The sequence below is a fragment of the Camelus bactrianus genome, chromosome 24 (assembly GCF_048773025.1).
Source record: "Camelus bactrianus isolate YW-2024 breed Bactrian camel chromosome 24, ASM4877302v1, whole genome shotgun sequence".
Lineage (NCBI taxonomy): Eukaryota > Metazoa > Chordata > Mammalia > Artiodactyla > Camelidae > Camelus > Camelus bactrianus.
Genome location: NC_133562.1, coordinates 26,166,109 through 26,238,197, shown reverse-complemented (window position 1 = coordinate 26,238,197; position 72,089 = coordinate 26,166,109).

Sequence of the window (72,089 nt, the reverse complement as noted above, 5' to 3'; positions counted from 1 at the left end):
CTAAGTAGTTAAACCACATTAATTTGGACTCTAAAGATGGATTCAAATTTACTAGAAATATGCGGAATAGTTGTGTTAAACAATTGTTTTAACACAATTTAAGTCGTGTCTGGCAACGTCAGGTACTTAACTTTATGTTCGTTATTTGTCAGTTCCATTAAGTCAAGAACCACGTGTTTCTCCCTTGTTGACTGCTGTATCCTGACCTTGCCCTTACCCTAGAAACAATAAATATTTGGTGAACAAATAAAGTATACTTGCTGGGCTAATTAACCTCACTTTTACATATACACTGATGTATGTGTTGTATATATGTGATACATAGTAAAATATATGCTAAATAAAGTGTAGGTGTCAAAAATTGTGAAGTGTTTACCCAATTTGCAAGTGAACAGCTTAGCCTGCTACAGTGTCATGGACACTGGTAGAAAATAGGGGAATGCTGGATCAGAGAAGAAAGACAGAGTATTACCGACAACAGAGTGTCTGCACATGTGCCATTTCCCCAAGCCTCGGTTCCCTTCGAGTAACAGGAACACACAGGGAGATACACTCTAAGAAAAGAACCACAAATTTGGGGAATCTGAATCTTTTGGAAAGGAGGTAAACATGCCTGCCACTTTGTTTGTAGAGAGAGTCGATCTGTGTTTTCCATAGTTAATATATCTGTGTGTGTTTGTGTGTGTGTGTGTGTGTGTGTTTATAATATATATATATGTGTTTATGAGTTTGTATGAATTATATGTATAATATATATATATCAATCTCTCTTTATTACTTTAAAGTTTTAAAGAGCTTGAGTTTTCTTATTCCATCATCTGATTTGTTTTTTTGGTAAGAAGAGTGAGGCACACATTGAGTCTTTGAATCCACTCAAGTTAAAAATTAGTGTGCAACTAATTTGACATTAGATTTAAGCTTCCCTGATTCCTAGTTAGCGTACTTTACAGTGTACAGTATACATCTGACTATTCCATACAGATGAGTAAAATACTGACTAGGAAGGGCTGAGACTAGAGCACACTTTTGAATTCGAGTTTGTATTCTGTTTAAAAGAAACCATAAATTAGACCATTTGCCCCTGCTGTAAGTGGTTTTTGACTAAGAAGTTCTTAATATTGATATATTATTTGTCATTTTATGAAATAGTATCTTGAAATACATCATATTACACACCTGGATTTTCCTGAAAATTTGTAGCTCGAGAAATTTGTAAGATAACTGGGTCATATTTTAAGATTTTGAAAAACATACTCAAACATAGATCCTAATTAAAGAATGTGATACATTTACTTTTAAAGGCTAAAACAGTATTTCCCAGGACTCTTAAATTCCCATATTCTAATACCAAGGGAAAATAAAGTCTGAACTTAGAGTCTTGATTGTACTGAGAGGGTCTTCCAAAAAGAAAGGCAGTCTTGATGCAATGCAGTAAGCCACACTAACAGTGGGGCATTGCAGGAGAAAAATCTGCAGATGTAAGCCTTCAACAGAATGTATTACAACTTTATGCTGGAGTATTTCCTGTACAGATATACGGCTTGTTTAACTATGATTTCCAAGAGTAGATCACATTAAAATGTTATATAATCCTGATTTCCTCTTTTTGAAAACCTGTAGTTTCTCAACTGGTTCCAAACTTTTAAGTATTTTTTTGTTTTGGTATGATTACTATTAGTTGAATATGTATAGAAGCTATTCTTTTCCTTCTTCAAAAACAACTAAAAAGCAAATACTAGTAAAAATAGTATTATTAGCTAAAATATTTGAAATTACATACATATCTCTTTTTCATGTTATTACTTAATGTTCGATTTTTTCCTTGAGTTAGACACAAAATACTGATAAATGCCATTATTAGAAGATATTTTACTTTTAATTGACTATTGAAAATCAGTTGTACTGTATGTTCTGCATAAAGAAATTGTTTTTTCCTGTTATAATGATAAATAACTGATTGTAATAAATTTTCTTCATGCTTAAAGGACAGTTAACTGCAGTCACAATCAGGCAAAGCTGGTGTTTTTGAATGTACAATTTTAATGTTTACATTGCTGTAATTTTATCTTAATTTGTATATTAATATACAGATACACATTTATCCAAATTTCAATAATAATATGTAATAAATTGTCCGAAGTATATAATGATATATTGTATACATACACTGCACATTTTTGTCATGTATCAATCCACTATTTTATGCTCAATCCTCACATTCTATGTTCTAAGTATCTGCATACCTACTCTCTTCCAGTCATCAATTAAAAACATTTTACCTATCTTGCTTTTCCAAAATATTCCCCAAGGTGGAATATATTTGATCTTATCATCACCTTGACATTGTGATAAATGTTGTACACATTTTTACTTGGTAAACGAGGTAAAATAAATTTCTTTTAACAAAATAAAGGTTTCATAACAGTTGCTCTTTCAAAAGTTATCAACTAGGAATATTCAAGTGTAAAAATCCCTTTACCTATCCACTGGTGTATGTCAGAAATTGTTTTCTTTAAATGGTGCCTGAAGCATTGGATAACAAATAAACTTTTAAGCAAAACAAGAAGCTTCGAAGGAAAAGCAGGGTAATGAGGTATCCACAGACAGTGTGAAAAGCTCCAGCAGCTTCCTGGGGAGCTTGTGGTATACGCAAATTCTTAGGTCTGAGCATTCACTCCAGGCTCTGCGTGTGCTTAGAATGATGTAAGAAGGGCTTATGCTCTCACCACTGGTTGACCTTAAGGCTCTTCACACGTAGGAGAGGAAGGCTAAGGCAGAGATGAGGGTATGCCTCAACGGCCACATAAAGCACCTCTGCAAGATTGTGGGTGCTTACTGATTCCAGGCCTTTAAAGAAAGGAGAATAATTTGCAAAACTAATGGCTGAACAATTCTCAAATTTACTAAAAAGTATTAGTCTACACATCCAAGAAGTTCAGTGAACTCCACATATGCCAAACTCAAATTTCTGCATGAAATAGGCAAGAAACAGTCTTGACTGAAACTAGAGAGTAGCGACTCATCATACATAGGGGATGCTCAATAAGATGAACAGGTGGTTTCCCATCAGCAGTGGTGGAGACCCAAGGCAGAGAGATAACATATTCAAAGTGCTGAAAGGAATGGGCTGCCAACGTGAAGTAATTTGCCAAATTATGTAACTTGGTAAATGGTAAGAATCAAAATACTGTCTGCATTCAGAGTTCTTTCTAAGAATCCACTTTAAAGAAACTGAAACTGGAATTTTTGGCTGATCATTTCCTTTGCAGTGCAGAAACATTGATGCAGTCCCATTTTTTAATTTTTAAATTGTTTCCCTTGCCTAAGTAAACATATCTCAAAAATATTACTAAGAACAAACTAAAAGAGCTCACCGCCTATGTTTACTTCTAGAAGTTGTATGGCTTCAGGTCTTACATTTCAGTTTTTGATCCATTTTTAATTTATTTTTCTTAACGGAGTGAGAAAATCCAATTTGGTTCTTTTGCATGTAGCTGTCCAGTTTTCTCAAAGTCCCCAGCACCATTGATTGAAGAGGCTATTCTTTCCTCATTGTATATTCTTGCCTACATTGTTGTAGATTTATTGCCCACGAAAGTCTGTACCTATTTCTGGGCTTTGGGTACTGTTCTATTGATCTCTGCATTGGTGTTTGTGCCAGTGCCATACTGTTTTGTTAACTATAGCTTTGTGATTTAGTTTGAAATCAGAGTGCATGATACCGTCATATTTTTTCTTCTTTCTCAAGACTGTTTTGGCTATTGAGGGTCTTTTGTTTCCATATAAATTTTAGAATTATTTGTTCTGAATATTGCTCTTGGTAATTTGATAGATATTACACTAAATCTGTAGGTATTCTTGCATATGATGGTCATTTAAAAATATTAATTCTTACAGTCCATGAATATGGTATATCTCTTCATCTGTTTCCATCATCTTCAGTTTCTTTAATCAGTTACTTACCGTTTTCCAAGGAGAGATTTTTCACCTCTTATGTATATTTACTATACATTGAGAAAATAAATCCTCCCACTGCTAAGTAGTTAAACCACATTAATTTGGACTCTAAAGATGGATTCAAATTTACTAGAAATATGCGGAATAGTTGTGTTAAACAATTGTTTTAACACAATTTAAGTCGTGTCTGGCAACGTCAGGTACTTAACTTTATGTTCGTTATTTGTCAGTTCCATTAAGTCAAGAACCACGTGTTTCTCCCTTGTTGACTGCTGTATCCTGACCTTGCCCTTACCCTAGAAACAATAAATATTTGGTGAACAAATAAAGTATACTTGCTGGGCTAATTAACCTCACTTTTACATATACACTGATGTATGTGTTGTATATATGTGATACATAGTAAAATATATGCTAAATAAAGTGTAGGTGTCAAAAATTGTGAAGTGTTTACCCAATTTGCAAGTGAACAGCTTAGCCTGCTACAGTGTCATGGACACTGGTAGAAAATAGGGGAATGCTGGATCAGAGAAGAAAGACAGAGTATTACCGACAACAGAGTGTCTGCACATGTGCCATTTCCCCAAGCCTCGGTTCCCTTCGAGTAACAGGAACACACAGGGAGATACACTCTAAGAAAAGAACCACAAATTTGGGGAATCTGAATCTTTTGGAAAGGAGGTAAACATGCCTGCCACTTTGTTTGTAGAGAGAGTCGATCTGTGTTTTCCATAGTTAATATATCTGTGTGTGTTTGTGTGTGTGTGTGTGTGTGTGTTTATAATATATATATATGTGTTTATGAGTTTGTATGAATTATATGTATAATATATATATATCAATCTCTCTTTATTACTTTAAAGTTTTAAAGAGCTTGAGTTTTCTTATTCCATCATCTGATTTGTTTTTTTGGTAAGAAGAGTGAGGCACACATTGAGTCTTTGAATCCACTCAAGTTAAAAATTAGTGTGCAACTAATTTGACATTAGATTTAAGCTTCCCTGATTCCTAGTTAGCGTACTTTACAGTGTACAGTATACATCTGACTATTCCATACAGATGAGTAAAATACTGACTAGGAAGGGCTGAGACTAGAGCACACTTTTGAATTCGAGTTTGTATTCTGTTTAAAAGAAACCATAAATTAGACCATTTGCCCCTGCTGTAAGTGTTTTTTGACTAAGAAGTTCTTAATATTGATATATTATTTGTCATTTTATGAAATAGTATCTTGAGATACATCATATTACACACCTGGATTTTCCTGAAAATTTGTAGCTCGAGAAATTTGTAAGATAACTGGGTCATATTTTAAGATTTTGAAAAACATACTCAAACATAGATCCTAATTAAAGAATGTGATACATATACTTTTAAAGGCTAAAACAGTATTTCCCAGGACTCTTAAATTCCCATATTCTAATACCAAGGGAAAATAAAGTCTGAACTTAGAGTCTTGATTGTACTGAGAGGGTCTTCCAAAAAGAAAGGCAGTCTTGATGCAATGCAGTAAGCCACACTAACAGTGGGGCATTGCAGGAGAAAAATCTGCAGATGTAAGCCTTCAACAGAATGTATTACAACTTTATGCTGGAGTATTTCCTGTACAGATATACGGCTTGTTTAACTATGATTTCCAAGAGTAGATCACATTAAAATGTTATATAATCCTGATTTCCTCTTTTTGAAAACCTGTAGTTTCTCAACTGGTTCCAAACTTTTAAGTATTTTTTTGTTTTGGTATGATTTCTATTAGTTGAATATGTATAGAAGCTATTCTTTTCCTTCTTCAAAAACAACTAAAAAGCAAATACTAGTAAAAATAGTATTATTAGCTAAAATATTTGAAATTACATACATATCTCTTTTTCATGTTATTACTTAATGTTCGATTTTTTCCTTGAGTTAGACACAAAATACTGATAAATGCCATTATTAGAAGATATTTTACTTTTAATTGACTATTGAAAATCAGTTGTACTGTATGTTCTGCATAAAGAATTTGTTTTTTCCTGTTATAATGATAAATAACTGATTGTAATAAATTTTCTTCATGCTTAAAGGACAGTTAACTGCAGTCACAATCAGGCAAAGCTGGTGTTTTCGAATGTACAATTTTAATGTTTACATTGCTGTAATTTTATCTTAATTTGTATATTAATATACAGATACACATTTATCCAAATTTCAATAATAATATGTAATAAATTGTCCGAAGTATATAATGATATATTGTATACATACACTGCACATTTTTGTCATGTATCAATCCACTATTTTATGCTCAATCCTCACATTCTATGTTCTAAGTATCTGCATACCTACTCTCTTCCAGTCATCAATTAAAAACATTTTACCTATCTTGCTTTTCCAAAATATTCCCCAAGGTGGAATATATTTGATCTTATCATCACCTTGACATTGTGATAAATGTTGTACACATTTTTACTTGGTAAACGAGGTAAAATAAATTTCTTTTAACAAAATGAAGGTTTCATAACAGTTGCTCTTTCAAAAGTTATCAACTAGGAATATTCAAGTGTAAAAATCCCTTTACCTATCCACTGGTGTATGTCAGAAATTGTTTTCTTTAAATGGTGCCTGAAGCATTGGATAACAAATAAACTTTTAAGCAAAACAAGAAGCTTCGAAGGAAAAGCAGGGTAATGAGGTATCCACAGACAGTGTGAAAAGCTCCAGCAGCTTCCTGGGGAGCTTGTGGTATACGCAAATTCTTAGGTCTGAGCATTCACTCCAGGCTCTGCGTGTGCTTAGAATGATGTAAGAAGGGCTTATGCTCTCACCACTGGTTGACCTTAAGGCTCTTCACACGTAGGAGAGGAAGGCTAAGGCAGAGATGAGGGTATGCCTCAACGGCCACATAAAGCACCTCTGCAAGATTGTGGGTGCTTACTGATTCCAGGCCTTTAAAGAAAGGAGAATAATTTGCAAAACTAATGGCTGAACAATTCTCAAATTTACTAAAAAGTATTAGTCTACACATCCAAGAAGTTCAGTGAACTCCACATATGCCAAACTCAAATTTCTGCATGAAATAGGCAAGAAACAGTCTTGACTGAAACTAGAGAGTAGCGACTCATCATACATAAGGGATGCTCAATAAGATGAACAGGTGGTTTCCCATCAGCAGTGGTGGAGACCCAAGGCAGAGAGATAACATATTCAAAGTGCTGAAAGGAATGGGCTGCCAACGTGAAGTAATTTGCCAAATTATGTAACTTGGTAAATGGTAAGAATCAAAATACTGTCTGCATTCAGAGTTCTTTCTAAGAATCCACTTTAAAGAAACTGAAACTGGAATTTTTGGCTGATCATTTCCTTTGCAGTGCAGAAACATTGATGCAGTCCCATTTTTTAATTTTTAAATTGTTTCCCTTGCCTAAGTAAACATATCTCAAAATTATTACTAAGAACAAACTAAAAGAGCTCACCGCCTATGTTTACTTCTAGAAGTTGTATGGCTTCAGGTCTTACATTTCAGTTTTTGATCCATTTTTAATTTATTTTTCTTAACGGAGTGAGAAAATCCAATTTGGTTCTTTTGCATGTAGCTGTCCAGTTTTCTCAAAGTCCCCAGCACCATTGATTGAAGAGGCTATTCTTTCCTCATTGTATATTCTTGCCTACATTGTTGTAGATTTATTGCCCACGAAAGTCTGTACCTATTTCTGGGCTTTGGGTACTGTTCTATTGATCTCTGCATTGGTGTTTGTGCCAGTGCCATACTGTTTTGTTAACTATAGCTTTGTGATTTAGTTTGAAATCAGAGTGCATGATACCGTCATATTTTTTCTTCTTTCTCAAGACTGTTTTGGCTATTGAGGGTCTTTTGTTTCCATATAAATTTTAGAATTATTTGTTCTGAATATTGCTCTTGGTAATTTGATAAATATTACACTAAATCTGTAGGTATTCTTGCATATGATGGTCATTTAAAAATATTAATTCTTACAGTCCATGAATATGGTATATCTCTTCATCTGTTTCCATCATCTTCAGTTTCTTTAATCAGTTACTTACCGTTTTCCAAGGAGAGATTTTTCACCTCTTATGTATATTTACTATACATTGAGAAAATAAATCCTCCCACTGCTAAGTAGTTAAACCACATTAATTTGGACTCTAAAGATGGATTCAAATTTACTAGAAATATGCGGAATAGTTGTGTTAAACAATTGTTTTAACACAATTTAAGTCGTGTCTGGCAACGTCAGGTACTTAACTTTATGTTCGTTATTTGTCAGTTCCATTAAGTCAAGAACCACGTGTTTCTCCCTTGTTGACTGCTGTATCCTGACCTTGCCCTTACCCTAGAAACAATAAATATTTGGTGAACAAATAAAGTATACTTGCTGGGCTAATTAACCTCACTTTTACATATACACTGATGTATGTGTTGTATATATGTGATACATAGTAAAATATATGCTAAATAAAGTGTAGGTGTCAAAAATTGTGAAGTGTTTACCCAATTTGCAAGTGAACAGCTTAGCCTGCTACAGTGTCATGGACACTGGTAGAAAATAGGGGAATGCTGGATCAGAGAAGAAAGACAGAGTATTACCGACAACAGAGTGTCTGCACATGTGCCATTTCCCCAAGCCTCGGTTCCCTTCGAGTAACAGGAACACACAGGGAGATACACTCTAAGAAAAGAACCACAAATTTGGGGAATCTGAATCTTTTGGAAAGGAGGTAAACATGCCTGCCACTTTGTTTGTAGAGAGAGTCGATCTGTGTTTTCCATAGTTAATATATCTGTGTGTGTTTGTGTGTGTGTGTGTGTGTGTGTTTATAATATATATATATGTGTTTATGAGTTTGTATGAATTATATGTATAATATATATATATCAATCTCTCTTTATTACTTTAAAGTTTTAAAGAGCTTGAGTTTTCTTATTCCATCATCTGATTTGTTTTTTTGGTAAGAAGAGTGAGGCACACATTGAGTCTTTGAATCCACTCAAGTTAAAAATTAGTGTGCAACTAATTTGACATTAGATTTAAGCTTCCCTGATTCCTAGTTAGCGTACTTTACAGTGTACAGTATACATCTGACTATTCCATACAGATGAGTAAAATACTGACTAGGAAGGGCTGAGACTAGAGCACACTTTTGAATTCGAGTTTGTATTCTGTTTAAAAGAAACCATAAATTAGACCATTTGCCCCTGCTGTAAGTGTTTTTTGACTAAGAAGTTCTTAATATTGATATATTATTTGTCATTTTATGAAATAGTATCTTGAAAGACATCATATTACACACCTGGATTTTCCTGAAAATTTGTAGCTCGAGAAATTTGTAAGATAACTGGGTCATATTTTAAGATTTTGAAAAACATACTCAAACATAGATCCTAATTAAAGAATGTGATACATTTACTTTTAAAGGCTAAAACAGTATTTCCCAGGACTCTTAAATTCCCATATTCTAATACCAAGGGAAAATAAAGTCTGAACTTAGAGTCTTGATTGTACTGAGAGGGTCTTCCAAAAAGAAAGGCAGTCTTGATGCAATGCAGTAAGCCACACTAACAGTGGGGCATTGCAGGAGAAAAATCTGCAGATGTAAGCCTTCAACAGAATGTATTACAACTTTATGCTGGAGTATTTCCTGTACAGATATACGGCTTGTTTAACTATGATTTCCAAGAGTAGATCACATTAAAATGTTATATAATCCTGATTTCCTCTTTTTGAAAACCTGTAGTTTCTCAACTGGTTCCAAACTTTTAAGTATTTTTTTGTTTTGGTATGATTTCTATTAGTTGAATATGTATAGAAGCTATTCTTTTCCTTCTTCAAAAACAACTAAAAAGCAAATACTAGTAAAAATAGTATTATTAGCTAAAATATTTGAAATTACATACATATCTCTTTTTCATGTTATTACTTAATGTTCGATTTTTTCCTTGAGTTAGACACAAAATACTGATAAATGCCATTATTAGAAGATATTTTACTTTTAATTGACTATTGAAAATCAGTTGTACTGTATGTTCTGCATAAAGAATTTGTTTTTTCCTGTTATAATGATAAATAACTGATTGTAATAAATTTTCTTCATGCTTAAAGGACAGTTAACTGCAGTCACAATCAGGCAAAGCTGGTGTTTTTGAATGTACAATTTTAATGTTTACATTGCTGTAATTTTATCTTAATTTGTATATTAATATACAGATACACATTTATCCAAATTTCAATAATAATATGTAATAAATTGTCCGAAGTATATAATGATATATTGTATACATACACTGCACATTTTTGTCATGTATCAATCCACTATTTTATGCTCAATCCTCACATTCTATGTTCTAAGTATCTGCATACCTACTCTCTTCCAGTCATCAATTAAAAACATTTTACCTATCTTGCTTTTCCAAAATATTCCCCAAGGTGGAATATATTTGATCTTATCATCACCTTGACATTGTGATAAATGTTGTACACATTTTTACTTGGTAAACGAGGTAAAATAAATTTCTTTTAACAAAATGAAGGTTTCATAACAGTTGCTCTTTCAAAAGTTATCAACTAGGAATATTCAAGTGTAAAAATCCCTTTACCTATCCACTGGTGTATGTCAGAAATTGTTTTCTTTAAATGGTGCCTGAAGCATTGGATAACAAATAAACTTTTAAGCAAAACAAGAAGCTTCGAAGGAAAAGCAGGGTAATGAGGTATCCACAGACAGTGTGAAAAGCTCCAGCAGCTTCCTGGGGAGCTTGTGGGATACGCAAATTCTTAGGTCTGAGCATTCACTCCAGGCTCTGCGTGTGCTTAGAATGATGTAAGAAGGGCTTATGCTCTCACCACTGGTTGACCTTAAGGCTCTTCACACGTAGGAGAGGAAGGCTAAGGCAGAGATGAGGGTATGCCTCAACGGCCACATAAAGCACCTCTGCAAGATTGTGGGTGCTTACTGATTCCAGGCCTTTAAAGAAAGGAGAATAATTTGCAAAACTAATGGCTGAACAATTCTCAAATTTACTAAAAAGTATTAGTCTACACATCCAAGAAGTTCAGTGAACTCCACATATGCCAAACTCAAATTTCTGCATGAAATAGGCAAGAAACAGTCTTGACTGAAACTAGAGAGTAGCGACTCATCATACATAAGGGATGCTCAATAAGATGAACAGGTGGTTTCCCATCAGCAGTGGTGGAGACCCAAGGCAGAGAGATAACATATTCAAAGTGCTGAAAGGAATGGGCTGCCAACGTGAAGTAATTTGCCAAATTATGTAACTTGGTAAATGGTAAGAATCAAAATACTGTCTGCATTCAGAGTTCTTTCTAAGAATCCACTTTAAAGAAACTGAAACTGGAATTTTTGGCTGATCATTTCCTTTGCAGTGCAGAAACATTGATGCAGTCCCATTTTTTAATTTTTAAATTGTTTCCCTTGCCTAAGTAAACATATCTCAAAAATATTACTAAGAACAAACTAAAAGAGCTCACCGCCTATGTTTACTTCTAGAAGTTGTATGGCTTCAGGTCTTACATTTCAGTTTTTGATCCATTTTTAATTTATTTTTCTTAACGGAGTGAGAAAATCCAATTTGGTTCTTTTGCATGTAGCTGTCCAGTTTTCTCAAAGTCCCCAGCACCATTGATTGAAGAGGCTATTCTTTCCTCATTGTATATTCTTGCCTACATTGTTGTAGATTTATTGCCCACGAAAGTCTGTACCTATTTCTGGGCTTTGGGTACTGTTCTATTGATCTCTGCATTGGTGTTTGTGCCAGTGCCATACTGTTTTGTTAACTATAGCTTTGTGATTTAGTTTGAAATCAGAGTGCATGATACCGTCATATTTTTTCTTCTTTCTCAAGACTGTTTTGGCTATTGAGGGTCTTTTGTTTCCATATAAATTTTAGAATTATTTGTTCTGAATATTGCTCTTGGTAATTTGATAAATATTACACTAAATCTGTAGGTATTCTTGCATATGATGGTCATTTAAAAATATTAATTCTTACAGTCCATGAATATGGTATATCTCTTCATCTGTTTCCATCATCTTCAGTTTCTTTAATCAGTTACTTACCGTTTTCCAAGGAGAGATTTTTCACCTCTTATGTATATTTACTATACATTGAGAAAATAAATCCTCCCACTGCTAAGTAGTTAAACCACATTAATTTGGACTCTAAAGATGGATTCAAATTTACTAGAAATATGCGGAATAGTTGTGTTAAACAATTGTTTTAACACAATTTAAGTCGTGTCTGGCAACGTCAGGTACTTAACTTTATGTTCGTTATTTGTCAGTTCCATTAAGTCAAGAACCACGTGTTTCTCCCTTGTTGACTGCTGTATCCTGACCTTGCCCTTACCCTAGAAACAATAAATATTTGGTGAACAAATAAAGTATACTTGCTGGGCTAATTAACCTCACTTTTACATATACACTGATGTATGTGTTGTATATATGTGATACATAGTAAAATATATGCTAAATAAAGTGTAGGTGTCAAAAATTGTGAAGTGTTTACCCAATTTGCAAGTGAACAGCTTAGCCTGCTACAGTGTCATGGACACTGGTAGAAAATAGGGGAATGCTGGATCAGAGAAGAAAGACAGAGTATTACCGACAACAGAGTGTCTGCACATGTGCCATTTCCCCAAGCCTCGGTTCCCTTCGAGTAACAGGAACACACAGGGAGATACACTCTAAGAAAAGAACCACAAATTTGGGGAATCTGAATCTTTTGGAAAGGAGGTAAACATGCCTGCCACTTTGTTTGTAGAGAGAGTCGATCTGTGTTTTCCATAGTTAATATATCTGTGTGTGTTTGTGTGTGTGTGTGTGTGTTTATAATATATATATATGTGTTTATGAGTTTGTATGAATTATATGTATAATATATATATATCAATCTCTCTTTATTACTTTAAAGTTTTAAAGAGCTTGAGTTTTCTTATTCCATCATCTGATTTGTTTTTTTGGTAAGAAGAGTGAGGCACACATTGAGTCTTTGAATCCACTCAAGTTAAAAATTAGTGTGCAACTAATTTGACATTAGATTTAAGCTTCCCTGATTCCTAGTTAGCGTACTTTACAGTGTACAGTATACATCTGACTATTCCATACAGATGAGTAAAATACTGACTAGGAAGGGCTGAGACTAGAGCACACTTTTGAATTCGAGTTTGTATTCTGTTTAAAAGAAACCATAAATTAGACCATTTGCCCCTGCTGTAAGTGTTTTTTGACTAAGAAGTTCTTAATATTGATATATTATTTGTCATTTTATGAAATAGTATCTTGAAAGACATCATATTACACACCTGGATTTTCCTGAAAATTTGTAGCTCGAGAAATTTGTAAGATAACTGGGTCATATTTTAAGATTTTGAAAAACATACTCAAACATAGATCCTAATTAAAGAATGTGATACATTTACTTTTAAAGGCTAAAACAGTATTTCCCAGGACTCTTAAATTCCCATATTCTAATACCAAGGGAAAATAAAGTCTGAACTTAGAGTCTTGATTGTACTGAGAGGGTCTTCCAAAAAGAAAGGCAGTCTTGATGCAATGCAGTAAGCCACACTAACAGTGGGGCATTGCAGGAGAAAAATCTGCAGATGTAAGCCTTCAACAGAATGTATTACAACTTTATGCTGGAGTATTTCCTGTACAGATATACGGCTTGTTTAACTATGATTTCCAAGAGTAGATCACATTAAAATGTTATATAATCCTGATTTCCTCTTTTTGAAAACCTGTAGTTTCTCAACTGGTTCCAAAATTTTAACTATTTTTTTGTTTTGGTATGATTTCTATTAGTTGAATATGTATAGAAGCTATTCTTTTCCTTCTTCAAAAACAACTAAAAAGCAAATACTAGTAAAAATAGTATTATTAGCTAAAATATTTGAAATTACATACATATCTCTTTTTCATGTTATTACTTAATGTTCGATTTTTTTCCTTGAGTTAGACACAAAATACTGATAAATGCCATTATTAGAAGATATTTTACTTTTAATTGACTATTGAAAATCAGTTGTACTGTATGTTCTGCATAAAGAATTTGTTTTTTCCTGTTATAATGATAAATAACTGATTGTAATAAATTTTCTTCATGCTTAAAGGACAGTTAACTGCAGTCACAATCAGGCAAAGCTGGTGTTTTTGAATGTACAATTTTAATGTTTACATTGCTGTAATTTTATCTTAATTTGTATATTAATATACAGATACACATTTATCCAAATTTCAATAATAATATGTAATAAATTGTCCGAAGTATATAATGATATATTGTATACATACACTGCACATTTTTGTCATGTATCAATCCACTATTTTATGCTCAATCCTCACATTCTATGTTCTAAGTATCTGCATACCTACTCTCTTCCAGTCATCAATTAAAAACATTTTACCTATCTTGCTTTTCCAAAATATTCCCCAAGGTGGAATATATTTGATCTTATCATCACCTTGACATTGTGATAAATGTTGTACACATTTTTACTTGGTAAACGAGGTAAAATAAATTTCTTTTAACAAAATGAAGGTTTCATAACAGTTGCTCTTTCAAAAGTTATCAACTAGGAATATTCAAGTGTAAAAATCCCTTTACCTATCCACTGGTGTATGTCAGAAATTGTTTTCTTTAAATGGTGCCTGAAGCATTGGATAACAAATAAACTTTTAAGCAAAACAAGAAGCTTCGAAGGAAAAGCAGGGTAATGAGGTATCCACAGACAGTGTGAAAAGCTCCAGCAGCTTCCTGGGGAGCTTGTGGGATACGCAAATTCTTAGGTCTGAGCATTCACTCCAGGCTCTGCGTGTGCTTAGAATGATGTAAGAAGGGCTTATGCTCTCACCACTGGTTGACCTTAAGGCTCTTCACACGTAGGAGAGGAAGGCTAAGGCAGAGATGAGGGTATGCCTCAACGGCCACATAAAGCACCTCTGCAAGATTGTGGGTGCTTACTGATTCCAGGCCTTTAAAGAAAGGAGAATAATTTGCAAAACTAATGGCTGAACAATTCTCAAATTTACTAAAAAGTATTAGTCTACACATCCAAGAAGTTCAGTGAACTCCACATATGCCAAACTCAAATTTCTGCATGAAATAGGCAAGAAACAGTCTTGACTGAAACTAGAGAGTAGCGACTCATCATACATAAGGGATGCTCAATAAGATGAACAGGTGGTTTCCCATCAGCAGTGGTGGAGACCCAAGGCAGAGAGATAACATATTCAAAGTGCTGAAAGGAATGGGCTGCCAACGTGAAGTAATTTGCCAAATTATGTAACTTGGTAAATGGTAAGAATCAAAATACTGTCTGCATTCAGAGTTCTTTCTAAGAATCCACTTTAAAGAAACTGAAACTGGAATTTTTGGCTGATCATTTCCTTTGCAGTGCAGAAACATTGATGCAGTCCCATTTTTTAATTTTTAAATTGTTTCCCTTGCCTAAGTAAACATATCTCAAAAATATTACTAAGAACAAACTAAAAGAGCTCACCGCCTATGTTTACTTCTAGAAGTTGTATGGTTTCAGGTCTTACATTTCAGTTTTTGATCCATTTTTAATTTATTTTTCTTAACGGAGTGAGAAAATCCAATTTGGTTCTTTTGCATGTAGCTGTCCAGTTTTCTCAAAGTCCCCAGCACCATTGATTGAAGAGGCTATTCTTTCCTCATTGTATATTCTTGCCTACATTGTTGTAGATTTATTGCCCACGAAAGTCTGTACCTATTTCTGGGCTTTGGGTACTGTTCTATTGATCTCTGCATTGGTGTTTGTGCCAGTGCCATACTGTTTTGTTAACTATAGCTTTGTGATTTAGTTTGAAATCAGAGTGCATGATACCGTCATATTTTTTCTTCTTTCTCAAGACTGTTTTGGCTATTGAGGGTCTTTTGTTTCCATATAAATTTTAGAATTATTTGTTCTGAATATTGCTCTTGGTAATTTGATAAATATTACACTAAATCTGTAGGTATTCTTGCATATGATGGTCATTTAAAAATATTAATTCTTACAGTCCATGAATATGGTATATCTCTTCATCTGTTTCCATCATCTTCAGTTTCTTTAATCAGTTACTTACCGTTTTCCAAGGAGAGATTTTTCACCTCTTATGTATATTTACTATACATTGAGAAAATAAATCCTCCCACTGCTAAGTAGTTAAACCACATTAATTTGGACTCTAAAGATGGATTCAAATTTACTAGAAATATGCGGAATAGTTGTGTTAAACAATTGTTTTAACACAATTTAAGTCGTGTCTGGCAACGTCAGGTACTTAACTTTATGTTCGTTATTTGTCAGTTCCATTAAGTCAAGAACCACGTGTTTCTCCCTTGTTGACTGCTGTATCCTGACCTTGCCCTTACCCTAGAAACAATAAATATTTGGTGAACAAATAAAGTATACTTGCTGGGCTAATTAACCTCACTTTTACATATACACTGATGTATGTGTTGTATATATGTGATACATAGTAAAATATATGCTAAATAAAGTGTAGGTGTCAAAAATTGTGAAGTGTTTACCCAATTTGCAAGTGAACAGCTTAGCCTGCTACAGTGTCATGGACACTGGTAGAAAATAGGGGAATGCTGGATCAGAGAAGAAAGACAGAGTATTACTGACAACAGAGTGTCTGCACATGTGCCATTTCCCCAAGCCTCGGTTCCCTTCGAGTAACAGGAACACACAGGGAGATACACTCTAAGAAAAGAACCACAAATTTGGGGAATCTGAATCTTTTGGAAAGGAGGTAAACATGCCTGCCACTTTGTTTGTAGAGAGAGTCGATCTGTGTTTTCCATAGTTAATATATCTGTGTGTGTTTGTGTGTGTGTGTGTGTGTGTGTTTATAATATATATATATGTGTTTATGAGTTTGTATGAATTATATGTATAATATATATATATCAATCTCTCTTTATTACTTTAAAGTTTTAAAGAGCTTGAGTTTTCTTATTCCATCATCTGATTTGTTTTTTTGGTAAGAAGAGTGAGGCACACATTGAGTCTTTGAATCCACTCAAGTTAAAAATTAGTGTGCAACTAATTTGACATTAGATTTAAGCTTCCCTAATTCCTAGTTAGCGTACTTTACAGTGTACAGTATACATCTGACTATTCCATACAGATGAGTAAAATACTGACTAGGAAGGGCTGAGACTAGAGCACACTTTTGAATTCGAGTTTGTATTCTGTTTAAAAGAAACCATAAATTAGACCATTTGCCCCTGCTGTAAGTGTTTTTTGACTAAGAAGTTCTTAATATTGATATATTATTTGTCATTTTATGAAATAGTATCTTGAAATATATCGTATTACACACCTGGATTTTCCTGAAAATTTGTAGCTCGAGAAATTTGTAAGATAACTGGGTCATATTTTAAGATTTTGAAAAACATACTCAAACATAGATCCTAATTAAAGAATGTGATACATTTACTTTTAAAGGCTAAAACAGTATTTCCCAGGACTCTTAAATTCCCATATTCTAATACCAAGGGAAAATAAAGTCTGAACTTAGAGTCTTGATTGTACTGAGAGGGTCTTCCAAAAAGAAAGGCAGTCTTGATGCAATGCAGTAAGCCACACTAACAGTGGGGCATTGCAGGAGAAAAATCTGCAGATGTAAGCCTTCAACAGAATGTATTACAACTTTATGCTGGAGTATTTCCTGTACAGATATACGGCTTGTTTAACTATGATTTCCAAGAGTAGATCACATTAAAATGTTATATAATCCTGATTTCCTCTTTTTGAAAACCTGTAGTTTCTCAACTGGTTCCAAAATTTTAACTATTTTTTTGTTTTGGTATGATTTCTATTAGTTGAATATGTATAGAAGCTATTCTTTTCCTTCTTCAAAAACAACTAAAAAGCAAATACTAGTAAAAATAGTATTATTAGCTAAAATATTTGAAATTACATACATATCTCTTTTTCATGTTATTACTTAATGTTCGATTTTTTTCCTTGAGTTAGACACAAAATACTGATAAATGCCATTATTAGAAGATATTTTACTTTTAATTGACTATTGAAAATCAGTTGTACTGTATGTTCTGCATAAAGAATTTGTTTTTTCCTGTTATAATGATAAATAACTGATTGTAATAAATTTTCTTCATGCTTAAAGGACAGTTAACTGCAGTCACAATCAGGCAAAGCTGGTGTTTTTGAATGTACAATTTTAATGTTTACATTGCTGTAATTATATCTTAATTTGTATATTAATATACAGATACACATTTATCCAAATTTCAATAATAATATGTAATAAATTGTCCGAAGTATATAATGATATATTGTATACATACACTGCACATTTTTGTCATGTATCAATCCACTATTTTATGCTCAATCCTCACATTCTATGTTCTAAGTATCTGCATACCTACTCTCTTCCAGTCATCAATTAAAAACATTTTACCTATCTTGCTTTTCCAAAATATTCCCCAAGGTGGAATATATTTGATCTTATCATCACCTTGACATTGTGATAAATGTTGTACACATTTTTACTTTGTAAACGAGGTGAAATAAATTTCTTTTCACAAAATGAATGTTTCATAACAGTTGCTCTTTCAAAAGTTATCAACTAGGAATATTCAAGTGTAAAAATCCCTTTACCTATCCACTGGTGTATGTCAGAAATAGTTTTCTTTAAATGGTGCCTGAAGCATTGGATAACAAATAAACTTTTAAGCAAAACAAGAAGCTTCGAAGGAAAAGCAGGGTAATGAGGTATCCACAGACAGTGTGAAAAGCTCCAGCAGCTTCCTGGGGAGCTTGTGGTATACGCAAATTCTTAGGTCTGAGCATTCACTCCAGGCTCTGCGTGTGCTTAGAATGATGTAAGAAGGGCTTATGCTCTCACCACTGGTTGACCTTAAGGCTCTTCACACGTAGGAGAGGAAGGCTAAGGCAGAGATGAGGGTATGCCTCAACGGCCACATAAAGCACCTCTGCAAGATTGTGGGTGCTTACTGATTCCAGGCCTTTAAAGAAAGGAGAATAATTTGCAAAACTAATGGCTGAACAATTCTCAAATTTACTAAAAAGTATTAGTCTACACATCCAAGAAGTTCAGTGAACTCCACATATGCCAAACTCAAATTTCTGCATGAAATAGGCAAGAAACAGTCTTGACTGAAACTAGAGAGTAGCGACTCATCATACATAAGGGATGCTCAATAAGATGAACAGGTGGTTTCCCATCAGCAGTGGTGGAGACCCAAGGCAGAGAGATAACATATTCAAAGTGCTGAAAGGAATGGGCTGCCAACGTGAAGTAATTTGCCAAATTATGTAACTTGGTAAATGGTAAGAATCAAAATACTGTCTGCATTCAGAGTTCTTTCTAAGAATCCACTTTAAAGAAACTGAAACTGGAATTTTTGGCTGATCATTTCCTTTGCAGTGCAGAAACATTGATGCAGTCCCATTTTTTAATTTTTAAATTGTTTCCCTTGCCTAAGTAAACATATCTCAAAATTATTACTAAGAACAAACTAAAAGAGCTCACCGCCTATGTTTACTTCTAGAAGTTGTATGGCTTCAGGTCTTACATTTCAGTTTTTGATCCATTTTTAATTTATTTTTCTTAACGGAGTGAGAAAATCCAATTTGGTTCTTTTGCATGTAGCTGTCCAGTTTTCTCAAAGTCCCCAGCACCATTGATTGAAGAGGCTATTCTTTCCTCATTGTATATTCTTGCCTACATTGTTGTAGATTTATTGCCCACGAAAGTCTGTACCTATTTCTGGGCTTTGGGTACTGTTCTATTGATCTCTGCATTGGTGTTTGTGCCAGTGCCATACTGTTTTGTTAACTATAGCTTTGTGATTTAGTTTGAAATCAGAGTGCATGATACCGTCATATTTTTTCTTCTTTCTCAAGACTGTTTTGGCTATTGAGGGTCTTTTGTTTCCATATAAATTTTAGAATTATTTGTTCTGAATATTGCTCTTGGTAATTTGATAAATATTACACTAAATCTGTAGGTATTCTTGCATATGATGGTCATTTAAAAATATTAATTCTTACAGTCCATGAATATGGTATATCTCTTCATCTGTTTCCATCATCTTCAGTTTCTTTAATCAGTTACTTACCGTTTTCCAAGGAGAGATTTTTCACCTCTTATGTATATTTACTATACATTGAGAAAATAAATCCTCCCACTGCTAAGTAGTTAAACCACATTAATTTGGACTCTAAAGATGGATTCAAATTTACTAGAAATATGCGGAATAGTTGTGTTAAACAATTGTTTTAACACAATTTAAGTCGTGTCTGGCAACGTCAGGTACTTAACTTTATGTTCGTTATTTGTCAGTTCCATTAAGTCAAGAACCACGTGTTTCTCCCTTGTTGACTGCTGTATCCTGACCTTGCCCTTACCCTAGAAACAATAAATATTTGGTGAACAAATAAAGTATACTTGCTGGGCTAATTAACCTCACTTTTACATATACACTGATGTATGTGTTGTATATATGTGATACATAGTAAAATATATGCTAAATAAAGTGTAGGTGTCAAAAATTGTGAAGTGTTTACCCAATTTGCAAGTGAACAGCTTAGCCTGCTACAGTGTCATGGACACTGGTAGAAAATAGGGGAATGCTGGATCAGAGAAGAAAGACAGAGTATTATCGACAACAGAGTGTCTGCACATGTGCCATTTCCCCAAGCCTCGGTTCCCTTCGAGTAACAGGAACACACAGGGAGATACACTCTAAGAAAAGAACCACAAATTTGGGGAATCTGAATTTTTTGGAAAGGAGGTAAACATGCCTGCCACTTTGTTTGTAGAGAGAGTCGATCTGTGTTTTCCATAGTTAATATATCTGTGTGTGTTTGTGTGTGTGTGTGTGTTTATAATATATATATATGTGTTTATGAGTTTGTATGAATTATATGTATAATATATATATATCAATCTCTCTTTATTACTTTAAAGTTTTAAAGAGCTTGAGTTTTCTTATTCCATCATCTGATTTGTTTTTTTGGTAAGAAGAGTGAGGCACACATTGAGTCTTTGAATCCACTCAAGTTAAAAATTAGTGTGCAACTAATTTGACATTAGATTTAAGCTTCCCTGATTCCTAGTTAGCGTACTTTACAGTGTACAGTATACATCTGACTATTCCATACAGATGAGTAAAATACTGACTAGGAAGGGCTGAGACTAGAGCACACTTTTGAATTCGAGTTTGTATTCTGTTTAAAAGAAACCATAAATTAGACCATTTGCCCCTGCTGTAAGTGTTTTTTGACTAAGAAGTTCTTAATATTGATATATTATTTGTCATTTTATGAAATAGTATCTTGAAAGACATCATATTACACACCTGGATTTTCCTGAAAATTTGTAGCTCGAGAAATTTGTAAGATAACTGGGTCATATTTTAAGATTTTGAAAAACATACTCAAACATAGATCCTAATTAAAGAATGTGATACATTTACTTTTAAAGGCTAAAACAGTATTTCCCAGGACTCTTAAATTCCCATATTCTAATACCAAGGGAAAATAAAGTCTGAACTTAGAGTCTTGATTGTACTGAGAGGGTCTTCCAAAAAGAAAGGCAGTCTTGATGCAATGCAGTAAGCCACACTAACAGTGGGGCATTGCAGGAGAAAAATCTGCAGATGTAAGCCTTCAACAGAATGTATTACAACTTTATGCTGGAGTATTTCCTGTACAGATATACGGCTTGTTTAACTATGATTTCCAAGAGTAGATCACATTAAAATGTTATATAATCCTGATTTCCTCTTTTTGAAAACCTGTAGTTTCTCAACTGGTTCCAAACTTTTAAGTATTTTTTTGTTTTGGTATGATTTCTATTAGTTGAATATGTATAGAAGCTATTCTTTTCCTTCTTCAAAAACAACTAAAAAGCAAATACTAGTAAAAATAGTATTATTAGCTAAAATATTTGAAATTACATACATATCTCTTTTTCATGTTATTACTTAATGTTCGATTTTTTCCTTGAGTTAGACACAAAATACTGATAAATGCCATTATTAGAAGATATTTTACTTTTAATTGACTATTGAAAATCAGTTGTACTGTATGTTCTGCATAAAGAATTTGTTTTTTCCTGTTATAATGATAAATAACTGATTGTAATAAATTTTCTTCATGCTTAAAGGACAGTTAACTGCAGTCACAATCAGGCAAAGCTGGTGTTTTTGAATGTACAATTTTAATGTTTACATTGCTGTAATTTTATCTTAATTTGTATATTAATATACAGATACACATTTATCCAAATTTCAATAATAATATGTAATAAATTGTCCGAAGTATATAATGATATATTGTATACATACACTGCACATTTTTGTCATGTATCAATCCACTATTTTATGCTCAATCCTCACATTCTATGTTCTAAGTATCTGCATACCTACTCTCTTCCAGTCATCAATTAAAAACATTTTACCTATCTTGCTTTTCCAAAATATTCCCCAAGGTGGAATATATTTGATCTTATCATCACCTTGACATTGTGATAAATGTTGTACACATTTTTACTTGGTAAACGAGGTAAAATAAATTTCTTTTAACAAAATGAAGGTTTCATAACAGTTGCTCTTTCAAAAGTTATCAACTAGGAATATTCAAGTGTAAAAATCCCTTTACCTATCCACTGGTGTATGTCAGAAATTGTTTTCTTTAAATGGTGCCTGAAGCATTGGATAACAAATAAACTTTTAAGCAAAACAAGAAGCTTCGAAGGAAAAGCAGGGTAATGAGGTATCCACAGACAGTGTGAAAAGCTCCAGCAGCTTCCTGGGGAGCTTGTGGTATACGCAAATTCTTAGGTCTGAGCATTCACTCCAGGCTCTGCGTGTGCTTAGAATGATGTAAGAAGGGCTTATGCTCTCACCACTGGTTGACCTTAAGGCTCTTCACACGTAGGAGAGGAAGGCTAAGGCAGAGATGAGGGTATGCCTCAACGGCCACATAAAGCACCTCTGCAAGATTGTGGGTGCTTACTGATTCCAGGCCTTTAAAGAAAGGAGAATAATTTGCAAAACTAATGGCTGAACAATTCTCAAATTTACTAAAAAGTATTAGTCTACACATCCAAGAAGTTCAGTGAACTCCACATATGCCAAACTCAAATTTCTGCATGAAATAGGCAAGAAACAGTCTTGACTGAAACTAGAGAGTAGCGACTCATCATACATAAGGGATGCTCAATAAGATGAACAGGTGGTTTCCCATCAGCAGTGGTGGAGACCCAAGGCAGAGAGATAACATATTCAAAGTGCTGAAAGGAATGGGCTGCCAACGTGAAGTAATTTGCCAAATTATGTAACTTGGTAAATGGTAAGAATCAAAATACTGTCTGCATTCAGAGTTCTTTCTAAGAATCCACTTTAAAGAAACTGAAACTGGAATTTTTGGCTGATCATTTCCTTTGCAGTGCAGAAACATTGATGCAGTCCCATTTTTTAATTTTTAAATTGTTTCCCTTGCCTAAGTAAACATATCTCAAAAATATTACTAAGAACAAACTAAAAGAGCTCACCGCCTATGTTTACTTCTAGAAGTTGTATGGCTTCAGGTCTTACATTTCAGTTTTTGATCCATTTTTAATTTATTTTTCTTAACGGAGTGAGAAAATCCAATTTGGTTCTTTTGCATGTAGCTGTCCAGTTTTCTCAAAGTCCCCAGCACCATTGATTGAAGAGGCTATTCTTTCCTCATTGTATATTCTTGCCTACATTGTTGTAGATTTATTGCCCACGAAAGTCTGTACCTATTTCTGGGCTTTGGGTACTGTTCTATTGATCTCTGCATTGGTGTTTGTGCCAGTGCCATACTGTTTTGTTAACTATAGCTTTGTGATTTAGTTTGAAATCAGAGTGCATGATACCGTCATATTTTTTCTTCTTTCTCAAGACTGTTTTGGCTATTGAGGGTCTTTTGTTTCCATATAAATTTTAGAATTATTTGTTCTGAATATTGCTCTTGGTAATTTGATAAATATTACACTAAATCTGTAGGTATTCTTGCATATGATGGTCATTTAAAAATATTAATTCTTACAGTCCATGAATATGGTATATCTCTTCATCTGTTTCCATCATCTTCAGTTTCTTTAATCAGTTACTTACCGTTTTCCAAGGAGAGATTTTTCACCTCTTATGTATATTTACTATACATTGAGAAAATAAATCCTCCCACTGCTAAGTAGTTAAACCACATTAATTTGGACTCTAAAGATGGATTCAAATTTACTAGAAATATGCGGAATAGTTGTGTTAAACAATTGTTTTAACACAATTTAAGTCGTGTCTGGCAACGTCAGGTACTTAACTTTATGTTCGTTATTTGTCAGTTCCATTAAGTCAAGAACCACGTGTTTCTCCCTTGTTGACTGCTGTATCCTGACCTTGCCCTTACCCTAGAAACAATAAATATTTGGTGAACAAATAAAGTATACTTGCTGGGCTAATTAACCTCACTTTTACATATACACTGATGTATGTGTTGTATATATGTGATACATAGTAAAATATATGCTAAATAAAGTGTAGGTGTCAAAAATTGTGAAGTGTTTACCCAATTTGCAAGTGAACAGCTTAGCCTGCTACAGTGTCATGGACACTGGTAGAAAATAGGGGAATGCTGGATCAGAGAAGAAAGACAGAGTATTACCGACAACAGAGTGTCTGCACATGTGCCATTTCCCCAAGCCTCGGTTCCCTTCGAGTAACAGGAACACACAGGGAGATACACTCTAAGAAAAGAACCACAAATTTGGGGAATCTGAATCTTTTGGAAAGGAGGTAAACATGCCTGCCACTTTGTTTGTAGAGAGAGTCGATCTGTGTTTTCCATAGTTAATATATCTGTGTGTGTTTGTGTGTGTGTGTGTGTTTATAATATATATATATGTGTTTATGAGTTTGTATGAATTATATGTATAATATATATATATCAATCTCTCTTTATTACTTTAAAGTTTTAAAGAGCTTGAGTTTTCTTATTCCATCATCTGATTTGTTTTTTTGGTAAGAAGAGTGAGGCACACATTGAGTCTTTGAATCCACTCAAGTTAAAAATTAGTGTGCAACTAATTTGACATTAGATTTAAGCTTCCCTGATTCCTAGTTAGCGTACTTTACAGTGTACAGTATACATCTGACTATTCCATACAGATGAGTAAAATACTGACTAGGAAGGGCTGAGACTAGAGCACACTTTTGAATTCGAGTTTGTATTCTGTTTAAAAGAAACCATAAATTAGACCATTTGCCCCTGCTGTAAGTGGTTTTTGACTAAGAAGTTCTTAATATTGATATATTATTTGTCATTTTATGAAATAGTATCTTGAAATACATCATATTACACACCTGGATTTTCCTGAAAATTTGTAGCTCGAGAAATTTGTAAGATAACTGGGTCATATTTTAAGATTTTGAAAAACATACTCAAACATAGATCCTAATTAAAGAATGTGATACATTTACTTTTAAAGGCTAAAACAGTATTTCCCAGGACTCTTAAATTCCCATATTCTAATACCAAGGGAAAATAAAGTCTGAACTTAGAGTCTTGATTGTACTGAGAGGGTCTTCCAAAAAGAAAGGCAGTCTTGATGCAATGCAGTAAGCCACACTAACAGTGGGGCATTGCAGGAGAAAAATCTGCAGATGTAAGCCTTCAACAGAATGTATTACAACTTTATGCTGGAGTATTTCCTGTACAGATATACGGCTTGTTTAACTATGATTTCCAAGAGTAGATCACATTAAAATGTTATATAATCCTGATTTCCTCTTTTTGAAAACCTGTAGTTTCTCAACTGGTTCCAAAATTTTAACTATTTTTTTGTTTTGGTATGATTTCTATTAGTTGAATATGTATAGAAGCTATTCTTTTCCTTCTTCAAAAACAACTAAAAAGCAAATACTAGTAAAAATAGTATTATTAGCTAAAATATTTGAAATTACATACATATCTCTTTTTCATGTTATTACTTAATGTTCAATTTTTTCCTTGAGTTAGACACAAAATACTGATAAATGCCATTATTAGAAGATATTTTACTTTTAATTGACTATTGAAAATCAGTTGTACTGTATGTTCTGCATAAAGAATTTGTTTTTTCCTGTTATAATGATAAATAACTGATTGTAATAAATTTTCTTCATGCTTAAAGGACAGTTAACTGCAGTCACAATCAGGCAAAGCTGGTGTTTTTGAATGTACAATTTTAATGTTTACATTGCTGTAATTTTATCTTAATTTGTATATTAATATACAGATACACATTTATCCAAATTTCAATAATAATATGTAATAAATTGTCCGAAGTATATAATGATATATTGTATACATACACTGCACATTTTTGTCATGTATCAATCCACTATTTTATGCTCAATCCTCACATTCTATGTTCTAAGTATCTGCATACCTACTCTCTTCCAGTCATCAATTAAAAACATTTTACCTATCTTGCTTTTCCAAAATATTCCCCAAGGTGGAATATATTTGATCTTATCATCACCTTGACATTGTGATAAATGTTGTACACATTTTTACTTGGTAAACGAGGTAAAATAAATTTCTTTTAACAAAATGAAGGTTTCATAACAGTTGCTCTTTCAAAAGTTATCAACTAGGAATATTCAAGTGTAAAAATCCCTTTACCTATCCACTGGTGTATGTCAGAAATTGTTTTCTTTAAATGGTGCCTGAAGCATTGGATAACAAATAAACTTTTAAGCAAAACAAGAAGCTTCGAAGGAAAAGCAGGGTAATGAGGTATCCACAGACAGTGTGAAAAGCTCCAGCAGCTTCCTGGGGAGCTTGTGGTATACGCAAATTCTTAGGTCTGAGCATTCACTCCAGGCTCTGCGTGTGCTTAGAATGATGTAAGAAGGGCTTATGCTCTCACCACTGGTTGACCTTAAGGCTCTTCACACGTAGGAGAGGAAGGCTAAGGCAGAGATGAGGGTATGCCTCAACGGCCACATAAAGCACCTCTGCAAGATTGTGGGTGCTTACTGATTCCAGGCCTTTAAAGAAAGGAGAATAATTTGCAAAACTAATGGCTGAACAATTCTCAAATTTACTAAAAAGTATTAGTCTACACATCCAAGAAGTTCAGTGAACTCCACATATGCCAAACTCAAATTTCTGCATGAAATAGGCAAGAAACAGTCTTGACTGAAACTAGAGAGTAGCGACTCATCATACATAAGGGATGCTCAATAAGATGAACAGGTGGTTTCCCATCAGCAGTGGTGGAGACCCAAGGCAGAGAGATAACATATTCAAAGTGCTGAAAGGAATGGGCTGCCAACGTGAAGTAATTTGCCAAATTATGTAACTTGGTAAATGGTAAGAATCAAAATACTGTCTGCATTCAGAGTTCTTTCTAAGAATCCACTTTAAAGAAACTGAAACTGGAATTTTTGGCTGATCATTTCCTTTGCAGTGCAGAAACATTGATGCAGTCCCATTTTTTAATTTTTAAATTGTTTCCCTTGCCTAAGTAAACATATCTCAAAAATATTACTAAGAACAAACTAAAAGAGCTCACCGCCTATGTTTACTTCTAGAAGTTGTATGGCTTCAGGTCTTACATTTCAGTTTTTGATCCATTTTTAATTTATTTTTCTTAACGGAGTGAGAAAATCCAATTTGGTTCTTTTGCATGTAGCTGTCCAGTTTTCTCAAAGTCCCCAGCACCATTGATTGAAGAGGCTATTCTTTCCTCATTGTATATTCTTGCCTACATTGTTGTAGATTTATTGCCCACGAAAGTCTGTACCTATTTCTGGGCTTTGGGTACTGTTCTATTGATCTCTGCATTGGTGTTTGTGCCAGTGCCATACTGTTTTGTTAACTATAGCTTTGTGATTTAGTTTGAAATCAGAGTGCATGATACCGTCATATTTTTTCTTCTTTCTCAAGACTGTTTTGGCTATTGAGGGTCTTTTGTTTCCATATAAATTTTAGAATTATTTGTTCTGAATATTGCTCTTGGTAATTTGATAAATATTACACTAAATCTGTAGGTATTCTTGCATATGATGGTCATTTAAAAATATTAATTCTTACAGTCCATGAATATGGTATATCTCTTCATCTGTTTCCATCATCTTCAGTTTCTTTAATCAGTTACTTACCGTTTTCCAAGGAGAGATTTTTCACCTCTTATGTATATTTACTATACATTGAGAAAATAAATCCTCCCACTGCTAAGTAGTTAAACCACATTAATTTGGACTCTAAAGATGGATTCAAATTTACTAGAAATATGCGGAATAGTTGTGTTAAACAATTGTTTTAACACAATTTAAGTCGTGTCTGGCAACGTCAGGTACTTAACTTTATGTTCGTTATTTGTCAGTTCCATTAAGTCAAGAACCACGTGTTTCTCCCTTGTTGACTGCTGTATCCTGACCTTGCCCTTACCCTAGAAACAATAAATATTTGGTGAACAAATAAAGTATACTTGCTGGGCTAATTAACCTCACTTTTACATATACACTGATGTATGTGTTGTATATATGTGATACATAGTAAAATATATGCTAAATAAAGTGTAGGTGTCAAAAATTGTGAAGTGTTTACCCAATTTGCAAGTGAACAGCTTAGCCTGCTACAGTGTCATGGACACTGGTAGAAAATAGGGGAATGCTGGATCAGAGAAGAAAGACAGAGTATTATCGACAACAGAGTGTCTGCACATGTGCCATTTCCCCAAGCCTCGGTTCCCTTCGAGTAACAGGAACACACAGGGAGATACACTCTAAGAAAAGAACCACAAATTTGGGGAATCTGAATTTTTTGGAAAGGAGGTAAACATGCCTGCCACTTTGTTTGTAGAGAGAGTCGATCTGTGTTTTCCATAGTTAATATATCTGTGTGTGTTTGTGTGTGTGTGTGTGTGTGTGTTTATAATATATATATATGTGTTTATGAGTTTGTATGAATTATATGTATAATATATATATATCAATCTCTCTTTATTACTTTAAAGTTTTAAAGAGCTTGAGTTTTCTTATTCCATCATCTGATTTGTTTTTTTGGTAAGAAGAGTGAGGCACACATTGAGTCTTTGAATCCACTCAAGTTAAAAATTAGTGTGCAACTAATTTGACATTAGATTTAAGCTTCCCTGATTCCTAGTTAGCGTACTTTACAGTGTACAGTATACATCTGACTATTCCATACAGATGAGTAAAATACTGACTAGGAAGGGCTGAGACTAGAGCACACTTTTGAATTCGAGTTTGTATTCTGTTTAAAAGAAACCATAAATTAGACCATTTGCCCCTGCTGTAAGTGTTTTTTGACTAAGAAGTTCTTAATATTGATATATTATTTGTCATTTTATGAAATAGTATCTTGAAATATATCGTATTACACACCTGGATTTTCCTGAAAATTTGTAGCTCGAGAAATTTGTAAGATAACTGGGTCATATTTTAAGATTTTGAAAAACATACTCAAACATAGATCCTAATTAAAGAATGTGATACATTTACTTTTAAAGGCTAAAACAGTATTTCCCAGGACTCTTAAATTCCCATATTCTAATACCAAGGGAAAATAAAGTCTGAACTTAGAGTCTTGATTGTACTGAGAGGGTCTTCCAAAAAGAAAGGCAGTCTTGATGCAATGCAGTAAGCCACACTAACAGTGGGGCATTGCAGGAGAAAAATCTGCAGATGTAAGCCTTCAACAGAATGTATTACAACTTTATGCTGGAGTATTTCCTGTACAGATATACGGCTTGTTTAACTATGATTTCCAAGAGTAGATCACATTAAAATGTTATATAATCCTGATTTCCTCTTTTTGAAAACCTGTAGTTTCTCAACTGGTTCCAAAATTTTAACTATTTTTTTGTTTTGGTATGATTTCTATTAGTTGAATATGTATAGAAGCTATTCTTTTCCTTCTTCAAAAACAACCAAAAAACAAATACTAGTAAAAATAGTATTATTAGCTAAAATATTTGAAATTACATACATATCTCTTTTTCATGTTATTACTTAATGTTCGATTTTTTCCTTGAGTTAGACACAAAATACTGATAAATGCCATTATTAGAAGATATTTTACTTTTAATTGACTAATGAAAATCAGTTGTACTGTATGTTCTGCATAAAGAATTTGTTTTTTCCTGTTATAATGATAAATAACTGATTGTAATAAATTTTCTTCATGCTTAAAGGACAGTTAACTGCAGTCACAATCAGGCAAAGCTGGTGTTTTTGAATGTACAATTTTAATGTTTACATTGCTGTAATTTTATCTTAATTTGTATATTAATATACAGATACACATTTATCCAAATTTCAATAATAATATATAATAAATTGTCCGAAGTATATAATGATATATTGTATACATACACTGCACATTTTTGTCATGTATCAATCCACTATTTTATGCTCAATCCTCACATTCTATGTTCTAAGTATCTGCATACCTACTCTCTTCCAGTCATCAATTAAAAATATTTTACCTATCTTGCTTTTCCAAAATATTCCCCAAGGTGGAATATATTTGATCTTATCATCACCTTGACATTGTGATAAATGTTGTACACATTTTTACTTGGTAAACGAGGTAAAATAAATTTCTTTTAACAAAATGAAGGTTTCATAACAGTTGCTCTTTCAAAAGTTATCAACTAGGAATATTCAAGTGTAAAAATCCCTTTACCTATCCACTGGTGTATGTCAGAAATTGTTTTCTTTAAATGGTGCCTGAAGCATTGGATAACAAATAAACTTTTAAGCAAAACAAGAAGCTTCGAAGGAAAAGCAGGGTAATGAGGTATCCACAGACAGTGTGAAAAGCTCCAGCAGCTTCCTGGGGAGCTTGTGGTATACGCAAATTCTTAGGTCTGAGCATTCACTCCAGGCTCTGCGTGTGCTTAGAATGATGTAAGAAGGGCTTATGCTCTCACAACTGGTTGACCTTAAGGCTCTTCACACGTAGGAGAGGAAGGCTAAGGCAGAGATGAGGGTATGCCTCAACGGCCACATAAAGCACCTCTGCAAGATTGTGGGTGCTTACTGATTCCAGGCCTTTAAAGAAAGGAGAATAATTTGCAAAACTAATGGCTGAACAATTCTCAAATTTACTAAAAAGTATTAGTCTACACATCCAAGAAGTTCAGTGAACTCCACATATGCCAAACTCAAATTTCTGCATGAAATAGGCAAGAAACAGTCTTGACTGAAACTAGAGAGTAGCGACTCATCATACATAAGGGATGCTCAATAAGATGAACAGGTGGTTTCCCATCAGCAGTGGTGGAGACCCAAGGCAGAGAGATAACATATTCAAAGTGCTGAAAGGAATGGGCTGCCAACGTGAAGTAATTTGCCAAATTATGTAACTTGGTAAATGGTAAGAATCAAAATACTGTCTGCATTCAGAGTTCTTTCTAAGAATCCACTTTAAAGAAACTGAAACTGGAATTTTTGGCTGATCATTTCCTTTGCAGTGCAGAAACATTGATGCAGTCCCATTTTTTAATTTTTAAATTGTTTCCCTTGCCTAAGTAAACATATCTCAAAAATATTACTAAGAACAAACTAAAAGAGCTCACCGCCTATGTTTACTTCTAGAAGTTGTATGGCTTCAGGTCTTACATTTCAGTTTTTGATCCATTTTTAATTTATTTTTCTTAACGGAGTGAGAAAATCCAATTTGGTTCTTTTGCATGTAGCTGTCCAGTTTTCTCAAAGTCCCCAGCACCATTGATTGAAGAGGCTATTCTTTCCTCATTGTATATTCTTGCCTACATTGTTGTAGATTTATTGCCCACGAAAGTCTGTACCTATTTCTGGGCTTTGGGTACTGTTCTATTGATCTCTGCATTGGTGTTTGTGCCAGTGCCATACTGTTTTGTTAACTATAGCTTTGTGATTTAGTTTGAAATCAGAGTGCATGATACCGTCATATTTTTTCTTCTTTCTCAAGACTGTTTTGGCTATTGAGGGTCTTTTGTTTCCATATAAATTTTAGAATTATTTGTTCTGAATATTGCTCTTGGTAATTTGATAAATATTACACTAAATCTGTAGGTATTCTTGCATATGATGGTCATTTAAAAATATTAATTCTTACAGTCCATGAATATGGTATATCTCTTCATCTGTTTCCATCATCTTCAGTTTCTTTAATCAGTTACTTACCGTTTTCCAAGGAGAGATTTTTCACCTCTTATGTATATTTACTATACATTGAGAAAATAAATCCTCCCACTGCTAAGTAGTTAAACCACATTAATTTGGACTCTAAAGATGGATTCAAATTTACTAGAAATATGCGGAATAGTTGTGTTAAACAATTGTTTTAACACAATTTAAGTCGTGTCTGGCAACGTCAGGTACTTAACTTTATGTTCGTTATTTGTCAGTTCCATTAAGTCAAGAACCACGTGTTTCTCCCTTGTTGACTGCTGTATCCTGACCTTGCCCTTACCCTAGAAACAATAAATATTTGGTGAACAAATAAAGTATACTTGCTGGGCTAATTAACCTCACTTTTACATATACACTGATGTATGTGTTGTATATATGTGATACATAGTAAAATATATGCTAAATAAAGTGTAGGTGTCAAAAATTGTGAAGTGTTTACCCAATTTGCAAGTGAACAGCTTAGCCTGCTACAGTGTCATGGACACTGGTAGAAAATAGGGGAATGCTGGATCAGAGAAGAAAGACAGAGTATTATCGACAACAGAGTGTCTGCACATGTGCCATTTCCCCAAGCCTCGGTTCCCTTCGAGTAACAGGAACACACAGGGAGATACACTCTAAGAAAAGAACCACAAATTTGGGGAATCTGAATTTTTTGGAAAGGAGGTAAACATGCCTGCCACTTTGTTTGTAGAGAGAGTCGATCTGTGTTTTCCATAGTTAATATATCTGTGTGTGTTTGTGTGTGTGTGTGTGTGTGTGTTTATAATATATATATATGTGTTTATGAGTTTGTATGAATTATATGTATAATATATATATATCAATCTCTCTTTATTACTTTAAAGTTTTAAAGAGCTTGAGTTTTCTTATTCCATCATCTGATTTGTTTTTTTGGTAAGAAGAGTGAGGCACACATTGAGTCTTTGAATCCACTCAAGTTAAAAATTAGTGTGCAACTAATTTGACATTAGATTTAAGCTTCCCTGATTCCTAGTTAGCGTACTTTACAGTGTACAGTATACATCTGACTATTCCATACAGATGAGTAAAATACTGACTAGGAAGGGCTGAGACTAGAGCACACTTTTGAATTCGAGTTTGTATTCTGTTTAAAAGAAACCATAAATTAGACCATTTGCCCCTGCTGTAAGTGTTTTTTGACTAAGAAGTTCTTAATATTGATATATTATTTGTCATTTTATGAAATAGTATCTTGAAATATATCGTATTACACACCTGGATTTTCCTGAAAATTTGTAGCTCGAGAAATTTGTAAGATAACTGGGTCATATTTTAAGATTTTGAAAAACATACTCAAACATAGATCCTAATTAAAGAATGTGATACATTTACTTTTAAAGGCTAAAACAGTATTTCCCAGGACTCTTAAATTCCCATATTCTAATACCAAGGGAAAATAAAGTCTGAACTTAGAGTCTTGATTGTACTGAGAGGGTCTTCCAAAAAGAAAGGCAGTCTTGATGCAATGCAGTAAGCCACACTAACAGTGGGGCATTGCAGGAGAAAAATCTGCAGATGTAAGCCTTCAACAGAATGTATTACAACTTTATGCTGGAGTATTTCCTGTACAGATATACGGCTTGTTTAACTATGATTTCCAAGAGTAGATCACATTAAAATGTTATATAATCCTGATTTCCTCTTTTTGAAAACCTGTAGTTTCTCAACTGGTTCCAAACTTTTAAGTATTTTTTTGTTTTGGTATGATTTCTATTAGTTGAATATGTATAGAAGCTATTCTTTTCCTTCTTCAAAAACAACTAAAAAGCAAATACTAGTAAAAATAGTATTATTAGCTAAAATATTTGAAATTACATACATATCTCTTTTTCATGTTATTACTTAATGTTCGATTTTTTCCTTGAGTTAGACACAAAATACTGATAAATGCCATTATTAGAAGATATTTTACTTTTAATTGACTATTGAAAATCAGTTGTACTGTATGTTCTGCATAAAGAAATTGTTTTTTCCTGTTATAATGATAAATAACTGATTGTAATAAATTTTCTTCATGCTTAAAGGACAGTTAACTGCAGTCACAATCAGGCAAAGCTGGTGTTTTTGAATGTACAATTTTAATGTTTACATTGCTGTAATTTTATCTTAATTTGTATATTAATATACAGATACACATTTATCCAAATTTCAATAATAATATGTAATAAATTGTCCGAAGTATATAATGATATATTGTATACATACACTGCACATTTTTGTCATGTATCAATCCACTATTTTATGCTCAATCCTCACATTCTATGTTCTAAGTATCTGCATACCTACTCTCTTCCAGTCATCAATTAAAAACATTTTACCTATCTTGCTTTTCCAAAATATTCCCCAAGGTGGAATATATTTGATCTTATCATCACCTTGACATTGTGATAAATGTTGTACACATTTTTACTTGGTAAACGAGGTAAAATAAATTTCTTTTAACAAAATGAAGGTTTCATAACAGTTGCTCTTTCAAAAGTTATCAACTAGGAATATTCAAGTGTAAAAATCCCTTTACCTATCCACTGGTGTATGTCAGAAATTGTTTTCTTTAAATGGTGCCTGAAGCATTGGATAACAAATAAACTTTTAAGCAAAACAAGAAGCTTCGAAGGAAAAGCAGGGTAATGAGGTATCCACAGACAGTGTGAAAAGCTCCAGCAGCTTCCTGGGGAGCTTGTGGTATACGCAAATTCTTAGGTCTGAGCATTCACTCCAGGCTCTGCGTGTGCTTAGAATGATGTAAGAAGGGCTTATGCTCTCACCACTGGTTGACCTTAAGGCTCTTCACACGTAGGAGAGGAAGGCTAAGGCAGAGATGAGGGTATGCCTCAACGGCCACATAAAGCACCTCTGCAAGATTGTGGGTGCTTACTGATTCCAGGCCTTTAAAGAAAGGAGAATAATTTGCAAAACTAATGGCTGAACAATTCTCAAATTTACTAAAAAGTATTAGTCTACACATCCAAGAAGTTCAGTGAACTCCACATATGCCAAACTCAAATTTCTGCATGAAATAGGCAAGAAACAGTCTTGATTGAAACTAGAGAGTAGCGACTCATCATACATAAGGGATGCTCAATAAGATGAACAGGTGGTTTCCCATCAGCAGTGGTGGAGACCCAAGGCAGAGAGATAACATATTCAAAGTGCTGAAAGGAATGGGCTGCCAACGTGAAGTAATTTGCCAAATTATGTAACTTGGTAAATGGTAAGAATCAAAATACTGTCTGCATTCAGAGTTCTTTCTAAGAATCCACTTTAAAGAAACTGAAACTGGAATTTTTGGCTGATCATTTCCTTTGCAGTGCAGAAACATTGATGCAGTCCCATTTTTTAATTTTTAAATTGTTTCCCTTGCCTAAGTAAACATATCTCAAAAATATTACTAAGAACAAACTAAAAGAGCTCACCGCCTATGTTTACTTCTAGAAGTTGTATGGCTTCAGGTCTTACATTTCAGTTTTTGATCCATTTTTAATTTATTTTTCTTAACGGAGTGAGAAAATCCAATTTGGTTCTTTTGCATGTAGCTGTCCAGTTTTCTCAAAGTCCCCAGCACCATTGATTGAAGAGGCTATTCTTTCCTCATTGTATATTCTTGCCTACATTGTTGTAGATTTATTGCCCACGAAAGTCTGTACCTATTTCTGGGCTTTGGGTACTGTTCTATTGATCTCTGCATTGGTGTTTGTGCCAGTGCCATACTGTTTTGTTAACTATAGCTTTGTGATTTAGTTTGAAATCAGAGTGCATGATACCGTCATATTTTTTCTTCTTTCTCAAGACTGTTTTGGCTATTGAGGGTCTTTTGTTTCCATATAAATTTTAGAATTATTTGTTCTGAATATTGCTCTTGGTAATTTGATAAATATTACACTAAATCTGTAGGTATTCTTGCATATGATGGTCATTTAAAAATATTAATTCTTACAGTCCATGAATATGGTATATCTCTTCATCTGTTTCCATCATCTTCAGTTTCTTTAATCAGTTACTTACCGTTTTCCAAGGAGAGATTTTTCACCTCTTATGTATATTTACTATACATTGAGAAAATAAATCCTCCCACTGCTAAGTAGTTAAACCACATTAATTTGGACTCTAAAGATGGATTCAAATTTACTAGAAATATGCGGAATAGTTGTGTTAAACAATTGTTTTAACACAATTTAAGTCGTGTCTGGCAACGTCAGGTACTTAACTTTATGTTCGTTATTTGTCAGTTCCATTAAGTCAAGAACCACGTGTTTCTCCCTTGTTGACTGCTGTATCCTGACCTTGCCCTTACCCTAGAAACAATAAATATTTGGTGAACAAATAAAGTATACTTGCTGGGCTAATTAACCTCACTTTTACATATACACTGATGTATGTGTTGTATATATGTGATACATAGTAAAATATATGCTAAATAAAGTGTAGGTGTCAAAAATTGTGAAGTGTTTACCCAATTTGCAAGTGAACAGCTTAGCCTGCTACAGTGTCATGGACACTGGTAGAAAATAGGGGAATGCTGGATCAGAGAAGAAAGACAGAGTATTACCGACAACAGAGTGTCTGCACATGTGCCATTTCCCCAAGCCTCGGTTCCCTTCGAGTAACAGGAACACACAGGGAGATACACTCTAAGAAAAGAACCACAAATTTGGGGAATCTGAATCTTTTGGAAAGGAGGTAAACATGCCTGCCACTTTGTTTGTAGAGAGAGTCGATCTGTGTTTTCCATAGTTAATATATCTGTGTGTGTTTGTGTGTGTGTGTGTGTGTGTGTGTTTATAATATATATATATGTGTTTATGAGTTTGTATGAATTATATGTATAATATATATATATCAATCTCTCTTTATTACTTTAAAGTTTTAAAGAGCTTGAGTTTTCTTATTCCATCATCTGATTTGTTTTTTTGGTAAGAAGAGTGAGGCACACATTGAGTCTTTGAATCCACTCAAGTTAAAAATTAGTGTGCAACTAATTTGACATTAGATTTAAGCTTCCCTGATTCCTAGTTAGCGTACTTTACAGTGTACAGTATACATCTGACTATTCCATACAGATGAGTAAAATACTGACTAGGAAGGGCTGAGACTAGAGCACACTTTTGAATTCGAGTTTGTATTCTGTTTAAAAGAAACCATAAATTAGACCATTTGCCCCTGCTGTAAGTGGTTTTTGACTAAGAAGTTCTTAATATTGATATATTATTTGTCATTTTATGAAATAGTATCTTGAAATACATCATATTACACACCTGGATTTTCCTGAAAATTTGTAGCTCGAGAAATTTGTAAGATAACTGGGTCATATTTTAAGATTTTGAAAAACATACTCAAACATAGATCCTAATTAAAGAATGTGATACATTTACTTTTAAAGGCTAAAACAGTATTTCCCAGGACTCTTAAATTCCCATATTCTAATACCAAGGGAAAATAAAGTCTGAACTTAGAGTCTTGATTGTACTGAGAGGGTCTTCCAAAAAGAAAGGCAGTCTTGATGCAATGCAGTAAGCCACACTAACAGTGGGGCATTGCAGGAGAAAAATCTGCAGATGTAAGCCTTCAACAGAATGTATTACAACTTTATGCTGGAGTATTTCCTGTACAGATATACGGCTTGTTTAACTATGATTTCCAAGAGTAGATCACATTAAAATGTTATATAATCCTGATTTCCTCTTTTTGAAAACCTGTAGTTTCTCAACTGGTTCCAAACTTTTAAGTATTTTTTTGTTTTGGTATGATTTCTATTAGTTGAATATGTATAGAAGCTATTCTTTTCCTTCTTCAAAAACAACTAAAAAGCAAATACTAGTAAAAATAGTATTATTAGCTAAAATATTTGAAATTACATACATATCTCTTTTTCATGTTATTACTTAATGTTCGATTTTTTCCTTGAGTTAGACACAAAATACTGATAAATGCCATTATTAGAAGATATTTTACTTTTAATTGACTATTGAAAATCAGTTGTACTGTATGTTCTGCATAAAGAATTTGTTTTTTCCTGTTATAATGATAAATAACTGATTGTAATAAATTTTCTTCATGCTTAAAGGACAGTTAACTGCAGTCACAATCAGACAAAGCTGGTGTTTTTGAATGTACAATTTTAATGTTTACATTGCTGTAATTTTATCTTAATTTGTATATTAATATACAGATACACATTTATCCAAATTTCAATAATAATATGTAATAAATTGTCCGAAGTATATAATGATATATTGTATACATACACTGCACATTTTTGTCATGTATCAATCCACTATTTTATGCTCAATCCTCACATTCTATGTTCTAAGTATCTGCATACCTACTCTCTTCCAGTCATCAATTAAAAACATTTTACCTATCTTGCTTTTCCAAAATATTCCCCAAGGTGGAATATATTTGATCTTATCATCACCTTGACATTGTGATAAATGTTGTACACATTTTTACTTGGTAAACGAGGTAAAATAAATTTCTTTTAACAAAATGAAGGTTTCATAACAGTTGCTCTTTCAAAAGTTATCAACTAGGAATATTCAAGTGTAAAAATCCCTTTACCTATCCACTGGTGTATGTCAGAAATTGTTTTCTTTAAATGGTGCCTGAAGCATTGGATAACAAATAAACTTTTAAGCAAAACAAGAAGCTTCGAAGGAAAAGCAGGGTAATGAGGTATCCACAGACAGTGTGAAAAGCTCCAGCAGCTTCCTGGGGAGCTTGTGGGATACGCAAATTCTTAGGTCTGAGCATTCACTCCAGGCTCTGCGTGTGCTTAGAATGATGTAAGAAGGGCTTATGCTCTCACAACTGGTTGACCTTAAGGCTCTGCACACGTAGGAGAGGAAGGCTAAGGCAGAGATGAGGGTATGCCTCAACGGCCACATAAAGCACCTCTGCAAGACTGTGGGTGCTTACTGATTCCAGGCCTTTAAAGAAAGGAGAATAATTTGCAAAACTAATGGCTGAACAATTCTCAAATTTACTAAAAAGTATTAGTCTACACATCCAAGAAGTTCAGTGAACTCCACATATGCCAAACTCAAATTTCTGCATGAAATAGGCAAGAAACAGTCTTGACTGAAACTAGAGAGTAGCGACTCATCATACATAAGGGATGCTCAATAAGATGAACAGGTGGTTTCCCATCAGCAGTGGTGGAGACCCAAGGCAGAGAGATAACATATTCAAAGTGCTGAAAGGAATGGGCTGCCAACGTGAAGTAATTTGCCAAATTATGTAACTTGGTAAATGGTAAGAATCAAAATACTGTCTGCATTCAGAGTTCTTTCTAAGAATCCACTTTAAAGAAACTGAAACTGGAATTTTTGGCTGATCATTTCCTTTGCAGTGCAGAAACATTGATGCAGTCCCATTTTTTAATTTTTAAATTGTTTCCCTTGCCTAAGTAAACATATCTCAAAAATATTACTAAGAACAAACTAAAAGAGCTCACCGCCTATGTTTACTTCTAGAAGTTGTATGGCTTCAGGTCTTACATTTCAGTTTTTGATCCATTTTTAATTTATTTTTCTTAACGGAGTGAGAAAATCCAATTTGGTTCTTTTGCATGTAGCTGTCCAGTTTTCTCAAAGTCCCCAGCACCATTGATTGAAGAGGCTATTCTTTCCTCATTGTATATTCTTGCCTACATTGTTGTAGATTTATTGCCCACGAAAGTCTGTACCTATTTCTGGGCTTTGGGTACTGTTCTATTGATCTCTGCATTGGTGTTTGTGCCAGTGCCATACTGTTTTGTTAACTATAGCTTTGTGATTTAGTTTGAAATCAGAGTGCATGATACCGTCATATTTTTTCTTCTTTCTCAAGACTGTTTTGGCTATTGAGGGTCTTTTGTTTCCATATAAATTTTAGAATTATTTGTTCTGAATATTGCTCTTGGTAATTTGATAAATATTACACTAAATCTGTAGGTATTCTTGCATATGATGGTCATTTAAAAATATTAATTCTTACAGTCCATGAATATGGTATATCTCTTCATCTGTTTCCATCATCTTCAGTTTCTTTAATCAGTTACTTACCGTTTTCCAAGGAGAGATTTTTCACCTCTTATGTATATTTACTATACATTGAGAAAATAAATCCTCCCACTGCTAAGTAGTTAAACCACATTAATTTGGACTCTAAAGATGGATTCAAATTTACTAGAAATATGCGGAATAGTTGTGTTAAACAATTGTTTTAACACAATTTAAGTCGTGTCTGGCAACGTCAGGTACTTAACTCTGTGTTCGTTATTTGTCAGTTCCATTAAGTCACGAACCACGTGTTTCTCCCTTGTTGACTGCTGTATCCTGACCTTGCCCTTACCCTAGAAACAATAAATATTTGGTGAACAAATAAAGTATAGTCGCTGGGCTAATTAATCTCACTTTTACATATACACTGATGTATGTGTTGTATATATGTGATACATAGTAAAATATATGCTAAATAAAGTGCAGGTGTCAAAAATTGTGAAGTGTTTACCCAATTTGCAAGTGAACAGCTTAGCCTGCTACAGTGTCATGGACCCTGGTAGAAAATAGGGGAATGCTGGATCAGAGAAGAAAGACAGAGTATTACCGACAACAGAGTGTCTGCACATGTGCCATTTCCCCAAGCCTCGGTTCCCTTCGAGTAACAGGAACACACAGAGTGATACACTCTAAGAAAAGAACCCCAAATTTGGGGAACCTGAATCTTTTGGAAAGGAGGTAAACATGCCTGCCACTTTGTTTGTAGAGAGAGTCGATCTGTGTTTTCCTTAGCTAATATATCTGTGTGTGTTTGTGTGTGTGTGTGTGTGTGTGTATAATATATATATATGTGTTTGTGAGTGTGTATGTATGATATGTATAATATATATATATATATATATATATCTTTATCACTTTAAATTTTAAAGAGCTTGAATTTTCTTATTCCATCATCTGATTTGTTTTTGGTAAGAAGAGTGAGGCACACATTGAGTCTTTGAATCCACTCAAGTTAAAAATTAGTGTGCAACTAATTTGACATTATATTTAAGCTTCCCTGATTCCTAGTTAGCGTTCTTTACAGTGTACAGTCTACATCTGACTATTCCATACAGATGAGTAAAATACTGACTAGGAAGGGCTGAGACTAGAGCACACTTTTGAATTCGAGTTTGTATTCTCTTTAAAAGAAACCATAAATTAGACCATTTGCCCCTGCTGTAAGTGTTTTTTGACTAAGAAGTTCTCTAATATTGATATATTATTTGTCTTTTTGTGAAATAGTATCTTGAAAGACATCATATTACACACCTGGATTTTCCTGAAAATTTGTAGCTCGAGAAATTTGTAAGATAACTGGGTCATATGTTAAGATTTTGAAAACATACTCAAACATAGATCCTTTTTAAAGAATGTGATACATTTACTTTTAAAAGCTAAAACAGTATTTCCCAGGACCCTTAAATTCCCACAGTGTAATACAAGGGGAAAATAAAGTCTGAACTTAGAGTCTTGTTTGTACTGAGAGGGTCTTCCAAACAGAAAGGCAGTCTTGATGCAATGCAGTAAGCCACAGTAACAGTGGGGCATTGCAGGAGAAAAATCTGCAGATGTAAGCCTTCACCACAATGTATTACAACTTTATGCTGGAGTATTTCCTGTACAGATATACGGTTCCTTTAACTATGTTTCCAAGAGTAGATCACATTAAAATGTTATATAATCCTGATTTCCTGTTTTTGAAAATTTTACTTTCTCAACTGGTTCCAAAATTTTAAGTATTTTTTTGTTTTGGTATGATTTCTATTCGTTGAATATGTATAGAAGCTATTCTGTTCCTACATCACAAGCAACTAAAAAGCAAATACCTGTAAAAATAGTATTATTAGCTAAAATATTTGAAATTACATACATATCTCTATTTCATGTTATTACTTAATGTTCGATTTTTTCTTTGAATTAGACACAAAATACTGATAAATGCCATTATTAGAAGATATTTTACTTTTAATTGACTATTGAAAATCAGTTGTTCTCTATGTTCTGTATAAAGAATATGTTTTTTCCTGTTATAATGATAAATAACTGATTGTAATAAATTTTCTTCATGCTTAAAGGACAGTTAAGTGCAGTCACAATCAGGGAAATCTGGTGTTTTTGTATGTACATTTTTAATGTTTACATTGCTGTAATTTTATCTTAATTTGTATATTAATATACAGATACACATTTATCCAAATTTCAATAATAATATGTAATAAATTGTCCGAACTATATAATGATATATTGTATACATACACTGCACATTTTTGTCATGTATCAATCCACTATTTTATGCTCAATCTTCACATTCTATGTTCTAAGTATCTGCATACCTACTCTCTTCCAGTCATCTATTAAAAACATTTTACCTATCTTGCTTTTCCAATGGATTCCCCAAGGTGGAATATATTTGATCTTATCATCACCTTGACATTGTGATAAATGTTGTACACATTTTTACTTGGTAAACGAGGTAAAATAAATTTCTTTTAACAAAATGAAGGTTTCATAACAGTTACTCTTTCAAAAGTTATCAACTAGTAATATTCAAGTGTAAAAATCCCTTTACCTATCCACTGGTGTATGTCAGAAATTGTTTTCTTTAAATGGTGCCTGAAGCATTGGATAACAAATAAACTTTTAAGCAAAACAAGAAGCTTCGAAGGAAAAGCAAGGTAATGAGGTATCCAAAGACAGTGTGAAAAGCTCCAGCAGCTTCCTGGGGAGCTTGTGGGATACGCAAATTCTTAGGTCTGAGCATTCACTCCAGGCTCTGCGTGTGCTTAGAATGATGTAAGAAGGGCTTATGCTCTCACCACTGGTTGAGCTTAAGACTCTGCACAGGTAGGAGAGGAAGGCTAAGGCAGAGATGAGGGTATGCCTCAACGGCCACATAGAGCACCTCTGCAAGACTGTGGGTGCTTACTGATTCCAGGCCTTTAAAGAAAGGAGAATAATTTGCAAAACTAATGGCTGAACAATTCTCAAATTTACTAAAAAGTATTAGTCTACACATCCAAGAAGTTCAGTGAACTCCACATATGCCAAACTCAAATTTCTGCATGAAATAGGCAAGAAACAGTCTTGACTGAAACTAGAGAGTAGCGACTCATCATACATAAGGGATGATCAATAAGATGAACAGGTGGTTTCTCATCAGCAGTGGTGGAGACCCAAGGCAGAGAGATAACATATTCAAAGTGCTGAAAGGAATGGTCTGCCAACGAGAAGTAATTTGTCAAATTATGTAACTTGGTAAATGGTAAGAATCAAAATACTGTCTGCATTCAGAGTTCTTTCTAAGAATCCACTTTAAAGAAACTGAAACTGGAATTTTTGGCTGATCATTTCCTTTGCAGTGCAGAAACATTGATGCAGTCCCATTTTTTAATTTTTAAATTGTTTCCCTTGCCTAAGTAAACATATCTCAAAAATATTACTAAGAACAAACTAAAAGAGCTCACCGCCTATGTTTACTTCTAGAAGTTGTATGGTTTCAGGACTTACATTTCAGTTTTTGATCCATTTTTAATTTATTTTTCTTAACGGAGTGAGAAAATCCAATTTGGTTCTTTTGCATGTAGCTGTCCAGTTTTCTCAAAGTTCCCAGCACCATTGATTGAAGAGGCTATTCTTTCCTCATTGTATATTCTTGCCTACTTTTTTGTAGATTTATTGCCCACGAAAGTCTGTACCTATTTCTGGGCTTTGGGTACTGTTCTATTGATCTCTGCATTGGTGTTTGTGCCAGTGCAATACTGTTCTGTTAACTATAGCTTTGTGATTTAGTTTGAAATCAGAGTGCATGATACCGTCATATTTTTTCTTCTTTCTCAAGACTCTTTTGGCTATTGAGGGTCTTTTGTTTCCATATAAATTTTAGAATTATTTGTTCTGAATATTGCTCTTGGTAATTTGATAGATATTACACTAAATCTGTAGGTATTCTTGCATATGATGGTCATTTAAAAATATTAATTCTTACAGTCCATGAATATGGTATATCTCTTCATCTGTTTCCATCATCTTCAGTTTCTTTAATCAGTTACTTACCGTTTTCCAAGGAGAGATTTTTCACCTCTTATTTATATTTACTAGACATTGAGAAAATAAATCCTCCCACTTGTAAGGAGTTAAACAACATTAATTTGGACTCGAATGATGGATTCAAATTTAGTAGAAATATGCGGAATAGTTGTGTTAAACAATTGTTTTAAAACAATTTAAGTCGTGTCTGGCAACGTCAGGTACTTAACTCTGTGTTCGTTATTTGTCAGTTCCATTAAGTCACGAACCACGTGTTTCTCCCTTGTTGACTGCTGTATCCTGACCTTGCCCTTACCCTAGAAACAATAAATATTTGGTGAACAAATAAAGTATAGTTGCTGGGCTAATTAATCTCACTTTTACATATACATTGATGTATGTGTTGTATATATGTTATACATAGTAAAATATATGCTAAATAATGTGTCGGTGTCAAAAATTGGGAAGTGTTTACCCAATTTGCAAGTGAACAGCTTAGCCTGCTACAGTGTCATGGACACTGGTAGAAAATAGGGGAATGCTGGATCAGAGAAGAAAGACATAGTATTACCGACAACAGAGTGTCTGCACATGTGCCATTACCCCAAGCCGCGGTTCCCGTCTAGTAACAGGAACACACAGTGAGATACACTCTAAGAAAAGAACCCCAAATTTGGGGAACCTGAATCTTTTGAAAAGGAGGTAAACATGCCTGCCACTTTGTTTGTAGAGAGAGTCGATCTGTGTTTTCCATAGTTAATATATATGTGTGTGTTTGTGTGTGTGTGTGTGTGTTTATAATATATATATATGTGTTTATGAGTTTGTATTAATTATATGTATAATATATATATATATATATATATATATATATATATATCTTTATTACTTTAAAGTTTTAAAGAGCTTGAGTTTTCTTATTCCATCATCTGATTTTTTTTTTGGTAAGAAGAGTGAGGCACACATTGAGTCTTTGAATCCACTTAAGTTAAAACTTAGTGTGCAACTAATTGACATTAGATTTAAGCTTCCCTGATTCCTAGTTAGCGTACTTTACAGTGTACAGTCTACATCTGACTATTCCATACAGATGAGTAAAATACTGACTAGGAAGGGCTGAGACTAGAGCACACTTTTGAATTCGAGTTTGTATTCTCTTTAAAAGAAACCATAAATTAGACCATTTGCCCCTGCTGTAAGTGTTTTTTGACTAAGAAGTTCTTAATATTGATATATTATTTGTCATTTTGTGAAATAGTATCTTGAAAGACATCATATTACACACCTGGTATTTCCTGAATATTTGTAGCACGAGAAATTTGTAAGATAACTGGGTCATATGTTAAGATTTTGAAAAACATACTCAAACATAGATCCTAATTAAAGAATGTGATACATTTACTTTTAAAGTCTAAAACACAATTTCCCAGGACTTTTAAATTCCCATATTCTAATACCAAGGGAAAATAAAGTCTGAACTTAGAGTCTTGATTGTACTGAGAGGGTCTTCCAAAAAGAAAGGCAGTCTTGATGCAATGCAGTAAGCCACACTAACAGTGGGGCACTGCAGGAGAAAAATCTGCAGATGTAAGCCTTCACCTGAATGTATTACAACTTTATACTGGAGTATTTCCTGTACAGATATACGACTTGTTTAACTATGTTTTCCAAGGGTAGATCACATTAAAATGTTATATAATCCTGAATTCCTCTTTTTGAAAACTTTTAGTTTCTCAACTGGTTACAAAATTATAAGTAATTTTTTGTTTTGGTATGATTTCTATTAGTTGAATATGTATAGAAGCTATTCTTTTCCTTCTTCAAAAACAACTAAAAAGCAAATACCTGTAAAAATAGTATTATTAGCTAAAATATTTGAAATTACATACATATCTCTATTTCATGTTATTACTTAATGTTCGATTTTTTCCTTGAGTTAGACACAAAATACTGATAAATGCCATTATTAGAAGATATTTTACTTTTAATTGACTATTGAAAATCAGTTGTACTGTATGTTCTGTATAAAGAATTTGTTTTTTCCTGTTATAATGATAAATAACTGTAATAAATTTTCTTCATGCTTAAAGGACAGTTAACTGCAGTCACAATCAGGCAAAGCTGGTGTTTTTGAATGTACATTTTTAATGTTTACATTGCTGTTATTTTATCTTAATTTGTATATTAATATACAGATACACATTTATCCAAATTTCAATAATAATATGTAATAAATTGTCCGAAGTATATAATGATATATTGTATACATACACTGCACATTTTTGTCATGTATCAATCCACTATTTTATGCTCAATCCTCACATTCTATGTTCTAAGTATCTGCATACCTACTCTCTTCCAGTCATCAATTAAAAACATTTTACCTATCTTGCTTTTCCAATGGATTCCCCAAGGTGGAATATATTTGATCTTATCATCACCTTGACATTGTGATAAATGTTGTACACATTTTTACTTTGTAAACGAGGTGAAATAAATTTCTTTTCACAAAATGAATGTTTCATAACAGTTGCTCTTTCAAAAGTTATCAACTAGGAATATTCAAGTGTAAAAATCCCTTTACCTATCCACTGGTGTATGTCAGAAATAGTTTTCTTTAAATGGTGCCTGAAGCATTGGATAACAAATAAACTTTTAAGCAAAACAAGAAGCTTCGAAGGAAAAGCAGGGTAATGAGGTATCCAAAGACAGTGTGAAAAGCTCCAGCAGCTTCCTGGGGAGCTTGTGGGATATGCAAATTCTTAGGTCTGAGCATTCACTCCAGGCTCTGCGTGTGCTTAGAATGATGTAAGAAGGGCTTATGCTCTCACCGCTGGTTGACCTTAAGACTCTGCACACGTAGGAGAGGAAGGCTAAGGCAGAGATGAGGGTATGCCTCAACGGCCACATAGAGCACCTCTGCAAGACTGTGGGTGCTTACTGATTCCAGGCCTTTAAAGAAAGGAGAATAATTTGCAAAACTAATGGCTGAACAATTCTCAAATTTACTAAAAATTATTAGTCTACACATCCAAGAAGTTCAGTGAACTCCACATATGCCAAACTCAAATTTCTGCATGAAATAGGCAAGAAACAGTCTTGACTGAAACTAGAGAGTAGCGACTCATCATACATAAGGGATGCTCAATAAGATGAACAGGTGGTTTCTAATCAGCAGTGGTGGAGACCCAAGGCAGAGAGATAACATATTCAAAGTGCTGAAAGGAATGGGCTGCCAACGAGAAGTAATTTGCCAAATTATGTAACTTGGTAAATGGTAAGAATCAAAATACTGTCTGCATTCAGAGTTCTTTCTAAGAATCCACTTTAAAGAAACTGAAACTGGAATTTTTGGCTGATCATTTCCTTTGCAGTGCAGAAACATTGATGCAGTCCCATTTTTTAATTTTTAAATTGTTTCCCTGGCCTAAGTAAACATATCTCAAAAATATTACTAAGAACAAACTAAAAGAGCTCACCGCCTATGTTTACTTCTAGAAGTTGTATGGTTTCAGGTCTTACATTTCAGTTTTTGATCCATTTTTAATTTATTTTTCTTAACAGAGTGAGAAAATCCAATTTGGTTCTTTTGCATGTAGCTGTCCAGTTTTCTCAAAGTCCCCAGCACCATTGATTGAAGAGGCTATTCTTTCCTCATTGTATATTCTTGCCTACTTTGTTGTAGATTTATTGCCCACGAAAGTCTGTACCTATTTCTGGGCTTTGGGTACTGTTCTATTGATCTCTGCATTGGTGTTTGTGCCAGTGCCATACTGTTTTGTTAACTATAGCTTTGTGATTTAGTTTGAAATCAGAGTGCATGATACTGTCAAATTTTTTCTTCTTTCTCAAGACTGTTTTGGCTATTGAGGGTCTTTTGTTTCCATATAAATTTTAGAATTATTTGTTCTGAATATTGCTCTTGGTAATTTGATAAATATTACACTAAATCTGTAGGTATTCTTGCATATGATGGTCATTTAAAAATATTAATTCTTACAGTCCATGAATATGGTATATCTCTTCATCTGTTTCCATCATCTTCAGTTTCTTTAATCAGTTACTTACAGTTTTCCAAGGAGAGATTTTTCACCTCTTATTTATATTTATTTGACATTGAGAAAATAAATCCTCCCACTTGTAAGTAGTTAACCCACATTAATTTGGACTCTAAAGATGGATTCAAATTTACTAGAAATATGCGGAATAGTTGTGTTAAACAATTGTTTTAACACAATTTAAGTCGTGTCTGGCAACGTCAGGTACTTAACTCTGTGTTCGTTATTTGTCAGTTCCATTAAGTCACGAACCACGTGTTTCTCCCTTGTTGACTGCTGTATCCTGACCTTGCCCTTACCCTAGAAACAATAAATATTTGGTGAACAAATAAAGTATACTTGCTGGGATAATTAACCTCACTTTTACATATACACTGATGTATGTGTTGTATATATGTGATACATAGTAAAATATATGCTAAATAAAGTGTAGGTGTCAAAAATTGTGAAGTGTTTACCCAATTTGCAAGTGAACAGCTTAGCCTGCTACAGTGTCATGGACACTGGTAGAAAATAGGGGAATGCTGGATCAGAGAAGAAAGACAGAGTATTACCGACAACAGAGTGTCTGCACATGTGCCATTTCCCCAAGCCTCGGTTCCCTTCGAGTAACAGGAACACACAGAGAGATACACTCTAAGAAAAGAACCACAAATTTGGGGAATCTGAATCTTTTGGAAAGGAGGTAAACATGCCTGCCACTTTGTTTGTAGAGAGAGTCGATCTGTGTTTTCCATAGTTAATATATCTGTGTGTGTTTGTGTGTGTGTGTGTGTGTGTGTTTATAATATATATATATGTGTTTATGAGTTTGTATGAATTATATGTATAATATATATATATCAATCTCTCTTTATTACTTTAAAGTTTTAAAGAGCTTGAGTTTTCTTATTCCATCATCTGATTTGTTTTTTTGGTAAGAAGAGTGAGGCACACATTGAGTCTTTGAATCCACTCAAGTTAAAAATTAGTGTGCATCTAATTTGACATTATATTTAAGCTTCCCTGATTCCTAGTTAGCGTTCTTTACAGTGTACAGTCTACATCTGACTATTCCATACAGATGAGTAAAATACTGACTAGGAAGGGCTGAGACTAGAGCACACTTTTGAATTCGAGTTTGTATTCTCTTTAAAAGAAACCATAAATTAGACCATTTGCCCCTGCTGTAAGTGTTTTTTGACTAAGAAGTTCTCTAATATTGATATATTATTTGTCTTTTTGTGAAATAGTATCTTGAAAGACATCATATTACACACCTGGATTTTCCTGAAAATTTGTAGCTCGAGAAATTTGTAAGATAACTGGGTCATATGTTAAGATTTTGAAAACATACTCAAACATAGATCCTTTTTAAAGAATGTGATACATTTACTTTTAAAGGCTAAAACAGTATTTCCCAGGACTCTTAAATTCCCACAGTGTAATACAAGGGGAAAATAAAGTCTGAACTTAGAGTCTTGTTTGTACTGAGAGGGTCTTCCAAACAGAAAGGCAGTCTTGATGCAATGCAGTAAGCCACAGTAACAGTGGGGCATTGCAGGAGAAAAATCTGCAGATGTAAGCCTTCACCACAATGTATTACAACTTTATGCTGGAGTATTTCCTGTACAGATATACGGTTCCTTTAACTATGTTTTCCAAGAGTAGATCACATTAAAATGTTATATAATCCTGATTTCCTGTTTTTGAAAATTTTAGTTTCTCAACTGGTTCCAAAATTTTAAGTATTTTTTTGTTTTGGTATGATTTCTATTAGTTGAATATGTATAGAAGCTATTCTTTTCCTTCTTCAAAAACAACTAAAAAGCAAATACCTGTAAAAATAGTATTATTAGCTAAAATATTTGAAATTACATACATATCTCTATTTCATGTTATTACTTAATGTTCGATTTTTTCCTTGAGTTAGACACAAAATACTGATAAATGCCATTATTAGAAGATATTTTACTTTTAATTGACTATTGAAAATCAGTTGTACTGTATGTTCTGTATAAAGAATTTGTTTTTTCCTGTTATAATGATAAATAACTGTAATAAATTTTCTTCATGCTTAAAGGACAGTTAACTGCAGTCACAATCAGGCAAAGCTGGTGTTTTTGAATGTACATTTTTAATGTTTACATTGCTGTTATTTTATCTTAATTTGTATATTAATATACAGATACACATTTATCCAAATTTCAATAATAATATGTAATAAATTGTCCGAACTATATAATGATATATTGTATACATACACTGCACATTTTTGTCATGTATCAATCCACTATTTTATGCTCAATCCTCACATTCTATGTTCTAAGTATCTGCATACCTACTCTCTTCCAGTCATCAATTAAAAACATTTTACCTATCTTGCTTTTCCAATGGATTCCCCAAGGTGGAATATATTTGATCTTATCATCACCTTGACATTGTGATAAATGTTGTACACATTTTTACTTTGTAAACGAGGTGAAATAAATTTCTTTTCACAAAATGAATGTTTCATAACAGTTGCTCTTTCAAAAGTTATCAACTAGGAATATTCAAGTGTAAAAATCCCTTTACCTATCCACTGGTGTATGTCAGAAATAGTTTTCTTTAAATGGTGCCTGAAGCATTGGATAACAAATAAACTTTTAAGCAAAACAAGAAGCTTCGAAGGAAAAGCAGGGTAATGAGGTATCCAAAGACAGTGTGAAAAGCTCCAGCAGCTTCCTGGGGAGCTTGTGGGATATGCAAATTCTTAGGTCTGAGCATTCACTCCAGGCTCTGCGTGTGCTTAGAATGATGTAAGAAGGGCTTATGCTCTCACCGCTGGTTGACCTTAAGACTCTGCACACGTAGGAGAGGAAGGCTAAGGCAGAGATGAGGGTATGCCTCAACGGCCACATAGAGCACCTCTGCAAGACTGTGGGTGCTTACTGATTCCAGGCCTTTAAAGAAAGGAGAATAATTTGCAAAACTAATGGCTGAACAATTCTCAAATTTACTAAAAATTATTAGTCTACACATCCAAGAAGTTCAGTGAACTCCACATATGCCAAACTCAAATTTCTGCATGAAATAGTCAAGAAACAGTCTTGACTGAAACTAGAGAGTAGCGACTCATCATACATAAGGGATGCTCAATAAGATGAACAGGTGGTTTCTAATCAGCAGTGGTGGAGACCCAAGGCAGAGAGATAACATATTCAAAGTGCTGAAAGGAATGGGCTGCCAACGAGAAGTAATTTGCCAAATTATGTAACTTGGTAAATGGTAAGAATCAAAATACTGTCTGCATTCAGAGTTCTTTCTAAGAATCCACTTTAAAGAAACTGAAACTGGAATTTTTGGCTGATCATTTCCTTTGCAGTGCAGAAACATTGATGCAGTCCCATTTTTTAATTTTTAAATTGTTTCCCTGGCCTAAGTAAACATATCTCAAAAATATTACTAAGAACAAACTAAAAGAGCTCACCGCCTATGTTTACTTCTAGAAGTTGTATGGTTTCAGGTCTTACATTTCAGTTTTTGATCCATTTTTAATTTATTTTTCTTAACGGAGTGAGAAAATCCAATTTGGTTCTTTTGCATGTAGCTGTCCAGTTTTCTCAAAGTCCCCAGCACCATTGATTGAAGAGGCTATTCTTTCCTCATTGTATATTCTTGCCTACTTTGTTGTAGATTTATTGCCCACGAAAGTCTGTACCTATTTCTGGGCTTTGGGTACTGTTCTATTGATCTCTGCATTGGTGTTTGTGCCAGTGCCATACTGTTTTGTTAACTATAGCTTTGTGATTTAGTTTGAAATCAGAGTGCATGATACTGTCAAATTTTTTCTTCTTTCTCAAGACTGTTTTGGCTATTGAGGGTCTTTTGTTTCCATATAAATTTTAGAATTATTTGTTCTGAATATTGCTCTTGGTAATTTGATAAATATTACACTAAATCTGTAGGTATTCTTGCATATGATGGTCATTTAAAAATATTAATTCTTACAGTCCATGAATATGGTATATCTCTTCATCTGTTTCCATCATCTTCAGTTTCTTTAATCAGTTACTTACAGTTTTCCAAGGAGAGATTTTTCACCTCTTATTTATATTTATTTGACATTGAGAAAATAAATCCTCCCACTTGTAAGTAGTTAACCCACATTAATTTGGACTCTAAAGATGGATTCAAATTTACTAGAAATATGCGGAATAGTTGTGTTAAACAATTGTTTTAACACAATTTAAGTCGTGTCTGGCAACGTCAGGTACTTAACTCTGTGTTCGTTATTTGTCAGTTCCATTAAGTCACGAACCACGTGTTTCTCCCTTGTTGACTGCTGTATCCTGACCTTGCCCTTACCCTAGAAACAATAAATATTTGGTGAACAAATAAAGTATACTTGCTGGGATAATTAACCTCACTTTTACATATACACTGATGTATGTGTTGTATATATGTGATACATAGTAAAATATATGCTAAATAAAGTGTAGGTGTCAAAAATTGTGAAGTGTTTACCCAATTTGCAAGTGAACAGCTTAGCCTGCTACAGTGTCATGGACACTGGTAGAAAATAGGGGAATGCTGGATCAGAGAAGAAAGACAGAGTATTACCGACAACAGAGTGTCTGCACATGTGCCATTTCCCCAAGCCTCGGTTCCCTTCGAGTAACAGGAACACACAGAGAGATACACTCTAAGAAAAGAACCACAAATTTGGGGAATCTGAATCTTTTGGAAAGGAGGTAAACATGCCTGCCACTTTGTTTGTAGAGAGAGTCGATCTGTGTTTTCCATAGTTAATATATCTGTGTGTGTTTGTGTGTGTGTGTGTGTGTGTGTTTATAATATATATATATGTGTTTATGAGTTTGTATGAATTATATGTATAATATATATATATCAATCTCTCTTTATTACTTTAAAGTTTTAAAGAGCTTGAGTTTTCTTATTCCATCATCTGATTTGTTTTTTTGGTAAGAAGAGTGAGGCACACATTGAGTCTTTGAATCCACTCAAGTTAAAAATTAGTGTGCATCTAATTTGACATTATATTTAAGCTTCCCTGATTCCTAGTTAGCGTTCTTTACAGTGTACAGTCTACATCTGACTATTCCATACAGATGAGTAAAATACTGACTAGGAAGGGCTGAGACTAGAGCACACTTTTGAATTCGAGTTTGTATTCTCTTTAAAAGAAACCATAAATTAGACCATTTGCCCCTGCTGTAAGTGTTTTTTGACTAAGAAGTTCTCTAATATTGATATATTATTTGTCTTTTTGTGAAATAGTATCTTGAAAGACATCATATTACACACCTGGATTTTCCTGAAAATTTGTAGCTCGAGAAATTTGTAAGATAACTGGGTCATATGTTAAGATTTTGAAAACATACTCAAACATAGATCCTTTTTAAAGAATGTGATACATTTACTTTTAAAGGCTAAAACAGTATTTCCCAGGACTCTTAAATTCCCACAGTGTAATACAAGGGGAAAATAAAGTCTGAACTTAGAGTCTTGTTTGTACTGAGAGGGTCTTCCAAACAGAAAGGCAGTCTTGATGCAATGCAGTAAGCCACACTAACAGTGGGGCATTGCAGGAGAAAAATCTGCAGATGTAAGCCTTCACCACAATGTATTACAACTTTATGCTGGAGTATTTCCTGTACAGATATACGGTTCCTTTAACTATGTTTTCCAAGAGTAGATCACATTAAAATGTTATATAATCCTGATTTCCTGTTTTTGAAAATTTTAGTTTCTCAACTGGTTCCAAAATTTTAAGTATTTTTTTGTTTTGGTATGATTTCTATTCGTTGAATATGTATAGAAGCTATTCTGTTCCTACATCAAAAGCAACTAAAAAGCAAATACCTGTAAAAATAGTATTATAAGCTAAAATATTTGAAATTACATAGATATCTCTATTTCATGTTATTAATTAATGTTCGATTTTTTCTTTGAATTAGACACAAAATACTGATAAATGCCATTATTAGAAGATATTTTACTTTTAATTGACTATTGAAAATCAGTTGTTCTGTATGTTCTGTATAAAGAATATGTTTTTTCCTGTTATAATGATAAATAACTGATTGTAATAAATTTTCTTCATGCTTAAAGGACAGTTAAGTGCAGTCACAATCAGGCAAATCTGGTGTTTTTGTATGTACATTTTTAATGTTTACATTGCTGTAATTTTATCTTAATTTGTATATTAATATACAGATACACATTTATTCAAATTTCAATAATAATATGTAATAAATTGTCCAAACTATATAATGATATATTGTATACATACACTGCACATTTTTGTCATGTATCAATCCACTATTTTATGCTCAATCCTCACATTCTATATTCTAAGTATTCGCATACCTACTCTCTTCCAGTCATCAATTAAAAACTTTTTACCTATATCTTGCTTTTCCATTGGATTCCCCAAGGTGGAATATATTTGATCTTATCATCACCTTGACATTGTGATAAATGTTGTACACATTTTTACTTGGTAAACGAGGTAAAATAAATTTCTTTTAACAAAATGAAGTTTCATAACAGTTGCTCTTTCAAAAGTTATCAACTAGGAATATTCAAGTGTAAAAATCCCTTTACCTATCCACTGGTGTATGTCAGAAATTGTTTTCTTTAAATGGTGCCTGAAGCATTGGATAACAAATAAACTTTTAAGCAAAACAAGAAGCTTCGAAGGAAAAGCAGGGTAATGAGGTATCCACAGACAGTGTGAAAAGCTCCAGCAGCTTCCTGGGGAGCTTGTGGGATACGCAAATTCTTAGGTCTGAGCATTCACTCCAGGCTCTGCGTGTGCTTAGAATGATGTAAGAAGGGCTTATGCTCTCACCACTGGTTGAGCTTAAGACTCTGCACAGGTAGGAGAGGAAGGCTAAGGCAGAGATGAGGGTATGCCTCAACGGCCACATAGAGCACCTCTGCAAGGCTGTGGGTGCTTACTGATTCCAGGCCTTTAAAGAAAGGAGAATAATTTGCAAAACTAATGGCTGAACAATTCTCAAATTTACTAAAAAGTATTAGTCTACACATCCAAGAAGTTCAGTGAACTCCACATATGCCAAACTCAAATTTCTGCATGAAATAGGCAAGAAACAGTCTTGACTGAAACTAGAGAGTAGCGACTCATCATACATAAGGGATGATCAATAAGATGAACAGGTGGTTTCTCATCAGTAGTGGTGGAGACCCAAGGCAGAGAGATAACATATTCAAAGTGCTGAAAGGAATGTGCTGCCAACGAGAAGTAGTTTGCCAAATTATGTAACTTGGTAAATGGTAAGAATGAAAATACTGTCTGCATTCAGAGTTCTTTCTAAGAATCCACTTTAAAGAAACTGAAACTGGAATTTTTGGCTGATCATTTCCTTTGCAGTGCAGAAACATTGATGCAGTCCCATTTTTTAATTTTTAAATTGTTTCCCTTGCCTAAGTAAACATATCTCAAAAATATTACTAAGAACAAACTAAAAGAGCTCACCGCCTATGTTTACTTCTAGAAGTTGTATGGTTTCAGGTCTTGCATTTCAGTTTTTGAACCATTTTTAATTTATTTTTCTTAACGGAGTGAGAAAATCCAATTTGGTTCTTTTGCATGTAGCTGTCCAGTTTTCTCAAAGTTCCCAGCACCATTGATTGAAGAGGCTATTCTTTCCTCATTGTATATTCTTGCCTACATTGTTGTAGATTTATTGCCCACGAAAGTCTGTACCTATTTCTGGGCTTTGGGTACTGTTCTATTGATCTCTGCATTGGTGTTTGTGCCAGTGCCATACTGTTTTGTTAACTATAGCTTTGTGATTTAGTTTGAAATCAGAGTGCATGATACCGTCATATTTTTTCTCCTTTCTCAGGACTGTTTTGGCTATTGAGGGTCTTTTGTTTCCATATAAATTTTAGAATTATTTGTTCTGAATATTGCTCTTGGTAATTTGATAGATATTACACTAAATCTGTAGGTATTCTTGCATATGATGGTCATTTAAAAATATTAATTCTTACAGTCCATGAATATGGTATATCTCTTCATCTGTTTCCATCATCTTCAGTTTCTTTAATCAGTTACTTACCGTTTTCCAAGGAGAGATTTTTCACCTCTTATTTATATTTACTAGACATTGAGGAAATAAATCCTCCCACTTGAAAGTAGTTAACCCACATTAATTTGGACTCTAAAGATGGATTCAAATTTACTAGAAATATGCGGAATAGTTGTGTTAAACAATTGTTTAACACAATTTAAGTCGTGTCTGGCAACGTCAGGTACTTAACTCTGTGTTCGTTATTGTCAGTTCCATTAAGTCAAGAACCACGTGTTTCTCCCTTGTTGACTGCTGTATCCAGACCTTGCCCTTACCCTAGAAACAATAAATATTTGGTGAACAAATAAAGTATAGTCGCTGGGCTAATTAATCTCACTTTTACATATACACTGATGTATGTTTTGTATATATGTGATACATAGTAAAATATATGCTAAATAAAGTGTAGGTGTCAAAAATTGTGAAGTGTTTACCCAATTTGCAAGTGAACAGCTTAGCCTGCTACAGTGTCATGGACACTGGTAGAAAATAGAGGAATGCTGGATCAGAGAAGAAAGACAGAGTATTTCTGACAACAGAGTGTCTGCACATGTGCCAATAACCCAAGCCTCGGTTCCCTTCGAGTAAGAGGAACACACAGGGAGATACACTCTAAGAAAAGAACCCCAAATTTGGGGAACCTGAATCTTTTGGAAAGGAGGTAAACATGCCTGCCACTTTGTTTGTAGAGAGAGTCGATCTGTGTTTTCCATAGCTAATATATCTGTGTGTGTTTGTGTGTGTGTGTGTGTGTGTGTGTATAATATATATATATGTGTTTGTGAGTGTGTATGTATTATATGTATAATATATATATATATATATATATATCTTTATCACTTTAAAGTTTAAAGAGCTTGAATTTTCTTATTCCATCATCTGATTTGTTTTTTGGTAAGAAGAGTGCGGCACACATTGAGTCTTTGAATCCACTCAAGTTAAATTTTGTGTGCAACTAATTTGACATTAGATTTAAGCTTCCCTGATTCCTAGTTAGCGTTCTTTACAGTGTACAGTCTACATCTGGCTATTCCATACAGATGAGTAAAATACTGACTAGGAAGGGCTGAGACTAGAGCACACTTTTGAATTCGAGTTTGTATTCTCTTTAAAAGAAACCATAAATTAGACCATTTGCCCCTGCTGTAAGTGTTTTTTGACTAAGAAGTTCTTAATATTGATATATTATTTGTCTTTTTGTGGAATAGTATCTTGAAAGACATCATATTACAAACCTGGATTTTCCTGAAAATTTGTAGATCGAGAAATTTGTAAGATAACTGGGTCATATGTTAAGATTTTGAAAAACATACTCAAACATTGATCCTAATTAAACAATGTGATTCATTTACTTTTAAAGGCTAAAACAGTATTTCCCAGGACTCTTAAATTCCCATATTCTAATACCAAGGGAAAATAAAATCTGAACTTAGAGTCTTGTTTGTACTGAGAGGGTCTTCCAAACAGAAAGGCAGTCTTGATGCAATGCAGTAAGCCACACTAACAGTGGGGCATTGCAGGAGAAAAATCTGCAGATGTAAGCCTTCACCACAATGTATTACAACTTTATGCTGGAGTATTTCCTGTACAGATATACAGTTTGTTTAACTATCTTTTCCAAGAGTAGATCACATTAAAATGTTATATAATCCTGATTTCCTGTTTTTGAAAACTTGTTGTTTCTCAACTGGTTCCAAAATTTTAACTATTTTTTTTGTTTTGGTATGATTTCTATTAGTTGAATATGTATAGAAGCTATTCTTTTCCTTCTTCAAAAACAACTAAAAAGCAAATACCTATAAAAATAGTATTATTAGCTAAAATATTTGAAATTACATACATATCTCTATTTCATGTTATTACTTAATGTTCGATTTTTTCTTTGAATTAGACACAAAATACTGATAAATGCAATTATTAGAAGATATTTTACTTTTAATTGACTATTGAAAATCAGTTGTTCTGTATGTTCGGTATAAAGAATTTGTTTTTTCCTGTTATAATGATAAATAACTGATTGTAATAAATTATCTTCATGCTTAAAAGGACAGTTAAGTGCAGTCACAATCATAAGTGGAATAAAGCATTCTTTATTTCTTAAGGCAAAGCTGGTTTTTTGAATGTACATTTTTAATGTTTACATTGCTGTAATTTTATCTTAATTTGTATATTAATATACAGATACACATTTATCCAAATTTCAATAATAATATGTAATAAATTATCCTAAATATATAATGATATATTGTATAAATACACTGCATATTTTTGTCATGTATCAATCCACTATTTTATGCTCAATCCTCACATTCTATGTTCTAAGTATCCGCATGCCTACTCTCTTCCAGTCATCAATTAAAAAGTTTTTACCTATATTCTGCTTTTCCATTGGATTCCCCAAGGTGGAATATATTTGATCTTATCATCACCTTGACATTGTGATAAATGTTGTACACATTTTTACATGGTAAACGAGGTAAAATAAATTTCTTTTAACAAAATAAAAGTTTCATAACTGTTACTCTTTCAAAAGGTATCAACTAGGAATATTCAAGTGTAAAAATCCCTTTACCTATCCACTGGTGTATGTCAGAAATTGTTTTCTTTAAATGGTGCCTGAAGCATTGGATAACAAATAAAATTTTAAACAAAACAAGAAGCTTCGAAGGAAAAGCAGGGTAATGAGGTATCCACAGACAGTGTGAAAAGCTTCAGCAGCTTCCTGGGGAGCTTGTGGGATACGCAAATTCTTAGGTCTGAGCATTCACTCCAGGCTCTGCGTGTGCTTAGAATGATGTAAGAAGGGCTTATGCTCTCACCACTAGTTGACCTTAAGGCTCTTCACACGTAGGAGAGGAAGGCTTAGGCAGAGATGAGGGTATGCTTCAACGGCCACATAGAGCACATCTGCAAGACTGTGGGTGCTTACTGATTCCAGGCCTTTAAAGAAAGGAGAATAATTTGCAAAACTAATGGCTGAACAATTCTCAAATTTACTAAAAATATTAGTCTACACATCCAAGAAGTTCAGTGAACTCCACATATGCCAAACTCAAATTTCTGCATGAAATAGTCAAGAAACAGTCTTGACTGAAACTAGAGAGTAGCGACTCATCATACATAAGGGATGCTCAATAAGATGAACAGTTGGTTACTCATCAGCAGTGGTGGAGACCCAAGGCAGAGAGATAACATATTCAAAGTGCTGAAAGGAATGGGCTGCCAAAGAGAAGTAATTTGCCAAATTATGTAACTTGGTAAATGGTAAGAATGAAAATACTGTCTGCATTCAGAGTTCTTTCTAAGAATCCACTTTAAAGAAACTGAAACTGGAATTTTTGGCTGATCATTTCCTTTGCAGTGCAGAAACATTGATGCAGTCCCATTTTTTAATTTTTAATTTGTTTCCCTTGCCTAAGTAAACATATCTCAAAAATATTACTAAGAACAAACTAAAAGAGCTCACCGCCTATGTTTACTTCTAGAAGTTGTATGGTTTCAGGTCTTACATTTCAGTTTATGATCCATTTTTTATTTATTTTTCTTAACGGAGTGAGATAATCCAATTTGGTTCTTTTGCATGTAGCTGTCCAGTTTTCTCAAAGTTCCCAGCACCATTGATTGAAGAGGCTATTCTTTCCTCATTGTATATTCTTGCCTACTGTGTTGTAGATTTATTTCCCACGAAAGTCTGTACCTATTTCTGGGCTTTGGGTACTGTTCTATTGATCTCTGCATTGGTGTTTGTGCCAGTGCCATGCTGTTTTGTTAACTATAGCTTTGTGATTTAGTTTGAAATCAGAGTGCATGATACCGTCATATTTTTTCTTCTTTCTCAAGACTGTTTTGGCTATTGAGAGCCTTATGTTTCCATATAAATTTTAGAATTATTTGTTCTGAATATTGCTCTTGGTAATTTGATAGATATTACACTAAATCTGTAGGTATTCTTGCATATGATGGTCATTTAAAAATATTAATTCTTACAGTCCATGAATATGGTATATCTCTTCATCTGTTTCCATCATCTTCAGTTTCTTTAATCAGTTACTTACCGTTTTCCAAGGAGAGATTTTTCACCTCTTATTTATATTTTCTAGACATTGAGAAAATAAATTCTCCCACTTGTAAGTAGTTAACCCACATTAATTTGGACTCTAAAGATGGATTCAAATTTACTAGAAATATGAGGAATAGTTGTGTTAAACAATTGTTTTAACAAAATTTAATTCGTGTCTGGCAACATCACGTACTTAACTCTGTGTTCGTTATTTGTCAGTTCCATTAAGTCACGAACCACGTGTTTCTCCCTTGTTGACTGCTGTATCCTGACCTTGCCCTTACCCTAGAAACAATAAATATTTGGTGAACAAATAAAGTATAGTTGCTGGGCTAATTAATCTCACTTTTACATATACACTGATGTATGTGTTGTATATATGTGATACATAGTAAAATATATGCTAAATAAAGTGCAGGTGTCAAAAATTGTGAAGTGTTTAACCAATTTGCAAGTGAACAGCTTAGCCTGCTACAGTGTCATGGACACTGGTAGAAAATAGGGGAATGCTGGATCAGAGAAGAAAGACAGAGTATTACCGACAACAGAGTGTCTGCACATGTGCCATTTCCCCAAGCCTCGGTTCCGTTCGAGTAACAGGAATAGAGCCAGGTAACACTTAAACACACAGTGAGATACACTCTAAGAAAAGAACCCCAAATTTGGGGAACCTGAATCATTTGAAAAGGAGGTAAACATGCCTGCCACATTGTTTGTAGAGAGAGTCGAACTGTGTTTTCCATAGCTAATATATCTTTGTGTGTGTGTGTGTGTGTGTGTGTGTATAATATATATATATGTGTTTGTAAGAGTGTATGTATTTTATGTATAATATATATATATATATATATATATATATATATATATATATATCTTTATCACTTTAAAGTTTTAAAGAACTTGAGTTTTCTTATTCCATCATCTGATTTTTTTTTTGGTAAATTGAGTGAGGCACACATTGAATCTTTGAATCCACTCAAGTTAAAAGTTTGTGTGCAACTAATTTGACATTAGATTTAAGCTTCCCTGATTCTTAGTTAGCGTTCTTTACAGTGTACAGTCTACATCTGAATATTCCATACAGATGAGTAAAATATTGACTAGGAAGGGCTGAGACTAGAGCACACTTTTGAATTCGAGTTTGTATTCTCTTTAAAAGAAACCATAAATTAGACCATTTGCCCTTGCTGTAAGTGTTTTTTGAAAAAGAAGTTCTTAATATTGATATATTAATTGTCTTTTTGTGAAATAGTATCTTGAAAGACATCATATTACACACCTGGATTTTCCTGAAAATTTGTAGCTCGAGAAATTTGTAAGATAACTGGGTCATATGTTAAGATTTTGAAAAACATACTCAAACATAGATCCTAATTAAAGAATGTGATACATTTACTTTTAAAGGCTAAAACTGTATTTCCCAGGACTCTTAAATTCCCATATTCTAATACCAAGGGAAAATAAAATCTGAACTTAGAGTCTTGTTTGTACTGAGAGGGTCTTCCAAACAGAAAGGCAGTCTTGATGCAATGCAGTAAGCCACAGTAACAGTGGGGCATTGCAGGAGAAATATCTGCAGATGTAAGCCTTCACCACAATGTATTACAACTTTATGCTGGAGTATTTCCTATACAGATATACGGTTTGTTTAACTATGTTTTCCAAGAGTAGATCACATTAAAATGTTATATAATCTGATTTCCTGTTTTGGAAAACTTGTAGTTTCTCAACTGGTTCCAAAATTTTAACTATTTTTTTGTTTTGATATGATTTCTATTAGTTGAGTAAGTATAGAAGCTATTCTTTTCCTACTTCAAAAACAACTAAAAAGCAGATACATATAAAAATAGTATTATTAGCTAAAATATTTGAAATTACATACATATCTCTATTTCATGTTATTACTTAATGTTCGATTTTTTCTTTGAATTAGACACAAAATACTGATAAATGCCATTATTAGAAGATATTTTACTTTTAATTGACTATTGAAAATCAGTTGTTCTGTATGTTTGGTATAAAGAATTTGTTTTTTCCTGTTATAATGATAAATAACTGATTGTAATAAATTTTCTTCATGCTTAAAAGGACAGTTAAGTGCAGTCACAATCATAAGTGGAATACAGCATTCTTTATTTCTTAAGGCAAAGCTGGTTTTTTGAATGTACATTTTTAATGTTTACATTGCTGTAATTTTATCTTAACTTGTATATTATTATACAGATACACATTTATTCAAATTTCAATAATAATATGTAATAAATTATCCTAACTATATAATGATATATTGTATACATACTCTGCACATTTTTGTCATGTATCAATCCACTATTTTATGCTCAATCCTCACATTCTATGTTCTAAGTATCTGCATGCCTACTCTCTTCCAGTCATCAATTAAAAAATTTTACCTATATCTTGCTTTTCCATTGGATTCCCCAAGGTGGAATATATTTGATCTTATCATCACCTTGACATTGTGATAAATGTTGTACACATTTTTACTTGGTAAACGAGGTAAAATAAATTTCTTTTAACAAAATGAAGGTTTCATAACAGATACTCTTTCAAAAGTTATCAACTAAGATATTCAAGTGTAAAAATCCCTTTACCTATCCACTGGTGTATGTCAGAAATGGTTTTCTTTAAATGGTGCCTGAAGCATTGGATAACAAATAAAATTTTAAGCAAAACAAGAAGCTTCGAAGTAAAAGCAGGGTAATGAGGTATCCACAGACAGTGTGAAAAGCTCCAGCAGCTTCCTGGGGAGCTTGTGGGATACGCATATTCTTAGGTCTGAGCATTCACTCCAGGCTCTGCGTGTGCTTAGAATGATGTAAGAAGGGCTTATGCTCTCACCGCTGGTTGACCTTAAGACTCTGCACACGTAGGAGAGGAAGGCTAAGGCAGAGATGAGGGTATGCCTCAACGGCCACATAGAGCACCTCTGCAAGACTGTGGGTGCTTACTGATTCCAGGCCTTTAAAGTAAGGAGAATAATTTGCAAAACTAATGGCTGAACAATTCTCAAATTTACTAAAAATATTAGTCTACACATCCAAGAAGTTCAGTGAACTCCACATATGCAAAACTCAAATTTCTGCATGAAATAGTCAAGAAACAGTCTTGACTGAAACTAGAGAGTAGCGACTCATCATACATAAGGGATGCTCAATAAGATGAACAGGTGGTTTCTCATCAGCAGTGGTGGAGACCCAAGGCAGAGAGATAACATATTCAAAGTGCTGAAAGAATGGGCTGCCAACGAGAAGTAATTTGCCAAATTATGTAACTTGGTAAATGGTAAGAATCAAAATACTGTCTGCATTCAGAGTTCTTTCTAAGAATCCACTTTAAAGAAACTGAAACTGGAATTTTTGGCTGATCATTTCCTTTGCAATGCAGAAACATTGATGGAGTCCCATTTTTTAATTTTTAATTTGTTTCCCTTGCCTAAGTAAACATATCTCAAAAATATTACTAAGAACAAACTAAAAGAGCTCACCGCCTATGTTTACTTCTAGAAGTTGTATGGTTTCAGGTCTTACATTTCAGTTTATGATCCATTTTTAATTTATTTTTCTTAACGGAGTGAGAAAATCCAATTTGGTTCTTTTGCATGTAGCTGTCCAGTTTTCTCAAAGTCCCCAGCACCATTGATTGAAGAGGCTATTCTTTCCTCATTGTATATTCTTGCCTACTTTGTTGTAGATTTATTGCCCACGAAAGTCTGTACCTATTTCTGGGCTTTGGGTACTGTTCTATTGATCTCTGCATTGGTGTTTGTGCCAGTGCCATACTGTTTTGTTAACTCTAGCTTTGTGATTTAGTTTGAAATCAGAGTGCATGATACCGTCATATTTTTTCTTCTTTCTCAAGACTGTTTTGGCTATTGAGGGCCTTTTGTTTCCATATAAATTTTAGAATTATTTGTTCTGAATATTGCTCTTGGTAATTTGATAGATATTACACTAAATCTGTAGGTATTCTTGCATATGATGGTCATTTAAAAATATTAATTCTTACAGTCCATGAATATGGTATATCTCTTCATCTGTTTCCATCATCTTCAGTTTCTTTAATCAGTTACTTACCGTTTTCCAAGGAGAGATTTTTCACCTCTTATTTATATTTTCTAGACATTGAGAAAATAAATTCTCCCACTTGTAAGTAGTTAACCCACATTATTTTGGACTCTAAAGATGGATTCAAATTTACTAGAAATATGCGGAATAGTTGTGTTAAACAATTGTTTTAACACAATTTAAGTCGTGTCTGGCAACGTCAGGTACTTAACTCTGTGTTCGTTATTTGTCAGTTCCATTAAGTCACGAACCACGTGTTTCTCCCTTGTTGACTGCTGTATCCAGACCTTGCCCTTACCCTAGAAACAATAAATATTTGGTGAACAAATAAAGTATAGTCGCTGGGATAATTAATCTCACTTTTACATATACACTGATGTATGTGTTGTATATATGTGATACATAGTAAAATATATGCTAAATAAAGTGTAGGTGTCAAAAATTGTGAAGTGTTTACCCAATTTGCAAGTGAACAGCTTAGCCTGCTACAGTGTCATGGACACTGGTAGAAAATAGAGGAATGCTGGATCAGAGAAGAAAGACAGAGTATTTCTGACAACAGAGTGTCTGCACATGTGCCAATTCCCCAAGCCTCGGTTCCCTTCGAGTAAGAGGAACACACAGGGAGATACACTCTAAGAAAAGAACCCCAAATTTGGGGAACCTGAATCTTTTGGAAAGGAGGTAAACATGCCTGCCACTTTGTTTGTAGAGAGAGTCGATCTGTGTTTTCCATAGCTAATATATCTGTGTGTGTTTGTGTGTGTGTGTGTGTGTGTGTGTATAATATATATATATGTGTTTGTGAGTGTGTATGTATTATATGTATAATATATATATATATATATATATATATCTTTATCACTTTAAAGTTTAAAGAGCTTGAATTTTCTTATTCCATCATCTGATTTGTTTTTTGGTAAGAAGAGTGAGGCACACATTGAGTCTTTGAATCCACTCAAGTTAAATTTTGTGTGCAACTAATTTGACATTAGATTTAAGCTTCCCTGATTCCTAGTTAGCGTTCTTTACAGTGTACAGTCTACATCTGGCTATTCCATACAGATGAGTAAAATACTGACTAGAAAGGGCTGAGACTAGAGCACACTTTTGAATTCGAGTTTGTATTCTCTTTAAAAGAAACCATAAATTAGACCATTTGCCCTTGCTGTAAGTGTTTTTTGACTAAGAAGTTCTTAATATTGATATATTATTTGTCTTTTTGTGGAATAGTATCTTGAAAGACATCATATTACAAACCTGGATTTTCCTGAAAATTTGTAGATATAGAAATTTGTAAGATAACTGGGTCATATGTTAAGATTTTGAAAAACATACTCAAACATAGATCCTAATTAAACAATGTGATTCATTTACTTTTAAAAGCTAAAACAGTATTTCCCAGGACTCTTAAATTCCCATATTCTAATACCAAGGGAAAATAAAATCTGAACTTAGAGTCTTGTTTGTACTGAGAGGGTCTTCCAAACAGAAAGGCAGTCTTGATGCAATGCAGTAAGCCACACTAACAGTGGGGCATTGCAGGAGAAAAATCTGCAGATGTAAGCCTTCACCACAATGTATTACAACTTTATGCTGGAGTATTTCCTGTACAGATATACAGTTTGTTTAACTATCTTTTCCAAGAGTAGATCACATTAAAATGTTATATAATCCTGATTTCCTGTTTTTGAAAAATTGTTGTTTCTCAACTGGTTCCAAAATTTTAACTATTTTTTTTGTTTTGGTATGATTTCTATTAGTTGAATATGTATAGAAGCTATTCTTTTCCTTCTTCAAAAACAACTAAAAAGCAAATACCTATAAAAATAGTATTATTAGCTAAAATATTTGAAATTACATACATATCTCTATTTCATGTTATTACTTAATGTTCGATTTTTTCTTTGAATTAGACACAAAATACTGATAAATGCAATTATTAGAAGATATTTTACTTTTAATTGACTATTGAAAATCAGTTGTTCTGTATGTTCGGTATAAAGAATTTGTTTTTTCCTGTTATAATGATAAATAACTGATTGGAATAAATTATCTTCATGCTTAAAAGGACAGTTAAGTGCAGTCACAATCATAAGTGGAATAAAGCATTCTTTATTTCTTAAGGCAAAGCTGGTTTTTTGAATGTACATTTTTAATGTTTACATTGCTGTAATTTTATCTTAATTTGTATATTAATATACAGATACACATTTATCCAAATTTCAATAATAATATGTAATAAATTATCCTAAATATATAATGATATATTGTATAAATACACTGCATATTTTTGTCATGTATCAATCCACTATTTTATGCTCAATCCTCACATTCTATGTTCTAAGTATCCGCATGCCCACTCTCTTCCAGTCATCAATTAAAAAGTTTTTACCTATATTCTGCTTTTCCATTGGATTCCCCAAGGTGGAATATATTTGATCTTATCATCACCTTGACATTGTGATAAATGTTGTACACATTTTTACATGGTAAACGAGGTAAAATAAATTTCTTTTAACAAAATAAAAGTTTCATAACTGTTACTCTTTCAAAAGGTATCAACAAGGAATATTCAAGTGTAAAAATCCCTTTACCTATCCACTGGTGTATGTCAGAAATTGTTTTCTTTAAATGGTGCCTGAAGCATTGGATAACAAATAAAATTTTAAACAAAACAAGAAGCTTCGAAGGAAAAGCAGGGTAATGAGGTATCCACAGACAGTGTGAAAAGCTTCAGCAGCTTCCTGGGGAGCTTGTGGGATACGCAAATTCTTAGGTCTGAGCATTCACTCCAGGCTCTGCGTGTGCTTAGAATGATGTAAGAAGGGCTTATGCTCTCACCACTAGTTGACCTTAAGGCTCTTCACACGTAGGAGAGGAAGGCTTAGGCAGAGATGAGGGTATGCTTCAACGGCCACATAGAGCACATCTGCAAGACTGTGGGTGCTTACTGATTCCAGGCCTTTAAAGAAAGGAGAATAATTTGCAAAACTAATGGCTGAACAATTCTCAAATTTACTAAAAATATTAGTCTACACATCCAAGAAGTTCAGTGAACTCCACATATGCCAAACTCAAATTTCTGCATGAAATAGTCAAGAAACAGTCTTGACTGAAACTAGAGAGTAGCGACTCATCATACATAAGGGATGCTCAATAAGATGAACAGTTGGTTACTCATCAGCAGTGGTGGAGACCCAAGGCAGAGAGATAACATATTCAAAGTGCTGAAAGGAATGGGCTGCCAAAGAGAAGTAATTTGCCAAATTATGTAACTTGGTAAATGGTAAGAATGAAAATACTGTCTGCATTCAGAGTTCTTTCTAAGAATCCACTTTAAAGAAACTGAAACTGGAATTTTTGGCTGATCATTTCCTTTGCAGTGCAGAAACATTGATGCAGTCCCATTTTTTAATTTTTAATTTGTTTCCCTTGCCTAAGTAAACATATCTCAAAAATATTACTAAGAACAAACTAAAAGAGCTCACCGCCTATGTTTACTTCTAGAAGTTGTATGGTTTCAGGTCTTACATTTCAGTTTATGATCCATTTTTTATTTATTTTTCTTAACGGAGTGAGATAATCCAATTTGGTTCTTTTGCATGTAGCTGTCCAGTTTTCTCAAAGTTCCCAGCACCATTGATTGAAGAGGCTATTCTTTCCTCATTGTATATTCTTGCCTACTGTGTTGTAGATTTATTGCCCACGAAAGTCTGTACCTATTTCTGGGCTTTGGGTACTGTTCTATTGATCTCTGCATTGGTGTTTGTGCCAGTGCCATGCTGTTTTGTTAACTATAGCTTTGTGATTTAGTTTGAAATCAGAGTGCATGATACCGTCATATTTTTTCTTCTTTCTCAAGACTGTTTTGGCTATTGAGAGCCTTATGTTTCCATATAAATTTTAGAATTATTTGTTCTGAATATTGCTCTTGGTAATTTGATAGATATTACACTAAATCTGTAGGTATTCTTGCATATGATGGTCATTTAAAAATATTAATTCTTACAGTCCATGAATATGGTATATCTCTTCATCTGTTTCCATCATCTTCAGTTTCTTTAATCAGTTACTTACCGTTTTCCAAGGAGAGATTTTTCACCTCTTATTTATATTTACTAGACATTGAGAAAATAAATTCTCCCACTTGTAAGTAGTTAACCCACATTAATTTGGACTCTAAAGATGGATTCAAATTTACTAGAAATATGAGGAATAGTTGTGTTAAACAATTGTTTTAACAAAATTTAATTCGTGTCTGGCAACATCACGTACTTAACTCTGTGCTCGTTATTTGTCAGTTCCATTAAGTCACGAACCACGTGTTTCTCCCTTGTTGACTGCTGTATCCTGACCTTGCCCTTACCCTAGAAACAATAAATATTTGGTGAACAAATAAAGTATAGTTGCTGGGCTAATTAATCTCACTTTTACATATACACTGATGTATGTGTTGTATATATGTGATACATAGTAAAATATATGCTAAATAAAGTGCAGGTGTCAAAAATTGTGAAGTGTTTAACCAATTTGCAAGTGAACAGCTTAGCCTGCTACAGTGTCATGGACACTGGTAGAAAATAGGGGAATGCTGGATCAGAGAAGAAAGACAGAGTATTACCGACAACAGAGTGTCTGCACATGTGCCATTTCCCCAAGCCTCGGTTCCGTTCGAGTAACAGGAAAAGAGCCAGGTAACACTTAAACACACAGTGAGATACACTCTAAGAAAAGAACCCCAAATTTGGGGAACCTGAATCATTTGAAAAGGAGGTAAACATGCCTGCCACATTGTTTGTAGAGAGAGTCGAACTGTGTTTTCCATAGCTAATATATCTTTGAGTGTGTGTGTGTGTGTGTGTGTATAATATATATATATGTGTTTGTGAGTGTGTATGTATTTTATGTATAATATATATATATATATATATATCTATCTTTATCACTTTAAAGTTTTAAAGAACTTGAGTTTTCTTATTCCATCATCTGATTTTTTTTTTGGTAAATTGAGTGAGGCACACATTGAATCTTTGAATCCACTCAAGTTAAAAGTTTGTGTGCAACTAATTTGACATTAGATTTAAGCTTCCCTGATTCTTAGTTAGCGTTCTTTACAGTGTACAGTCTACATCTGACTATTCCATACAGATGAGTAAAATATTGACTAGGAAGGGCTGAGACTGGAGCACACTTTTGAATTCGAGTTTGTATTCTCTTTAAAAGAAACCATAAATTAGACCATTTGCCCTTGCTGTAAGTGTTTTTTGAAAAAGAAGTTCTTAATATTGATATATTAATTGTCTTTTTGTGAAATAGTATCTTGAAAGACATCATATTACACACCTGGATTTTCCTGAAAATTTGTAGCTCGAGAAATTTGTAAGATAACTGGGTCATATGTTAAGATTTTGAAAAACATACTCAAACATAGATCCTAATTAAAGAATGTGATACATTTACTTTTAAAGGCTAAAACTGTATTTCCCAGGACTCTTAAATTCCCATATTCTAATACCAAGGGAAAATAAAATCAGAACTTAGAGTCTTGTTTGTACTGAGAGGGTCTTCCAAACAGAAAGGCAGTCTTGATGCAATGCAGTAAGCCACAGTAACAGTGGGGCATTGCAGGAGAAAAATCTGCAGATGTAAGCCTTCACCACAATGTATTACAACTTTATGCTGGAGTATTTCCTATACAGATATACGGTTTGTTTAACTATGTTTTCCAAGAGTAGATCACATTAAAATGTTATATAATCTGATTTCCTGTTTTGGAAAACTTGTAGTTTCTCAACTGGTTCCAAAATTTTAACTATTTTTTTGTTTTGATATGATTTCTATTAGTTGAGTAAGTATAGAAGCTATTCTTTTCCTACTTCAAAAACAACTAAAAAGCAGATACATATAAAAATAGTATTATTAGCTAAAATATTTGAAATTACATACATATCTCTATTTCATGTTATTACTTAATGTTCGATTTTTTCTTTGAATTAGACACAAAATACTGATAAATGCCATTATTAGAAGATATTTTACTTTTAATTGACTATTGAAAATCAGTTGTTCTGTATGTTCGGTATAAAGAATTTGTTTTTTCCTGTTATAATGATAAATAACTGATTGTAATAAATTTTCTTCATGCTTAAAAGGACAGTTAAGTGCAGTCACAATCATAAGTGGAATACAGCATTCTTTATTTCTTAAGGCAAAGCTGGTTTTTTGAATGTACATTTTTAATGTTTACATTGCTGTAATTTTATCTTAATTTGTATATTATTATACAGATACACATTTATTCTAATTTCAATAATAATATGTAATAAATTATCCTAACTATATAATGATATATTGTATACATACTCTGCACATTTTTGTCATGTATCAATCCACTATTTTATGCTCAATCCTCATATTCTATGTTCTAAGTATCTGCATGCCTACTCTCTTCCAGTCATCAATTAAAAAATTTTACCTATATCTTGCTTTTCCATTGGATTCCCCAAGGTGGAATATATTTGATCTTATCATCACCTTGACATTGTGATAAATGTTGTACACATTTTTACTTGGTAAACGAGGTAAAATAAATTTCTTTTAACAAAATGAAGGTTTCATAACAGATACTCTTTCAAAAGTTATCAACTAAGATATTCAAGTGTAAAAATCCCTTTACCTATCCACTGGTGTATGTCAGAAATGGTTTTCTTTAAATGGTGCCTGAAGCATTGGATAACAAATAAAATTTTAAGCAAAACAAGAAGCTTCGAAGTAAAAGCAGGGTAATGAGGTATCCACAGACAGTGTGAAAAGCTCCAGCAGCTTCCTGGGGAGCTTGTGGGATACGCATATTCTTAGGTCTGAGCATTCACTCCAGGCTCTGCGTGTGCTTAGAATGATGTAAGAAGGGCTTATGCTCTCACCGCTGGTTGACCTTAAGACTCTGCACACGTAGGAGAGGAAGGCTAAGGCAGAGATGAGGGTATGCCTCAACGGCCACATAGAGCACCTCTGCAAGACTGTGGGTGCTTACTGATTCCAGGCCTTTAAAGTAAGGAGAATAATTTGAAAAACTAATGGCTGAACAATTCTCAAATTTACTAAAAATATTAGTCTACACATCCAAGAAGTTCAGTGAACTCCACATATGCAAAACTCAAATTTCTGCATGAAATAGTCAAGAAACAGTCTTGACTGAAACTAGAGAGTAGCGACTCATCATACATAAGGGATGCTCAATAAGATGAACAGGTGGTTTCTCATCAGCAGTGGTGGAGACCCAAAGCAGAGAGATAACATATTCAAAGTGCTGAAAGAATGGGCTGCCAACGAGAAGTAATTTGCCAAATTATGTAACTTGGTAAATGGTAAGAATCAAAATACTGTCTGCATTCAGAGTTCTTTCTAAGAATCCACTTTAAAGAAACTGAAACTGGAATTTTTGGCTGATCATTTCCTTTGCAATGCAGAAACATTGATGGAGTCCCATTTTTTAATTTTTAATTTGTTTCCCTTGCCTAAGTAA